The sequence below is a fragment of the Sarcophilus harrisii genome, chromosome 1 (assembly GCF_902635505.1).
Source record: "Sarcophilus harrisii chromosome 1, mSarHar1.11, whole genome shotgun sequence".
Taxonomy (NCBI): Eukaryota; Metazoa; Chordata; class Mammalia; order Dasyuromorphia; family Dasyuridae; genus Sarcophilus; species Sarcophilus harrisii.
The window spans coordinates 592,063,865-592,135,953 of NC_045426.1; positions in this window are offsets into that span (position 1 = coordinate 592,063,865).

A 72,089-nucleotide genomic window follows, 5' to 3' on the forward strand; every position below is an offset into this window, starting at 1 on the left:
AAAATGATCAGACCTACATTTTAGGAAGATTAGTTTGACAACAAAGTGACTGATTGGTGTGCAGATAGTTTTATTGATAGATCAACCAGCATGTAATTATTATAGTCTAGGCCTGATCAGGGCAGAAGCAGTGTCAGAGGAGAAGGGTGCATATAGGACTGGTGATATGAAGGTAGAATTAAAATGATTTGCAAGCAATTGATCGTATATCTGGAGTGAAAGAGATTGAGTTTTGAGCCTGGATGACTGGAAGCATAACTAAATTAAACAATCCTATGATTATATTTATATGTATCTATCTATCTCAAATGAGGCATAGAAGAGGGAAGGATTTATTTATTCATCAAAAGTGCTTGACACTGGCACAAGGATAATCATTATAGAGTCCAGATCAAAGAGATAGTCCATATTTAATGTTACACAAAGCACTGACTCAATTAAGCCTGAAAATATTGCAGTCTTCTGAAATGACTGAAAATCATCTACATGGGGATAATGAACATCATTACTAGCTGATAAAGATAGCAAAATTCTCATTGTACATGTCACATACTCATGTGATCTAAATCAATGAGAACTGGTTAAATTCCTGTTCCCTTCAAGAACTTTTTGACAATAAAGTACCTGCTAGAAACACAAATTATTCTGCAATCAGTATTATTCCACTAAAAGTTTCGAAGATAGCCTTTAAGGTCTGCTCTTTGAGAGGTTTAGTCCTAAAGAAATGATATTTCATAGACTCATTTTGTCACTTGCTCAAAACTTTTGAGTTGTTCTTTACCTCAACTTATAATCAAACCCCTTTGAAAAGTCATTGAAAAATTTTCTTATAAGTTTTATTTTGAAAATTACATTGTTTATATATATACATATATATAGTTTGTATATATATACATATAAGTATATATATATATACATATATATATAAACTATATATATATTCGTTTGATGCTAGAGAGATTTTACATTAAATTCATCAGTAATAGTTGCTTTTATGGTTTTATTGACTTGGTTTCAAGGCATTATAAGACAAATGAGAAAATGTGGAAGACCTTCATTATATAAACACATGAGTAAAACAGGAAAGAGGGCCCTGAGGAAACTTTATATGGCTTTCTACAATTAGTACATTAATTCAATGACTTTGTTAGATTAATTAATTGTTGCCTTGGAAGTCTGGGAGATACTGGCCCTAAGGGGATGAATTACTTTTAAAGGACAAAAGGAAAAGGATCAGGAAGAAGGCTTGCTAAACTTCTGGGCCTAATGTTGAGGTGAGGGTCAGGGGGTGGCAGGTTGTGTAGTTGTTGAATAGGGCTAAATAAATATTCCTTTGTGGAACATTCCCCTGGAGGGAATGCTCATTGGTTTCAGGGAAAGTAGGAGTCAAAGACTTAGATTCAATTTGTCTCTAAACCTAGTGATTCATATTTTTCTTATTTTAACTTGTTCTTCCCACTACATTATCTCACCCATTGGGATAATTAAAAACAAATTAAACCCCCCCCCAAACAAATTTCACTATATATTTACACAGTACTATAAAACAGTTTCCCACATAAGCCATTACAAAAAATGTATGTCTCAACAATTCCAATAGACTTGGGATGGAAAATGCCATCAGCATCCAGAGGAAGCATTATGGAGAATGAATGTGGATTGAAGCAAAAGCATAGTATTATTACTTTTGTTTGGTTTTTTTTTTTCTTTCTTGTGTATTATTTTTCCCTTTTGGTCTGATCTTCTTTCACAACATGACAAATATAGAAATATGTTTAAAATGACTGTACGTGTATAAACTATATCAGATTGCTTGCTGTCTTGGAGTGGGGGAAAGATAAAAGAAGGAGAGAAAAAAAATCTGGACCCCAAAAATCTTAAAAATTTAATGTCAAAAACTATCTTTACATGTAATAGAAAAAATAATATACTGCCAAGGGGAAAAAAAACATAGATCTCTTTCTTTTTCTGTATTTTAAGTTCATCATGGACAATGACCCTTAGCTATATTAAAATCAGAGACTCTAAAGGTAAAAAGTAAAAAAAAAGGATTTATTATGATCTCACAAGAAAGGGCAACTCCCAATAGACAATAGTCAGTAGAGGAGTGCAAAGCACCAAAGTTACAAAAACAGGATTATATAGATCCTAATGCAGAAGCCTCCCCACCACATTTTCTCCCATTGGATGGGGGAGTTCTAATTTACTCAGAGACCAAATATGTGAGGCATAATACTAGTCAATAATACTCTTTATCATCTTGAGTACTTAATGAAAATGAAAATGGTATGGGAAGGAACAGGAGGGAAATGTTTGTTTATTTAAGATAATCGAACACCTGCAGCTTTTAGCTATAGCTACACTTCTTATTGAAAAGTCTCAATCACAATTAGGGTATAGATCAAGGTCACATTCTTAACGAGAAGTCTTTACTCAATTTCACATTCAAACCCTCCTCTCTATTTATTAATCTTGGAAGACCTCTCACACCATTTTTGATAGACTTCCTCAACCATCTTGTCCTCAGTCTCTAATGCCTCTGGGTCTAGTTTGTCTTTTTTCTCTACTGGGGACTATCCTTGTCCTTTTAATATTCCAAGTCTAATTGGACCTCTTCCTCCAGATTGTTCAGTCTTTACTATCCTGATCACTGATGTCTGTATGACCCTTGTGATAAGCTGAATCACAAAGGGAATGTAAAGGGCTGAAACTCTTGAGTTTATGCTGGGGTCAGACAACTGAGCACTTAAGGCTAATTACCAATTGGACAATTTTTGGAATCTTTACAAAGTGTTAAGCAATTGGAGTTGATTTGATCTTAGAAGAAGATATTTTGGGCCAGAACTTGAACTTGGTACTAAGTACAACTGATGGAAATAATGCTTGTGTTCACACCTCTAGAGAGCTTATAAGTATCTAAGTACTCAATGGAGTTCATAGTTTGGGAAATTCACGGTCTAGAAAAAGATATCTGAATTCACACCTTCCTTAGGGCCAGAGAGCATGCTGGGAGATATCCCACAATCCCACTCTCGGAGAAGTAGCATAAATAGAGCACTCTGGGAGATATAGGAGGGTACTTGCCTCAGTTGGAATTGAGAAGCCAAGAGTCAGAGTTGAGCTGGAGATGAAGAAAGCAGAGGCAGGAGCCAAGGACAAAGCTGCAAGAGCTCAAGCAGAGAGATAGGTCTCTCAACTAACTGGGCTAATTTGAAAGGAGAAATAAATGTTTGCATTTTTACCAGCTGGCTGCGATTTTGGAGTAATTATTTCAACTGAGACTAAGATGGCCTCCAGGAAAACCTCCACAGACAATACTCTATTAGCATATGCTTGGAAAATGGCCCTTCCCACTATCCTATGCTGGCTTGATCTGTTGGTGTATACAGAGAATTGTAGGAGAGATTAGAGGGTGGAGTAAGACAAGTCAGAGTCACTTTTGGCAGTAGAGGAAGAGAAAGAAGATGTGGAGATTCCTGTGTCCATTCCCTTCACTTCTATCCTTAAAGACCAAGAATAAAGACCAAAGACTTTTGCTTATCTTGACTCCGACTGATTCTAAGGCATCCAGGGTGCTAACTTGGTCCCCACATTTGGTGTCCAATGTGTGGACCAAGGACCCTGCTTTCACTGAAGATGCCTCCAGTGACCAGGAAATAAGGTGAGTGTTTTAATAGACAAACAGGGAACTTTCTTTGTTAAGGGCTAAACTAGTAACCTTTTCTAGCTGAAATGGGGCAGATGTTAGGAAAAGATTCTCCCCCATCCTCAACCCCACCCCCACCCCCACCCCAAAGAGGCACTATAGAAAGCATACTTAGGTTGATCAAGGGACAAGACTTAATCGTAACTTGGGAGCAGATTGGTGGACTCTTGGGTGCATTAGAACGCACGTCCCCCTGGTTCTTAGAGGAATAAGAAATAGGGCCAGATAATTGGAAACTAGTAGAAGATCAACTATGTGAATACTATAATGATAAAGGTCCTCATTCAATTTCCAAGAAAACATTTTATACATACAACATAATACAATTGGCCTTAAAGAATCCTGCAAGTTATAGTAAAAAGAAAAGTTTTAGGAACAGCCAGATGAGGAAGTGTGAGGAAAAAGAGGAAGACAAAGAACATATTAATGACATTATCACCAGAGGGCATGAGGAATTAAGTAAGATTCAAGGGTGTGCTGATTCTCCTTCCTACAAGGCAGTTTCACAGCCCCCATCAACTCCACCTTCTGTGATAGAGGGAAAAGGAATAGTGGGAGGGCTTGTGATACCACCAGCACCTACCCCCCAGCAACCACCCCCTCCTATGAGTAGATTGCAAAAGGCAGTATTTAAAGCCACAGACAAAGAGCATGATTTAGCTGATTTAAAAATAGGAATGTATCCTGTGAGTCAACAGTTTAACTCTTCAAGGCAAGAAAGTAGAAGATAAGCTCCTTTTGATATAGAAATCCTCAAAGACCTGAAAAAGGCTTGCACTCTTTATGGGGCTACATCAGCCTATGTTAAAATGTTATTACAAAATTTGGCTTATGAAGTCTTAACCCTTAGTGACTGGAAATCTATAGCAAGGACATGTTTAGAACCTAAACAAAACTTGTTGCAGCTTTCTGAATATAGTGAGCTCTGTAGGATACAGGCCCAACAAAATAGTCAAAGTGGAGTTAATACTCCAATCATCTGTGACCAACTAACAGGTGTAGGTTCTTATGCAGACATTTCAGTACAGATTAATTACCCTACAGCAGCATATGAGCAAATTATTGCTGCTGCTATCAAAGCATAGGCTTTTCTCCCCAATAAAAATGACAAGGGAGAGGCCTCCACAAAAAAAGCACAAGGGCCAAATGAATCCTTTGCTGATTTTGTGGGACGTCTGCAGACAGCTGTCATATAAACTAATGGTGAAAATGAAGTAACAGACATTATGATAACGCAACTTGCCAAAGAACGTGCTAATGAGGTTTGTAGAAGAATTATAATAGGACTATGCAAGGATGCTCCTTTAGAGGAGATCATAGGACGCTGTGCCACAGTGGGCACAAATGCCTTTTATAGCCAGGCTATGATGCAGATTTCTCAAGATCCCAACATGGGAAGACAGGGTCCCTTTTAGCAAGGGACTTCCAGAGATACTCATCAATGCTTTCAGTGTGGCAAAGTAGGGCATCTGAAAGCTCAATGTTGGCATAGAGACAGAGTGAGAAAACAGGGTGGGAGAACAAGACCCAATACCCCATGTCCAAAATGCAACAGAGGCTTCCATTGGGCCTCAGAATGCAGACTGATTCAGGGAAATGGGATGAGGGGCCCAGCCCCAGGGCCCCAGGCAAAAAATACTTGGGGCCTGATGGCAGCCAATGCTACCTCCAGAGATTCCCTAGAAGTCCAGTACCCAGACATGACCAATCATCCAGAAAGCCATCTGATGGGAGAAAGGGATTACAATTGGGGAGAATAAAGTTGTATGCAGCTGGGACAACTGAGATATCCCCTGGAGAGATGAAATCTATTTCTCTCTAGCCTATGGATCCCTTGCCTTCAGGCACAGTAGGTTTGACCATTTCACCTCCCAAGAGCACTTTCAAAACAATGTCCATCCATACATTGATGTGGGAAACTGGGGAATGGATAGATAATATCCCAGTCACTAATATAGGTAGACAATGTGTGACTTATCAACCAAAAGTAGTAGCATCAGGTTTACTGATACAGACTCCTAATAAGCAATCTGGTGATAGTTTAAGTGATGGGGGAACCCTGAAACTGTCCTTCTTGACTTTTGGGGTGAGCCCTGAAACTCTCCTGACAAGGACCCACTATTTGAGGCAGTTAAGTGGTTTCATTAAGATTGGCCCTACTTAGCTCAAATTTAAGTGGTCTCATTTAGCTGTCAATCTGGACCTGATATCTCTATTGAGCTGAAAATTGGCTCAGACCACTCCCAGTAAGTGATCTCATTCTACTGGAAATCAAGGCCTGTGACAACATTGAAGTAATTTCATTCAATTGAAACTTTAGTCTCAGATTTCCTATTTAAAGAGCAATTTGGGAGCTGATTTCTTTGAAGAGTTCTAAAAGCAGGAATCATGCCATGCTGAGGGACCTCTCTTTGGCACAGCTGCCTGCTAGGACCCTTGTCCACTGTGAAGACATTCTCTTTTCAGCATTAACCCCTCTTTATCTTTCTGCCAGGATTTCTCTGCTAGGATCTTTATCTCTCTGTCAGGACCTTGCTACTGAAGAAGTCAGTTTCCTAACCAAAACTATTTTCTCAGTGCCAATAAACTTCCTTTTGCCAGTCTAATATTTCAGGTTCGTGAATTCTTTCATGCTGGATCTGCATCAACCTAAGAAGGGTTCCCACAACTCTTTGACTACCACTAATCTCATCATAGAGAGCTTTTAATGATTGTCTGTGGAAGAATGGATGTTATGTCAAGAACTGCAAACTTGCCATAACAAAATTCTGTTAGCAACAAAAAGGTATTCTTTAAAAAAAAAAAAAATGTCCTGGCTCTGCACTTAGAATGCTATAATATTTATTTATGGAAGGAAAAAAATGCTTAAACATGAAATTGATCAATTTGAAATTGATTTTTCCCTGTTACTTTTCTGTTCTGTTACAATCATAGGCAAAATGAACAACTTTAAATTATATATTTGATTAGAAAGCAAACTAAATAATTGAGAAAGCTGCTCCTAACTAGTTGGTAGGACATATTCCAGAAAGGATGCTCTAATTTATTTATTTATTTTTTTATTATTGGTTGCAGAAGAAGAGAACAAGTGAAGCAAAATAAGCAGTAGTATGATAGGAGAACAAGCTAATATTGAAATAACATAAACATGGCAGTTTCGCAAACAGCATTATAATTTTGATTAATGTATAAACAAGCAGAAACTATCTCCCTAAGGACTTGAGAGATTTTTTTTTCTAATGCTGATAAGAAGAGAGAACTAAGAATATGTGCTAAGGCAAGATAAGAAGCAGACACCAATTTATGAGTTTTGTTTCGGGGAGGTAAACTTAGAATTTTTGTGCAAAGTGAATGTCGATTCCTCATAATAATCATGCTATTATTTTATATTATATTTTTCTGTATATATGTTTGATTTCCCTTACTTGATTATAGACTACCATAGATTACATAGTTTTATACATAAACACTTAATAAATATTTGTTGGATGAAAGAGTTAACCAACATGCAAATAGGACACATTTCTTTTCTTCCTCAATCTTTAAGCAGCAGTCCTGTAAAGGTAGACTAAGACTAAATATGATAGGGAAAGATAATAACTAAACTAGAAATATTTAATAAGAGAATCTTCCATTGTGCAAAAACTGCAAAAAATCTTTTAAGACTTCCATTTATCAAAAATACTTTAAAAGAAGAGGAAAAAAACCATTGCTTCATTACTCTTAACTTCTCTCCCAGTGTGGGGACAGACTAATTCATCAGAAATCCCTTCTAACTGAAATAATTCTATGATTCTTTTTTATTCATTCAAATTGTCTCTTTGAAGTGTTTGGGGTATAAGCATCAAATGATGAGATTGCTATTCAGGTACCAGATAATGAGATTGAGAGAAATTGACAACTAAGGTGGGGGTTTACACATGTGAAAAATTCACAATGGCCATTCTCTTTGCCAAAAAGTGAGTTTATTTAGAAGAGATTACCTACAGAATGAAGAGATGCAAAAAATACCAGGAATAGTAAATATAAAATAGTTGTGGGAGAGCAATAGGGTTATCAAGGGAAAGTATTTTAACAATTAACAATGGAAAAGACAAATTCCCTAGTGGAACTCACAATTAATCAAGAGAAAGAAAATAATTGTCCATGGGGTAGAAGTATACCATTGACTGGAAGGTTAAATCCATAGAGAATTTTAGCACTTAAAAGAATTAGCTATAAGAAGGAGACAGGCATCATGAGGCATGGGAGAGGGAGAAGAAAAAGACACCACAAGGTAAAATGCTTCTATGTCAGGCTAACCCAACAGGGATTCAGCAAAGATGACATGGGTAATAGGCAGATTTATAGGAAAAATTTAACTTCAAGGGTTTGACAGAATTTGGATTTCTAATTGGACAAAGCAAGGTGAAATTTCCCATTACCTCCACAGAAGTTGGGACTATAAGATTGAACTGTTCCCCATCAGTGCCCTTCCCTGATTGTTTCAGGGAGTAATTTTATCAGGCTCTTTTCTATCAACCCCACCAAGTAACCCAGGATTTCTTCATCTTCTTCCTCCTCCTCCTCCTCCTTATTATCATCATCATCTTATTCACAGTCACATGAAATAAGAAAATTTGGAAGTTTTTAGAAATTTTATAATATTTAATTTATGAAGAATAGAATGATGAGGGCTTTCACTGGGCTAAACCCAGTGAAAGAACTCTGGGAGATGACTATGAACCATTACATAGAATTCCCAATCCCTCTATTTTTGTCCGCCTGCATTTCTGATTTTGTTCACAGGCCAATAGTACACTATTTCAAAGTCCAATTCTTTTTGTACAACAAAATAACTGTTAGGACATATATGCTTTAACATACTTAACATGTATTGGTCAACCTGCCATGGGGGGAAGGAAGGGAAAAATTGGAACAAAAGGTTTGGCAATTGTCAATGCTGTAAAATTACCTATGCATGTAATTTGTAAATAAAAAGCTATAATAAAATTTTTTTAAAAAAGAATATAATTCAGAAGGAGGACCAGAAGAGAGGGGTATCTTGAAAACCTAGAGAAGAGAGTATTAAAGAATAGATTGATTCACAATGTCAAAAGTCAAGGACAACAAAGACTGAGAAAAGACCATTGGATTCTGTAAGGATAATATGAAAATTAGATTGTAATTTAGTTTGCAGAGAGTTATGAAAAATTGAATTGGAGAAAGTATTATGCCATAGTTCTCTTTTAAAGTCCTGACCCAGTTCCCTTAATTATCCTATTCAGTTACTCTGCCTCAGGTTATAACCCTAACCCTTTTAATGTTAGGGTAAAGGTCTCATATCTTAGGCCTTAGGCTATAATCATTCTCTCTTAATGTTTGATGGGATAAAGGTCTTTATCTATTTTAGACATCATTAGAATAACAGGAGCCTCTACTGTACCTCCCTCCATTATATCATCCTAGGTGCCTCCCCCCATTATGTCATCCCCATCCAGGTACCTCCCCTGTTATGTCATTATTCTTGTTACTCTATAAAAGAATCTTACATCTGACATTCACTGCTGGATTCTTGGAGACGATAGTCTCATTCAGCCCTGGAACCAAACCATGGATCCATTTGGTCCCGGCAAATGTCTCCATTAAATAAATTATTAAATTGTTCTCTAATCTCTATCTTGCTCAGTTTCTCTGGAAAGGAAACTTAAATTAAAAAAAAACCTGAAACCTAGGAAATTGGAGGCTGGGACCCACAAGGACCTCAAAAAATAATGAGGAATCAGGAAAGGGACTTGTGCTTCAGGATAAAAATAAAAATGTGTCTACTAGCCTAGACATCCATTCATGAAAGAACATCAACTAAAATCTTTCCATCATTCATCAGTGAGTCAGTGAAGTTCTTGATAAGACATTTTGTTTCTTACGATAAGAACCAAGTATTATAAATCCTTGTTTGGAAGCAGGATACTACTATTAATAAAGAAAAGAAGAGGCAGGTTTGGGATAAGGTAGAGCAATAGGAGAAATAGTGAGATCCATGGTGGACATGTTGAATTTGATATGCTAATTAAACATCTGGTTTAACAATGCATTCAGATCAGAGAAGAAGATTGGGGCCAGATCATTTGCAAGTTTGCATCAGGATAAAGATAGTAATTGAACCTGATGAGATATTGCTTTTAGGGAGAATGTAGCAATTTCTGAGAAAAACTAAGGTTACCCAACCTTGGGATTGCCACAAACAATGCTGTGTTAACCATCTATTAGTCAGTAAGCAGTAGAATTCAATGATAGGTGCTACTCCTGCTCAATCCAATTCTTTTAAGCCATAGAATTCATTGATGGGTACAACCCCACCCCTATCACTTCTCAATTGTATCTGATTTTTTTTTAATGGCTTTTTATTTACAAGATATATGCATGGGTAATTTTTCAACATTGAAAATTGCAAAACCTTTTGTTTCAACTTTTCCCCTCCTTCTCTCGATCCCCTCCCCCAGATGGCAGATAGACCAATACATGCTAAATATATTAAAGTATATATTAAATACAATATATGTATACATGTACATACAATTATTTTGCTGCACAAGAAGAATTGGACTTTGAAATAATGTACAATTAACCTGTGAACAAAATCAGAAATGCAGGAGGACAAAAAAAGGGATTGGGAATTCTATGTAGTGGTTCATAGTCATCTCCCAGATTTTTTCGCTGGGTGTAACTGGTTCTATTCATTACTGAACAATTGGAACTGATTTGGTTCATCTCATTGTTGAAGAGAGCCGTGTCCATCAGAATTGATCATAATATAGTATTGTTTTTGAAGTATATAATGATCTCCTGTGTACCTGATTTTGAATCTGATTTTTGTTTCTCTTTCCCATAAAATTATCTTTTTGCTTCGAGCCCTTTGCTAAATTCCCTTGGACTTAGCCTGCTTAGACTATGGAGTATACCTGTAATTGGCATTACAATTATAATAAACTCTTTCCCTTGATTTGAAGATGAGTACTAGTCTGAAAATTCTTTTGAGCCCCTCTTGGCACTGGTCTAGAACCCCAACCTTTTTGGGTCTCTTTTGAACTGCAGTAAACCTATAAAAGATAAGAAAAAGGGAAAATAGGAAAAGAAAGAAGCAGTAGTTGATATTGATGAGGTTTCAATTTGGGGTACCCAAATGAAATTAGTATTTCTAGTGTCAGGGAGTTAAATAAGGTCTAAATGAGGTCTAGAGGCGGCACAAGGGTAGGGAGTTCTGGGATTCCCTTCTGGTGGTGCAAAAGTAAAGGAATTTACAGACCGGAAAACCTAGATTGATAAAAGAGGTGGATTGGAAGTAAGGTTAACGTCTAGTCTAGTTAAGGAAATAGGCGAGTGTAGAGAGAAGGGACACTGGAAACCATATTCCAGTGGACAGAGGCTCTTTGGGATGCCAAGCATGGCATAGCTGCCATGTTTGGAATCTCTGCAAAGAGAGGGTTGTAGTTTGGCTCTTTTATAATAGGGAGCTTTGACTATAAGCTGAAAGGGGCTTGTGGGTGGAGTCCCAGGTTAGCTCCTTTCTGGGTTTCAACTAGGGTTAGAATTTGAATTGAATTCAATGGGTTTTGGGACTGAGCTGGCCCCACCCAGATAACAAAGATGAAACTGTTTGTGCTTGAGGTGGAGTCCCCTCACTGAGGCAGAGTAAAAGGAGGTTTTCTCCTTTAAGAATTTTCAGTTTTCAGTTCAGATTTAAAGAAGCTGAAAACGACCCAAAATTGAAGAAATGGGTAGATAAGCATACATAACTTTTTTTTATAGGAGTTTTCAATAAACTTAAAAAGAAACACTACAATTGTTGGAGGAGACAACGAAATAAATAAATAAATAAAGTGAGATTTAAAATTAATATTATTAAGATGTAGATAATTTTAAAACATTTATAGCTATCAGGAAGGGAGAAACAGAGGTGGAGGAAGAAAGAAACAGAAAGAGTGATAGAAAAAGAGAAAGACAAATAGAAAAAGACAGACACATACAGAGCACACAAAATCATAGGAGGGATGGGAGCCTATGAGATCTAGTATAGGCATATGTTCTAGGTCTGTTTCTACATTTATTTCAATGGATCATTCAGATTCTGAGATAAATAAACAATTAGTTTGCTGAAAATATAGAAAAATATATGGTTAAAAAGGAATCCATAAAGTGGTTAAAAGCTGCCAACAAAGATAAAAGCAGGTAAAAGCTTCCAAGAAGGAGATAAAAAGCAATCAGCAAGAAATTCCCTCATGTTCCCAGGAGTTCCCTTTCATAATCTTATTTTTAAAAAATGTCCCCTTCTGAAAGAGCCCACACCTGGATTTTACTTAGCTAATCTAGCTGGATTGGTGAGGGATATAAAATGAGAGGAGACTAGAAAGGATACAACAAAGGTGTGGAAAGCTTTACATTTCAAAAAAAGGAAGCCATATTTCCTATAGTACTAGAAAACAGAAATACTATGAGGTTAAGAAATGCAGAAATAAAAAGAAAGTGTTAACAGCAGACTGATGGTATTAGAGTATAGAATGGAAATATTCATTTAAGCATTTGTGTGCAAAGCACTGTGCTAAGTACTGGGAATTCAAATTAAAAAGAAAGTTTCTGCTTTTAAGTTCACATTCTAGTTGGAGTGATAAAACATATTGAATGTTTTAGCTGCAATCAAATGAAAAGCTCCATGGTTCTTAAGGTACAGTAACAAATTAGATGGTAATGCCATTTCTACTGATAAAATCATAACAGTTTTTCATATTGAAATATATAACAGTGCCAGTGTCTTTGTTGGCAAGAATTTTCTTTTTTAGTTGTAGCTATACAACCTAAAGAAGAAATCCCCATGTTATGTTTTCACAGAAGTTGTTTCCCAGGATACCTGTGGGATTGAAAGCATTGCTCTTCTTTATTTTTTTTTTTTTTGATATTTCACTTCATTTTTTTACCACCTCATTGAGAAGACAAGCAATTCTATATAGGTTATAAAGTGTAGTCACACAAAACATATTTCCATAGTGGTCATATTGTGAAGGGAAATGCAACAAAAGCCTCAATAAAAATAAAGTTGGAAAAAGTATTATTCAATCTCCATTCAGACTACATCAGTTTCTTCTTTGGAGATGGATTGAATTTTTCATCATAAGTCGTTAGAATTTTCTTTGATCATTGTATTGCTGAGAATAACTAAGTCATTCATGGATGACATAAATGTCATCAGAATGAAAGTTCTCTTGGTTCTGCTCACATTTTTCCAGGTTTTTCTGAAAGCATCTTTCTCATCATTTCTTATAACACAACAGTACTTATTCCATTAGTATCATATGCCACAACTTGTTCAGGCATTCCCTAATTGAGGGTATTCCCTCAATTTCCAGTACTTTGATCCCATAAAAAAAGAGCTGCTATAATTTTTTTTTAAACATACAAATCCCTCCTTTCCTCCACCTCTTTTTGGGATTTCTTTGGGATACAGAACTACTTGTAATAGTACTTTTTTTATTGCTGTGTTAAATAGTATGCCAAGTTTTATAGTCCTTTGAATATAGTTCCAAATTGCTTTCAAGAATTGTTGAATCAGTTTACAACTCCACAGACAATGAATTAGCATCCCAATTTCCCCATAGTCTTTTCAACATTTGTCATTTTCCTTTTCTATTATATTATATGAATCTATCTGATAGGTATTGGGTAGAACTTCAGAGTTTAGTTTGCATTTTTCTAATCAAAAAGGATTTATGCTGTAAAACACTTCTTCATATGCCTATAAATAGCTTTCATTTTTATTTTTGAAAGCTTCCTGTTCATATTCTTTAACCATTTGTCAATTGGGAAATGACTTGTATTTTTGCAAATTTGACTTTTAGAAATGAGGCTTTTATCAGAGAAACTTCCTATAAAAAAATATTTCCTCCCAATTTCTGCTTTTTTTCTAATTTTGGCTGCAAATTAAATTAAATTTAATGCAAAATTTTAATTTTGTGCAAATTTTTTTAACTTAATGTAATTAAAATGAACCATTTTACATCTCATGATGTTCTTTATCTTATGTTTAATTATACATTCTTAACTTATACATAGATCTGCCAAGAAAACTATTCCAGAGATCTCCTAATTTGGCTATACTATTGCCCTTTGACTAAGTCATGTACTCATTTTGACCTTATTTCAACATACATTGCGAAATGGTGGTTTATATTTAATTTCTGCCAAAAATGTTTCCAGTTTTCCTAGCAGTTTTTGTCAGATAGAGATTCTTGTCTCAAAAGCTACAATCATTGCATTCATCAAATATTGAATTACTATGGTTATATATTACTGTATATTGTCCACCCAATCTACTCCATTAATCCACTACTTTATTTTTTAACCCAGTATCATATCATTTTGACCATTTCTAAAATGTAGTACAGTTTGAGATAGAGTACAGCTAGAACACATTATAACACATTTTTAAAAAACTGATTCCCTTGATATTCTTGACCTTTTGGGTTGTTTTAGGTGAATTTGTCACTCTTCTTCATATCTCTACAAAATAGCTTGTTGGTAGTTTGATTAATATGGCAATTAATTAATTTAGGTAGAATTGTCACTTTTGCTATATTGGCTTGATCTACTTCTGAGCAAATAATATTTTTCCAATTGTTTAGATCTGACTTCATTTGCATAAAAGTGCTGTGTAATAATGTTCATATAGTTTCTGATTTTGTCTTGGAAGGTAGACTCCCAAGTATTTTATATTATTTATAGTTAAGTTAAATGGAGTTTCTCTTTCTATCTCTTGGACTTAGTTGGTAATATATAGAAATAGTGTTGATTTATGTTGGTTTATTTTACATCTTACAACTTTACTAAAGTTTTTAACTACTTTCACATAGTTTTTTTTAGTTAATTCTCTGGCATTCTCTTAGTATAATATGTCATCTGCATGAATTAAAATTTTATTTCCTTATTGCCTATTCTAATTCCTTCAATTTCTTCTTTTATTGCTATAGGTAGCACTTCTAATATAATATTGAAAAAAATGGTGATAATAGATACCTGTTCTTATTGGGAAAGCTTCTAGCTTATTCTTGTTAAAGATTTTGTGTGTGTGTGTGTGTGTGTGTGTGTTATGTATCTGTAAATATTCACCCATTTTCACTTAGGTTGTTAGATTTATTGATATATAATTGGACAAAATAGTTCCTAATAATTATTTTAATTTCATCTTCATTGGTAGTGAATTCATATTTTGTATTTTGATACTGGTAATTTTTTCTTCCTTTTTTTTTTTTTTAAATCAAACTAAGCATGGGTCAACCTAGAATGTTTTTTAAAAAATAAAATCAGTTCTTAATAGTTCAATGATTTTCTTACTTTATATTTTGTTAATTTCTCTTTTGATTTTCAGGATTTCTAATTTGGTATTTAATTGGGGATTTTTAATTTGCTCTTTTTATGTTGTCTGTTTTTTTCTTTTTAGTTGTTGCATAGCACTGATATACTCTTCTATATTTTACTGGTGTATGCACTTAGAGATGTAATTTTTTTTTTCTAAGTACTGCTTTGACTGTATCTCATAAGTTTTGGTTTGTTATCTGATTGTTGTCATTCTCCTTATTGAAATTATTGATTGTTTCTATGATTTATTTTTTGAACCACCCATTCTTTAGGACTGGATTTAGTTTCCAATTAATTTTTTATTTCTCCTTCCAAAATCATTTATTGAAGATAATTTTATTATGATTTAAAAAGGATTCTGCTTTTATGTATTTAATTGTGAGGTTTTTAATGTCCTCCTGAATGGTCAATTTTCATGTAGGTACCATGTATCATAGGGAAAATGATATATTCCTTTTTATTCCCATTTAATTTTCTCCAGAGTTCTATTATAGCTAATGTTTCTAGAATTCTATTCATCTCTTTAACTTATTTTTTTATTTTTTTGTTAGATCTATTTCTGACAAGAAAGTGGAATCTTCCCATTAATATGGTTTTATTATTTCCTGTTATAATTTATTTAATCTTTCCTTTAAGAATTTTTTTTTTTGCTGAGGCAATTGGGGTTAAGTGACTTGCCCAGGGTCACACAGCTAGGAAGTGTTAAGTTTCTGAGGTCAGATTTGAACTCAAGTCCTCCTGACTTCAGGGCTAGTGCTCTATCTACTGTACCACCTAGCTGCCCTCTCCTTTAAGAATTTTGATGCTGTACTATTTGTTGCGTATCTGTTTAGTACTGATATTACTTCATTGTCTATGGTACCTTTTAACAAAATACAGCTTCACTGCTTATCTTTTTACATTAAGTTTAATTTTGCTTTTGCTTTGTCTGAGCTCATGGCTGTTATCTCTGTTTTATTTTGTTTTCTTTTTAACTTCAGCTGAAGTGCAATAGATTTTCTTCCAGTCCCTTATCTTTACTGTGTGTGTGTGTGTGTGTGATTCAAGTATGTTTCTTGTAAACAATATATTGTAGAATTTTGGTTTTTAATCTACCCACAGTTTGCTTCCATTCTATGGGTGAATTAATAGCATTTATATTCACAGTTATTTTTTACTAATAGTGTATTTCTCTTCATTTCACTTTTGTTTTCTGTTTATCCTATCTCTATCCTTTTATCCTAACCCTCTTCAAAAGTGTTTTGATTTTGACTACCACCTCCCATAGCCAATCTTCCTGTCTATGAGTCCTCCTCACTTTTAAAATTCCCCTCCCTTCTTACTCTCCAACAGAATAAGATAAATTTCCATACTCCACTGAGTGTGTTTATTATTCTGTCTTTCAGCCAATTCTAATTAAAGTGAAGTTAAAGTATTGTCAGTTGTGCCTCCTATATTATCCCTTCCACTATAAAAAATTCTTTATGTGCCTCTTTTAGGTAAGATAATTTATCCCATCCTACCTTTGTCTTTCTCTTTCTCCCAGTGCATTCTTCTTTCTTATCCCTTATTTTTTTTATGCATCATCTCATCAGAATCAATTTGAAGTCCTGCCTTCTGTCTATGAATATTTCATCTAACTGCCTTAACTTAACTTTCTAAAGAGAAAGTTTTCAAGAGTTACAAGTATCATTTTCCCATGTAGGAATGTAAATAGTTTAAACTTATTGAATTACTTATGATTTCTGTTTCCTTTTATGTGTGTGTATGTGCTTTACTTGATTCTTGTACTTGAAAGTAAAACATTCTATTTAGCTCTGGTCTTTTCATCAGAAATGCTCAAAAATTCTCTAATTTATTAAGCATTCATTGGCCCCCCCAGAAGAATATACTAAACTCTGCAAGCTCTAATCCTAATTACTTTGCCCTATAATTATCATTATCACATTATAAGCCTTTTTATTCTTATGTAGAATCTGCTTAAATTATCCTGACTGTGGAAGATAGACCTAGATAAGGAAAGACTTGTGACAAGAAGATCTTGTCAGCAGACTATTTCAATCCTAGATATGAGGTCTGCCAGGGGGCAGTACCAGAAGAGAACATATTTTAGGGTTTTTGCAAAGGTGAAGTCAAAAAGCTTTGGCAATAATTTGAAATGGGGGTGAGAGTGGAGGACTGTGATATTCTCAACAATAATCTGGAAGCAGGAGAGGTTGGAAAGAAAGATATATAAACAGTTTTGTACATGTTGAGTTTAAAATGTTTGTTATACATATAATTCAAGATAACTAAAAGGCCATTAGGAAATACAAGACTGCAAGTCAGAAGAGGAGTAAAGGCTGAATAAGTAGATTTTAGAATCATCAGCATAGAGATGATAATTGGACTGATGACTTGGATGCATGTTTGACTTCCTATGAATAATAGCTGTGTAGGCTCAGCCTTTTTCAGCTAAAGACAATCTGCATAGTTAGATATTATACTAGCAAATCCCTATGTCAATAAAATTCAAGGATTCCCTGCCTCTTTCCCTATTCCTCCCCAGTGGCAGATAAATAATAATTGGTCATTGCATACCTGTACATATAGTTATAGATAATGCTACTGAAAAAAAGAATCCTGTTTTCAGGAGTTGTAGTGATTTACATCTTTAAAGCCACATGCTAAAAAATATACTGATATTATAATAACATATTTCAAACTTCAGATTTTGTCTTTCCTGCTCATGAATAAGAAAATGATTTTTTTTCTTCTTTATGTCTAGATCACCTAGTTGCTTTCCTCCTTTATTTATGTTTCACTTCTGCCATTCAGTGGTTTGACATGGGGAGTGATTAACAACCTGACTAGAGGGAAAAATCCAACATCATTGTTAAGAGGGCAGGAAGTGGTAAGATCAGTGCATAGCAACATCCACTCTACAAACACAAATTATGTTTGTTAAAAGCTTAATCAGGTAAGGATAGGAAGCAAGCAACCATTTGTCAGAGAACATGCCAAAAAGCAGAAGACAAGAGCAGCAGGCTTGTAAAAGAATGGGACATACACAGTCTCTTTTAAAAAAGCACTGAGAATTTTAAAAAAAATTGTTTGGTCAAGTAAGCAACATTCTAACCACAAAGTAATGACCTGTAATAAGCTGATATTACAAATTATCTTTCCTTTTATGAAAATTTTAGTCAGTAAAGATTCATAGTGGTTAAGAAGTCAGGCAGACTGGATTGGAGGACAGTTTTCCAAGTTCAGAAAGGTTCAGAAAGAAAGGTTCCGAAGGAAAAAATAAACAAACAATTCAAAGATCATCTTTCTTTGGTTGACAGAAAATATTTGTATCAAGGAAAATGGTGGTCTTCTACTCAATCACTTGGGTAGATACGTCACACAGTAGATAGCATATTACACCAGAGGTCAGGAAAAGCCCTATCTTCCTGTATTAAAATGTGACCTCAGATACTCATTAGCTATGTGACCCCAGACAGTATATATAACACATTGCCTTTCTCTCCTCATCTGTAAAATGAGTTGGATAAGAAAATGGCAAATCACTCCAGGATCTTTATCAAGAAAATACCAAATAGGAATGAGAAGAGTTGGACACAACTGAAATAACTGAACAATAACAACTCGATCACTCATAAAATTGCTATTCCTCATTGAGTACTTAACATGATTAGTTCTCCCTCAGGATGCAGATGGCACTTTCCATCAAAAGTCTTTTGGAATTGCTAAAAACCTCATTGTTGAAAAGAACCAAGTCCATCACAATTGATCAACATAAACTTATGTCGTTACTGAATGCAATGTTCTCTTGGTTCTGCTCACTTCACTTAGCATCAATTCATGTAAGATTTTCCAAGCTTTTCTGAAATCAGCCTATTCAGCATTTCTTATATAACAATAATATTCCACTATATTCATATACCACAACTTATTCAGCCATTCCCCAATTGATGGGAATCCACTCAATTTCTAATGCCTTACCACTACAAAAAGGGCTGCTACAAACATTTCTGCACATATGGATCCTTTTCCCTCTTTTTTTTTTTTTTTAATTACTTTAGGATACAGATCCAGGGGAGACACTACTAGATCAAAATATATGAATAATTTGATAGCCCTTTGAGCATAGTTCCAAATTGCTCTTCAGAATGGTTGGATCTTTTCACAACTCCACAACAATGCATTAGTGGACATGGAATTTTTGACCAGCATTAGTTAAGAGTACTGCAGTCAAGATTGTTGTTTGTCCTTTGTTCTCAAAGAGGACCATGACATCAGGGAGATGATGCCATTACATGCAAGGGAATTGAATTTAAGTGAGGAAGAATCATTCAAGGTCACCTGCCTCACTTTCCTCCAAAGTCATCTGGGTTCAGTGACAAGATACAGATCCAGTGACTGGAGATGGCCCTGGATGAAATGGGAGCTCTTGGTTTTTTAAGCTAAGATCTTCTACAGATCTCAGTTTGACTGAGGTAACTACCCATTCAGTAGTTGTTGAGGCAAAGAATCTTCTCTTTAGATAGATAAATAAATGAATGAATGAATCTGGGAGGGGAAGACCCTCAGGGTTTCTGGCCAAAGAAGAAATGATTGCTGTTTACATTCCAATTGAATCGATCAGGATCCAAACAATGACCAAATGGGGATTGGCCTAGGGCCTATTGGTGGCCAATTAGAATCAGATTGATTTTGATTTAGGGCCTGGTCCTTAAGAAAAAATCTAGCCAGTAAACTCCAAAATATCTTGGGAAGGTTCAGAGATGCAAAAGGGAAAAAAAATACATCATTCCATACATAAGAATCCTTGTAGGATATATAATAACTTAATTTTAAAATGTAATATTATCTATGTTTCATTGTATTTTTATTTTTCATGCTAATGATTTTCAAATTACATTTTAATTTGGTTCAGGCCATGTGTTTGACACCTGTACACTAGATGACTTCTTTGGTCAATCAGCCTAAAAACCAGTGCTTGAAAAAGGACAAAATCTTTCTTTTTCTGACAAATGTTCACATTATAATTATTTTCTGACAAGTTCTGTCTCATACTGTTTGGATAAAAAAAACTGTTTTCCTGTCTCTTTTAGACATAATATTGATTTGAAAAGGGTTATTACTTGGGACCCTGACAAAAATAGAGTACTCTTCTGTTACTTACAGAACTGAATTTACATGTTCTGGAATTTTAATTTTATTTTTTCATAGGTTAGGAAGCCAAACTATTCAGATGGTGGGGTGGGGGAAAAGACTGTATAATTCTTATTTTCTAAACTATGAATTCAATTAGACAGATAGAACTCTTCTATCTGAATGGATGTACATAAGCCTACATACGTGCTTATGCCCATCTTGAGCAGATATTGCAAATGAATAAGAAGCCAGACTGAGATTGAATAGGATGAGAGTGAATAGATTCAGAAAACTGCAACATTTATCTTTTTTTTTCCCCTGCAATAAAGGCTTATATTTTTAAACACCAATATTCCCGTGATGATATACAGTTGAGGATCATCAAATGTAACACTCTCCAAGGAATAAAAGAAACTAGCTGGCAAAGTGGATAAAGTGCTGGACTTGGGTCAGGAAGATCCCAGTTCAAATCCTGCTTTAGTCAGTAGGTCTGAAGGACTTTGAAGTTAAGGGCATACTTAAGTTCCCTTCCTGCTATCCTCCCATGTCCTGAATCATCTCATTGTTGGAAAGAGCCCAGTCCATCAGAACTGAGCATTGTATAATCTTCTTGTGGCTGTATACAGTGATCTCCTAGTTCTGCTCATTTTACTTAGCATCAGTTCATGTATGTCTCCCTAGGCCTCTCTAAAATCATCCTGCTGATCATTTCTTAGAGAACAATAATATTTCATGACATTCATATACCATAACTTATTCAGCCATTCTCAAATTAATGGGCATCCACTTAGTTTCCATTTTCTTGCTAATACAAAAAGGGCTGCCACAAACAGTTTTGCATATGTGGGTCTCTTTCCCTCCTTTAAGATCTCTCTGGGATATAACCCCAGTAGATCAAAGAGTATGCACAGTTTGATTAACTTTTTCTTTTTTTCTTTTTTCTTTTTTTTTTTTTTGTTTGCTAAGGCAATTGGGGGTAAGTAATTTAGCCAGTGTCACATAGCTAGGAAGTATTAAGTGTCTGAGACCAGATTTGAACTCAGGTCCTTCTAACTTTAGGGCTGGTGCTCTATCAACTAACTGCTCACAGTTTGATAAGTTTTTGAGCATAATTCCAAATTGCTCTCCAGAATGATTGGATCCATTCACACTTCCATCACCAAAGTATTAATGTCCCAGTTTCCCCACATCCCTTCTAACATTCATTATCTTTTCCTGTTATCTTAGTCAATATGAGAGGTGTGTAGTGGTATCTCAGAGTTGTCTTAATTTGCATTTCTCTGATCAATTGTGATTTAGAACACCTTTTCATATGACTAGAAATGTTTTTAATTTATCTGAAAATTGTCTATTCATATCCTTTGAACATTTATCTATTAAAGAATGGCTTGAATTTTTATAAATTAGAGTCAGTTCTTTATATATTTCAGAAATGAGGCCTTTATCAGAATGTTTTAATTATAAAAATGTTTTCCCAATTTACTGTTTTCCTTCTAATATTGTTTGCATTAGTTTTGTGGGTACAAAAATTTTTAAATTTAATATAATCAAAATGATCTATATATGTTCTTCTTTGGTCACAAATTCTTTGCTTCTCCATAGATCTGAGAGGTAAACTATCTTATGTTTTTCTAATTTGCTTATAGTATCACTCTTTATGTCTAAATCATGGACCCTTATCTTGATATATAGTGTTAGATATGGGTCAATGCCTAGTTTCTGTCATAATTTCCAATTTTTCCAGCAGTTTTTGTCAAATAGTGAGTTCTTATCCCAAAAGCTGGGGTCTTTGGGTTTGTCAAACATTAGATTGCTATAGTTATTAACTATTTTGTCCTGTGAACCTAACTTATTACACTGATCAACTACTCTATTTCTTAGCCAGTACCAAATGATTTTGATGACTTTTTTTTTTCATCAATTCCCTTGAAATTCTTGACCTTCTGTTATTCCAGATGAACTTTGCTATTACTTTTTCTAGATCTGCAAAATAATTTCTTGGGTGTTTGATTGGTTTGGCACTAAATAAGTAGGTTAATTTAGATAGTATTGTCATTTTTATTATCTTCACTTGGCTTACCCATGAGTACATGATATTTTTACAGTTGTGTAGATTTGACTTTATTTGGTGTAGAAAATGTTTTGTAGTTGTGTTCATATAATTCCTGACTTTCCTTTGGCAGGTAGACTACCAAATATTTTTATATTATCAACAGTTATTTTGAATGGAATTTCTCTTGGTAGTTCTTGCTGTTGGATTTTGTTGGTGATGTATAAAAATGCTGATGATTTATGTGGATTTATTTTGTATCCTGCAACTTTACTAAAGTTGTAGATTGTTTCTAATAGTTTTTTAATTGATTCTCTAGAGTTCTCTAAGTATACAATCATATCACCTGCAAAGAGTAATAATTTGATTTCCTCATTACCTACTCAAATTCCTTTAATCTTTTTCTCTCCTCTTATTGCCAAAGCTAACATTTTAAATACAATATTGAATAGTAGTGGTGATAGTGGGCAACCTTGTTTCACCCCTGATTTTATTGGAAATGGTTCTAGTTTGTCCCTTATAATTTCTGGGCTAGCTTTCTGGAGGATCTCTGGATGGGCCTTAGTCTTTGGTGGAGAAGTGATGAAGGCAGGACAGCCACCACTAGGCTGGTCAAAGATGGAGTCCGGAGTCTGGAATCTGGAGTCTTGAGTCTCCTATGTCTGTGGCTGAGAGAACCTTCTGTGTCTGAGACTCCCTTAAATATCTCAGTGCCATTACATCACTACAACACACTGAGCATGTGCCAATTGTTAGGAGAGCTATTACATCACCATATCACATTAAGTATATGTTTAGAGAACCATTATCTCACACTGAGTATGTGCTTAACTATAAGCACCTTGCTGTCCTTGATTCAAGTACACCTTTTCAGAGTTCAGCCCTTTATAATCTCCATTATATGTGATGCTTGCTGATGGTTTTAACCAGATGCTACTGACTTTTAATGAAAACTTCATTTATTCTTATACTCTCTAGTGTTTTTAATATGAATGAGTGTTAAATTTTATCAAATACTTTTTCTGCATCTATTGAGAGAATCATATGATTTTTGTTAATTTGGTTAATGATATAGTCAATTATGCTAGTAGTTTTCCTAATATTGAATCAGCCCTGCATTCCTGGTATAAATCCTACTTGGTCATGTTATATTATACTGGGGAATGACTTTCTGTAATTTCTTTGCTAATATTATGTTTGAAATTTTTGCATCAATATTCATTAGGGAAATTGGCGTATAATTTTCTTTCTCTCTTTTCATTCTACCTTGTTTAGATATCAGTACCATATCTGTGTCATAAAAGAAATTAGGTAGGAGTCCTTTCCCTATTTTTTCAAATAGTTTAGTATTGTTCTCTAAATGTTTGGTAGAATTCACATGTAAATCAATCTGGTCCCGGAGATTTTTTCTTAGGGAGTTGATTAATACCTTGTTCTGTTTCTTTTTTCTAAAATGAGACTATTTAAATAATTTATTTCCTCTTCTTTTATTCTGGGCAATCTATATTTTTGTATATATTCCTCCAGTTCACTTAGAATATTAAATTTATTGGCATATAGTTGAGCAAAATAATTCCTAATTTTCACTCTAATTTCCTCTTCATTGGTGGGAAGTTTTCCCTTTTCATTTTTGAGACTAACAGTTTGATTTTCTTCTTTCATTTTTCTAATCAAATTAGCTAAAGGTTTTTATCTACTTTGGTTTTTTGGCATAAAACCAACTCTTAGTTTTATTTATTAATTCAATAGTTTTCTTACTTTTATTTTTATTAATCTCCCTTTTTATTTTCAGAATTTCAAATTTGGTATTTAGTTGAGGATATTTAATTTGTTCTTTTTCTAGATTTTTTTAGTTTTAGGCCCAATTTATTGATTTTCTTTTCCCCTGTTTTATGCAAGTAAGCATCTAGAGATATAAACTTTCCCCGTGTAACTACTTTGGCTGCATCCCCAAAATTCTGGTACGTTGTCTCAGTATTGTCATTCTCTTGGATAAAGTTATTGATTGTGTCTGTGATTTGTTGTTTCACCCATTCAGTCTTTAAAATTAGGTTATTTAGTTTCCAATTAATTTTTGGTCTATTTTTCCCTGGCCTTTTATTGTATGTGATTTTTATTGCACCATGATCTGAAAAAATGCATTTACTATTTCTGCCTTTCCGCATTTGATTTTGAGATTTTGCTTTCCTAATACATGGTCAATTTTTCTATAGGTTCCATTAATTGCCAAGAAAAAAGTATACTCCTTTCTGTTTCCATTCAATTTTCTCCAAAGACCTATCATACCTAACTTTTCTAAAATTTGTTTACCTCCTTAAGGATTTTCTTATTTATTTTGTTGTTCAATTTATCTGACTCTGAGAAACCAAGGTTGAGATCTCCGACTAGTACAGCTTTGCTGTCTATTTCTTCTTGCAGATCTTTAACTTCTACTTAAGGAATTTGGATGCTATGTCACTTTGTGTATACATATTTAGTATTGATATTGCTTCATTATCTATGGTACTTTTAGCAAGATATAATTTCCTTCTTTAGCTCTTTCAATTAGATCTATTTTTGCTTTTGCTTGATCTGAGATCAGGATCGCTAAAAATAAAGAATACAAAAAGGAGAGCTAAAAGGAAGAATAAAAAAAATGAGATCAGTGATAGGTAGAAAAATAACGGAAAGCATTTAATTTGGACATAGCTTAATGTTACTCCATTGTGGAGGATTTAAGTAAGGGAAGATTTGTTAAAAAAACAATAACAAGAAAGTGTATACATATTAGTAGAAGAAATTATATTCGAGTGTCCATATTTTCTTTACTTCCTTGTAAATTGTACTTTTGTTCTCTGCTGTGTACATTTTTTTTACTTTATTCTCTTTTCTCCCTTTCCTCCCTCCCATAACTCCAAGTAGGCTATAATTAAGAAAGGATATATTTATATATAATGTGTAGATATACACATATACACACACACACATAACTCATAGACACATGTATACATAAATATTCCTACTGACCCTTTGCTTAATTCACCTTCTTACTTGCCTTGCTATTACTTAACCTCCCCCATGCAAGGATTCCTCACTTATCTTCTTCCCTTATCCTTTGCTTCCCCATTTCACCCATCACTCCCTTATTTCTTTGTAGATTTTGGAGGATGCTATGCCCTTTATAGAATATATGTAGTGTTGCCTATTTAACCCATTCCTAATGTCAGTAGGTTTTTCAGAACAACATACCCTCCTATCTCCTTTAATGCCTCTGTGTTTATTTTTCCTCTGCACCTCATTTGTATGACATAATTACCATTTTTACCTTACATGCCTCAATTTCCCATGTTAAAAAACATAATTTATCTGTGTCGAGGTCCTTGAACTTGCTCTTTGATATTGGTTCTTATATATTAAATTTTCTATTAAGTTCAGGTTTGGTGGATAGAAAGTCTTGAAAATCTGCAAGATCATTGAATATCCATTTTTTCTTGTTCAGTATTATTGATAATTTTGGTAGATGTGATATTTTTGGCTATAGACCTAGTTCTTTTGATTGCTAGTAGATATGATTCAGTAGATAAGACCTGCAGTCTTTTGTTGAGCAGCTGATAAGCTCTCTGCAATTCTAAATGCAGTCCCAGCATATATGAATTGTTTTTCTTTTTCTTGTTTTTTACATAGTGTTCTTTTTTATCTGGTGGTTTTGAAATTTAGCAATAATGTTCCTATATGTTTTTTACAAACCATCTTATTGAGGTGGTGATCAGTGGATTTTTTCTATTTGTACTTTTCCCTCATGTTTTATCACTTCTGGACATTTTTCTTCGATTATTTCTTTTATGATTTTGTCAAAGTCCTTTTTTTTTGATCACAACTTTCAGGCAGTCCAATTATTCTTATATTTTCTCTTCTTGATTTATTCTCCAAGTCTGTCATTTTTCTCATAAGATATTTCACATTTTCTTCTATTTTTTTCATTTTTTAATAATCTGTTATGTTATTTCTTGGTCTCTCACTGGTTTCCCCCTTGCCCAATTCTAATTTTAGAGGAGTTATCTTCATGTTTGAGACTCCCTATCTTCTTTTCTAGCTAGTTAATTTTTTCTTACAATCTTGTTTTTCTTGGATGGTTTTTATTTTATTTTATTTTTAGTTTTCCCTCAATGTCTCTCATTTGACATCTAAATTCTTTTTTGAGTTCTTTTATAAATTCTTTCTGGGCAGAGAGCCATTTCACATTATTTTTTGAGATAGAAGCTTTTTTTTTTTTTTTTTTTTTTTTACTTCAGTGTGCTCCTCTAAAGATGAACTATCGTCTTTGCTGTTCCCATAATATGTTTCCAGGTTGGGGTTCTTCCTTCTTTCCTAGCTCATTTTCTTTTTAATAAGAGATATTATTGTAAGCATCTCTAATCCTAGGGTGGTTCCACGATGTCTCTGGCTTCATTTCAGTTTTCTTCTCTCACCAGGATCACCAAACCAAAAGTTCCACCCTGCAGCAAATGTCTGCAAACAGCAGCTTCCTACCCCATTGGCTTCTGCACTCACTGGGTGCTGGTTTCTTCTTTTCCAGTCTTAATCCACAGCTAGGCCTGGTATTCCTAATCTGCCAAAGTTCACTTGAATTCACAGATTCAGATCCCAACTCTTCAAGCAGTCCAGGACATGAAAGTTTCTATGGTTGCTACTGAGGCTCCAGTCACACTCTGAGACTCCCCACTTGGTGATTCCGTGGAGCTAGTCTAGAGGTGTTTGAACTTCATAAGGGTTAATCCTGGCCCTGGATCTTTCTTTGGATCTTTTCCAGTCTTTAGATCTTGGGTTGTATCAAAAGGACCCTTGTTCTATCCAAAGTCTTCTTGATTTTTCTGGAGTCTATGTTCACCCTGAGCTGCAAATGTGATCCATTTGTGGGAGAAATTGGGAAAGCTTGAAATTTATCAACCTATTCCACCATTTTTCCAAAATCCTCCAACATACTTTTATCTTTCACATCTCACATCTCATATTTTCACCTTTAAAAAAGTTTCTTCTTTTTCTTTTTTTCCTAGTTTCAACAGGCTGAGCCAAATGTGAGCCAGAGCTTACTATGGAATATTTTTTTGTTTTTTTTTTTAAGAGTTGTTTTGCATATTTGATGAAATAAAACTGTGAGCTAGTCAATTACCTCAATATTAGAGACTAATATTTAAACTTAGGATGTTATGGTAATATCAGTGATATAGTCATGATAGAGTTCCTTTTGGAATGCTATGCAACTGACTTCTGGTCTTTGTTGCAGCTTTAACAGATTCATTCTGTAGGCAACTGGGGAATTTTTATACTGAATAAAAGTGAGAGTGGGATGGGGTGCAAGATAGCTGACTTTAAATATTTCAAGCATTGAATTGATATGGGATTGTCCTTGTTATGTGAAGATGGAATTTTTCTGAGAAGATAGAACTAGAATCCATGAATGATGCTTATGTGGAAGCCAATTTCATCTAGATATAGGAGAAAACAATCAGAACTGTCCAAAAGTGCAAGGAGCTGCATTTAGGACTAGTGCATGAAACTTAACTGGAGATTTTAAATAGTTTTAAAAATGGCCATTTGATCTATTATGATCTATTCTCAACAATGCAATGATACAAGACAATTCTGTGGGACTTATATGAAAGGTGCTATCCATCTCCAAAGAAAGAAATGATTGACCCTGAATGCAGATCAAATGTACTTTTTCTTTGCTTTTTCTCTTTTTCTTATTTGTTTGGAGGTTTTGGCCCATTTTTTCTTTCACAGATTGATTTACAAGGAAATGCATTTTGCATGACTACACATATTTAATTTATGTGAAACTGCTTGCCTTCTCAATGAAGAGTGGAAAAGAGAAAGAGAAAATTTGGAGCTCAAAATTTTGGGGGGAAAAATGTTAAAATTATTTAAGAATGTAATTAGGGAAAATAAAATATTAAATAAAAATATTACATAGATTTTTGAAAGACTCATCAGAACTATGTTGGTTTCAAAGTGCATTGAATTATGTATTGTGAATTATATATAAACATTAAATATGAGCTTCTTATATCAAGCTTATAATCAAAGATTACAAGATCCTTATGTCATAAATTATCCTATTAGTGACTCATATTTTAAGGTGAGCAAAGTGAAGGAAGTATGTTTACTGATACTAAGGCCAGGACTAACATGGCTATATCATTTAATGTCTAAGATTCAGTTTTATTACTTATAAAAATCGAGACAAAGAATTTTTTACTACCTATGTCTCAGCATTGTTCATGGAATTATAGAGTTGGAAAGAACCTTAGAGCTCATAAAATCACAGATTTAGAGTTTGAAAGACCCTTAGAGACCATTTCATAGATGTATGATTGGGAAATGAGGCAGACCAATGAGTGATATAGTAAGAAAGCCAGAAATAAAACAGATGGTCTCAGATTTCTCTGATCAAATGCAAAAAGAAAGGAAGGAAAGAAAAACTTGAGTTTTTAATACACTGATGCATTTTCATAAATATTATTTAGCTTTGCTGACATAAGACACATACCTGAACGAAGACTATGAAAGAGTGTACTTTATAAAAAGTAAGACAAAAGATGAAATGAGCAGAAGAATGGTTATGTGTGTTAAGAAGATATACTTAATCTTAAAATCACCTAAAATCTTGGAGTTGAAGAGAAGAATCAGAGGCAATCAAGTCTTCCTTTTATTTCAATGAGATCTCCTTTATAATATATCCTACAAAACGTTTAAAGCTGTAGGAGCTTACTCCTAGATCTAGATGAAATTGGCTTCGAGGCAAGCATCATCCATGAATTCTAGGTCTGTCTTCTCAGACAAATTCCTTTTGCACATGACAAGGACAATTCAATGACAATTCAGTGCTTGAAATACTTGAAGACAGCTATCTTGCACCCCATTTCACCCTCACTCTTATTCAGTATAAATATCAATAAAAACCTTACTCTAAGAGAACCTTCTCCTTCAGGGTTTTTTTTTTTTTTTTTTTTTATATATAGTTCTACTTGTGTAAAAGTACATTTGTTTCCCCAACACTTAAAATACACATCAGCCTAACTCTACCACTTTTCAACTTCAACCCATTACTCCTAATTCTACCTCTTAGACTCTTGAGTTAAATAGAAATGAGTTCAATTCTTTGTCTACATTTGTACTATACAAAGAATACCCTGTATTGAAAGAATTCACATCATGGGTTTGGGGGTGAAACCAAGCTGGCAAAGTAAAGTCAGGAAGCTGCTGGAGCTCTCCTATTTTCCTTCAAAAACCACATGAAACCAAGCCTCTGAACAGAGTTTGATGGAATGAAACCACTCTCTAGCTTAAGACAGACTGAAAAAAACTTCAAAATAATTCAGTCTCTCTGGAGTGAAAGGGGTATTTAGCCCAGGTCACATAGGCTCTGGGAAAGCCAGTGAGAGAGTCTTAATCTTAGCAAATCAACAACTAAGACCCTCAGTTCTAGCTCAGTAGAGGAGCAAATCAGTGGGACAGCTTCTAGTACCAGCTCAGAAACCAGGCTGTTTCCTGGAAAGAACAGGCAAAGCTACTCCCTTCAAACACAAGGGACCCCTGTGCTCAAAGCCAAGGCTCAGAGTTACACAGGAAGCTTGGGACAGTACCATCTTTACAACAGGAGCAGACTTCTACCGTAAAACTAAAAAAATAGGAAATTAAAAAAGAAAAAGAAAAAAAGAACAACAAATTGAAAAGAACCTTGACCATAGAAAGCTACTATGGTGACAGGGCAGTCCAAAACACAAACTCAGAAAAGGATAGAATGTTCACAGAAGAAATCTCAAAGAGTGAGATAAATTGGTCTCAAGTCCAAAGAAGCTTCTTGGAAATAAATGCTTCAAATGAAGAAATTAAAACCATTTCTAGTCATATGAAAAGGTGCTCTAAATCACTATTGATTAGATGAATGCAAATTAAAACAACTCTGAGGTTGTACCTCACACTTCTTGGTTGGCTAAGATGACAGGAAAAGAAAATGATAAATGTTAGATGGAGATGTGGGAAAACTGGAACACTAATGCATTGTTGGTGGAGTTGGGAAATGATTTAGCCATTCTGGAGAACAATCTGGAATTACGCCCAAAGGGATATAAAACTGTGCATACCCTTTGATACAATGGTGCCATTACTGGGTCTGTACTCTAAGGAAATCATAAAGGAGGAAAAAAGACTCACATGAGCAAAAATGTTTGTAGCAGCTCTTTTTGTGGTAGCAAAGGATTGGAAAAAGAGTAGATGCCCATCAAGTTGAAAATACTGAACAGGTTGTGGTATATGAAGTTAATTGAATGTTATAGTTCTTTAAAAAAAGATGAACCAGCTGATTATAGAAAGGCCTGGAAGATTTATGTGGACTGATGCTGAGTGAAAAAAAGCATAACCAGGAATACATTGAACACAATAACAGCAAGAATGTATGATGACCAACTATGAAAGACTTAGTTCTTCTGAATAGTTCAGCTACCCAAGGCAATCCCAATAGACTTTGGACAGAAAAATGCCACCTGCATCCAGAAAAAGAACTAAGGAGACTGAGTGTAAATCCACACCTGCTATGTTCACTTCTTTTTTCTGTTTTTTATCTCTCCCTTTGTTTTTCTCTTTTGCTCTGATTTTCTCTCCTAGCACGATACATAAAGCAATGTGTATTAAAAAATAAATAAAATTACTACAATAAAAATAATTCACATCATGTAGTGGACAACATGCAAACAGCTATTTTTAAACAAAATGTTTATAGGATAAATTGGAAGTCATATTATAGGGAGGGTTTTAGTATTAAGAGGAATAACCAATGACTGTTCAGATTCAGGAGATAGCATGTCTTGTATGAGGGGAGTAAAGTATAATAATACTAAGAAAGAAAAGGAAGAACTCCAGTATCAATCAGAGAATTTTATATTTGATCCAGAGAGCTACTGGAGTTTATTGGTCAGACCCATACTTTAGTCAGGTCAACTTGATAGTGATACTGAGGATGGACTTGAGTGGAAAGAGACAACTAGAAGATTGGTTGGTTGGTTTGGTGGGTGATTGTTGTCCTTCATTCTTTTTTTTTTTTTTTTTAATAGCTTTTTATTGACAAAACATATGCATGAGTAATTTTTCAACATTGACCCTTGCAAAAACTTCTATTCCAACTTTTCCCCTCCTTCCCTCCACCCTCTCCCATAGATGGCAGGTAGTCCCATACATATTAAATGTTAAAATATATGTTAAATACAATATATGTATACATAGTTATACAGTTATTGTTGCACAAGAAAAATCAGATTTAGAAAGAAGGTAAAAATAACCTGGGAAGAAAAACAAAAATGCAAGCAAACAATAACAGAAAGAGTGTAAATGCTATGTTGTGGTCTACACTCATTTCCTAGTGTAATTTCGCTGGGTGTAACTGGTTCTGTTCATTACTGCTCAATTGGAACTGATTTGGATCTCTCATCGTTGAAGATAGCCACTTCCATCAGAATTGAGCCTTATATAGTATTGTTAAAGTGTGTAACGATCTTCTGGTCCTGCTCATTTCACTTAGCATCAGTTCATGTGAGTCTCTTTAAGCCTCTCTATATTCATCCTGCTGGTCATTTCTTACAGAACAATAATATTCCATAACATTTATATGCCACAACTTATTCAGCTATTCTCTAGTTGATTGACATCCATTCAATTTCCAGTTTCTAGATACTACACAAAGGGCTGCCACAAACATTTTTGCATATACAGGTCCCTTTCCCTTCTTTAAGATCTCTTTGGGATATAAGCCCAGTAGTAACACTGCTGGATCAAAGGATATGCACAGTTTAATAACTTTTTGAGCATAATTCCAAATTGCTCTCCAGAATGGTTGGATCTGTTCACAACTCCACCAACAAAATGCATCAGTGTCCTAGTTTTCCACAACATTCCAACATTCATCATTATCTTTTCCTGTCATTTTAGGCAATCTGAGAGGTGTGTAGTGGTGTCTCAGGATTGTCTTAATCTGCATTTCTCTGATCAGTAATGATTTGGAACATCTTTTCATATGAATAGAAATGGTTTCAATTTCTTCATCTGAAAATTGTCTCTTCATATCCTTTGACCAACATTTATCATTTGGAGAATGGCTTGATTTCTTATAAATATGAGTCAATTCACTCTATATTTTGGAAATGAGGCCTTTATCAAAACCTTTAACTGTAAAAATGTTTTCCCATTTTATTGCTTCCTTTCTAATCTTGTTTGCATTAATTTTGTTTGTACAAAAGCTTTTTAACTTGATATAATCAAATTTTTCTATTTTGTGATCAATGATGATCCTTAGTTCTTTGGTTGCAAATTCCTCCTCCACAGGTCTGAGAGGTAAATTATTCTATATTCTTCTAATTTATTTATAATCTCATTCTTTGTTCCTAGATCATAACCCATTTTGATCTTATCTTGGTGTACAGTGTTAAGTGTGGGTCAGTGCCTAGTTTCTGCCATACTAATTTCCAATTTTCCCAGCAGTTTTTGTCAAATAGTGAATTCTTATCCCAAAAGTTGGGGTCTTTGAGTTTGTCAAACACTAGATTGTTATAGTTATTGACTATTTTGTCCTCTGAACCGAGTTGTCCTTCATTCTTGAAGAAGATCAAAATGACATCACTATGTTAGAGTGCAGTTAAATATGGCTGATCAGACTAATGAGGGGAAATAGAATCATGGATCTAACGTTAACCAAAAGGATTAACTTTCTTAGAGATAGGAGGATGCATCAAATATTTTTGAAGTTGCTATCAGTCCACTCTGGGTTCTCAAATTAGTCAATTTTCTTTTTGGTACTGATTTCTGGACTAGTTACTTGGGCCCCTTTAAGTACCTGAATCCCCTTGATTTAGACATTTAGTCTCAGAATGGCAGACTGTGTCATTGCACAGCTTCATAGAAATGAAGAAATATAAATGTAATTCTTCGAGGGTATTCTTATAATAGTTTTTTTTTAATAGAATATGCAGGTATATTGTCTTCTTGAAGTAGAAAATTCAAATAGCAATTACTTCATGTTGGATAATAAAGTAGATGATTGGGCCAGAGAAAATTCAATAGGTTTCTGACAGATACATTAAAGATGAACAAACCAGCTGTGTCATAGACTTGGCAAGAAGCATGATACAAAAAAAAAAAATCACAGCAATATCAGGTAGTAAACAAGAATGAGATAATGGCCATTATAGACGGGTGCTTCTGGGGGGGAACTCTGAAAGGGAATTAAAAAAAAAAAAAAGGTTTTAATAACTTCACTGAGATGAAACAAGAAAATATACTTCAGACTGCAATAGAGGAAAAAATGAATGGATTATTAACACACTTTGTCTCAAACTCAGCTTTCTAGATAGTAAAGAGGATGGGAAGACATCAGGGAAAAGAAAAGAGAAAGAAGAAATAAATTACTTGTGGCTTCTTTGCATTTTCTTCATTTTAGTAGACAACTATGGCTACAGAATTAAAGGGAATACTGTAAGCCCTGACAAGATTTCATACCAAGCCTCAGAGGCTAGCTGACTACTGACAGAATGAGATTTCACAAGAGTTACTGGTAATACTAGACAAGGGTAATATGTTTTGTATTATGGAAAGAATATTAATGGTATTGGGATTTTTGTTCCTCTCTCTCTCTCTCTCTCTCTCTCTCTCTCTCTCTCTCTCTCTCTCTTTCTCTCTCTCTTTTCCCCTCCTTTTCCTTTTCTTCCTTTCTTTCTCCATCCCCAAATACTCTGGAAAAATTTTATACAGAAGCCTAATAATACTAAAAAAGTGGTTAGGCTATCATAGGTCAGAATTAAATTAGTTGACTCTTGCCCTCTTGTTTGGGTGTCTTCCATTATTACAGTACCAAATACTAATTGCTCTGAGAATAAAATAATTCACTTATTAGTATCCATCTTTTTCTCCCTTCCTCCTACTCTCTTTTTCTTCTTTATTTACTTACTCCCTCCCTTCTTTCCATTTTCCTTTCTTCTTCTCTTTCTTCCTTCTTTTCTTCATCCATTTTTTCCTGTCTCCTTCCCTCCCTCCTTCCCTTTCTTCCTTTGCCCAGCCCCTTTTTTTTTTTCATATTCTATAGAATCGACAGTATTTATATTGAATAATGATGCCATTTTCAAACAAGTCAAATGAAGGAAATTGAATCTTGAGAATTTCCTTTACAACTATCTAAGGTTTTTTAAGTATTTATAATGGAACTTCTGGTAGAACCTAAGGGAGTTGAGATGTGTGTGATTTTCTAAAAGTGTCTAATATAAAACCATGTCTACCATGTAGGAATTATTCTACTTTGGTCATTTCAAAATGTATAAAGGATTTTAGATTTCTCAGCTTTTGCTGAGACTGTTGGTCCCAATTTATGACCCATAAAGGGCAAAACATTACCATAATGTATGCATTTTTATTATATCTAAGTATTATCTACCTTCAAATATATATATATATATATATATGTATATATATATTCATAGAAATACACACAAGTATGTAGATGGGGATTCTGGCTAAATCTATGTGTATAGATATAAATATGCATTGGAAAAATTTGAAATAACTGAGATTAGGATAGCAAGTGATTTATTATGGAAATTGAATAAACTCAATTTTGAATCTAGCTCAGTTCTCTTTCTGTTTTGGTTCTAATCCAAATTCTATCTTGTGAGAAATTTTTTTTTTATTTGTGAGAATTCAGAGAAAACCTTATTATATTATTTGAACCTACCTCTGTATACCTGGGAAGCTGGACCATTTGTCCTTGCTCCTTAGAGTCTTTTAAAGGACCTAAATTGTGCTGACCAGAAAACCAATAAGACCTAAATACAAATGCAAGGAGTTCTCATAATTGTACATCTCAAGAATCCCTTATATCTTATCTGAAAATTGGTCCCCTACTAATTATCAGTAATTATTCTCATGCTGCTTTGATTGTTTACAGATACTTGGGGAAATAGGACACCTGTTTCTGATTTTAGGGAATTGTAACTGTTCACTCTCCCCCTCCCAACTTGGAAATCCAATTAGAAGACATATCCAATTAGGAATCAATTATTTAATGAATTATTTCCATTTTAATTAAAGTATCTTGCTTGATTAATTATTTTTTAATGTATATGTCTGTCTTTCACTGTATTTGGGTTCATGGTCTAATCTGAAGAGTTCTGCTACTGTTATGTTGAGCAATTGGCATATATTGCCTAATACTGATATGTTCCAGAAAGTTGAATCTTTATTTTGTTAGTCATTGCGTCATTCACCTGAAATAGCATATAGCTGAAATGACTATATACATAGATAGATGTACAAATACTTGTAATAATCTTTATATATAACAATTCATGTGATTCTAACTTTGTGGTATATAATTGTCATAAATGTCAAGCATCACTTGAGATTATGGGAGACCTTAGTCTGAAGGTATTTTATTCACTTATCGTAATTGCTTCTCCTTCTATACTTAGCAGAGGAGAAAACACTGGAGATTTGGTCCTCTATTATCCCATAACATTTTCTTTATGCTTCTCTTATGGCATCTCTTATATGCTCCCTTGTATTATAGTTTTGGAACCAGGTGATAACTAAGTATAGAATGGAGAAATCTAATCCTAGTGTTGAAACCATAGAGAGCTATGGAAGAGTATTATAGAAGCAAAAATCCTAGAGCTGGAAGTAATGTCAAAATTCATCTAGTCCAATTTATATCTAAGAAGTAATTTTTTCCACAAGATACTCAATAAAAGATCATTAAATCTTTATTAAAAGACGTTTAGTATTGAGTAATCTGCCACCCATGAAGACATCTCATACTATTTTTGAATAGTTTTAATTGTTAGGAAGGATATTCTGACAAGCTTAAGTTTTTAGGTTTCCTCTTATTGCTTTCCACTTCTGCTTTCTGAGGCCAAACTGAAGAAATTTTCTATATGACAACCCTTCAAAAACATGAAGATTGTCTTCAAATTCTCTCTTTAGCTTGCTTTTTTCAGACTGAAGACCTGTAGCCCTGAGTGCTTATGTTATATGATCAAGAGAACCAAAATCTTCCTGGTTGTCCTTTGGATTCTCTCTGGTGTAACAACATCCTTACCAAAACATAATTCAAATAACTGAATTCACTATTTTGGATAAGGACTGACCAGAGCAGGACATAATGAGATTATCATTTTCTTACTTTTGGTCACTATAACTCTCTAAAGATAGTTTAAGATTATATTAGCTTTTTTATTGCCATGTTTAGCTATTCATTCATTATTGAACTAGAAATCCAATAAAACCCTGCAAGTATTTTTAGATAGGTTACACATTTTTTTTGATTTTATAATCTCTTAAAATGTTAGCACTGAGGCATTGATTAACATCTGGATCCTAACATACAGTATATTTGCAAATCTATCTGACATCTAGCCCATATCTCTAAATAATTTTTTAAAAGTTGATAGTAAAAATTCAACTTTTCATGCTTGTACTTCATCCCCCATTAAGCACAAAAGAAAAACACAAAACAAACCCATTACCAATACATATAGTCAATCAAAACAATTTTCACATTACCCATGTCCCTGAAAATAACCCTTATTCTGCATTCTGATTCCTTTATGTATCTATCAAGAGATAGGTTATATGTTTCATTATTATCCTTTTGAATTGTGGTTAATCATTACTCTGATAATTCCTAATTCCTTCAAAGTCATTTGTCTTTATTATTTTGTTGCCTTTATATAGAGTGTTCTTCTAATTTTGACCTGGAACTCCAAACCAAAAGTTCCACTATCCTGCAAATGCCTGCAGCCAACAGTGTCCTTGCCTGCTTTTGCACTCAAGGTTCTTGCCCACGGTTCCATCTCAGTCACACAACTGGCCCTGGCATTTCTAATCAGCTAAATTTCTTTCAGTCTTTCTAGTCTCATACCTGCAACTTCCTAGGTTTCCTGAGAGGTGAGAGTTGCAGTGGCTGTTTCAATGAAACTAACCCGGAGGGTTTTTACACTTCATGCTGGTTAAACCTTTTAAGGTGACTTTCTTTGAATCTTCTTCAGTTTTCCTGGGTTCTTTCCCAAGTCTTACTTGTTTTTCATGGGTCTATGTTTGGTCTGTGGTGCAATTTTGTTTTGTTTATGGAGGACATCTGGAAAGTTTGGAATTTTCTGATCTACTTTATCATCTAGCTTCACCTAGTGATAAGAAATCTGGGCAACTTTCTTTTAAGATTTCTTGAGAGAGGATTTTTTTTTTTGTTGTTGTTTTTTTTGATCATTGTATTTATTTAATGTAATAATTCCTTTTCCTTCCCATCCACCTCCATTTGCCATATCAGATGTTTTTCTTATGTGATATTTCTCATCTTATTCTATATTTTTACTCTTTTGACTATTTTAAGATTCCCTTTTGCTTCTTTCATGGAGTCATTGGCTTCTGTTTCATTCATTATAATTTTCAAGGAGTATATTGCTTAAGTAAGGTCTTAAGCTTCTTGTGCCAAACTATTAATTCCTTTTCCAAATTTTATTCCATAGTTCCCATTTCTTTTCCATTTTGTTCTTAAGTTCTCTCATTTCATTTATAACTTTTTTTTAAACTAAAAAAAAACAAAGTCCCCAAACTTCTTTCTTTATCTCTCTCTGGAATCCTAAGTTAAACTAAGGAAAGTCTGTCCTGATCTTATTACTGCTTTCTTGAAGAAATTGAGTATTGTGATATTCTATGGAGTGTTGTGATATTCTAGTTATGCATATGTATAGTCTTTATTAAGTTGCTTGTCTTTTCAAGGAGGCAGGAGAGGAGATATGGAAGAGAATTTGGAACTAAAAATTTTGAACAACAAATTAAAAATATATGTAATTGTAAAAAATAAAATTTAAAAAATTTTTATTTTTTATCAGTCACTAGAATGAAAGGATGGACAATGTTCTTATCATATTTGAAGACGATATGTAGTTATGAAGAATAACTAATACATTGGATGACAATAATGATTTAAAAACATATGCGCATGTGTTTGTGCATGGATCCCAAATGTGAGTAGGTTGGATAAGACAAAATAAAATAAGGATAACAATAATTGACATTTGTATTATACATTAAAATTGACAAAGTACTTAAAAATAAAATAATAATTTATTCAGCCATAATATTTCCTTAATATGTTCAACATAAGACAAAGATTTAAGTTTTTATGCAGAATTGTCATTTTTATTATATTTGGTAGGCCTAACCATGAAAAAATGATATTTTTTCCAGTTGTTTAGATCTGACTTTATTTGTGTGAGAAATGTTTTGTAATTGTGCTTGTATAGTTGTTGGCTTTGTCTTGGCAGGTAGTCCACCAAGTATTTTATTTTGTCTACAGTAATTTTAAATGGACTTTCTTTTTCTATCTCTTGCTAATGGGCTTTGTCAGTAACATATAGAAATGTTGATGATTTCTGTGAGTTTATTTTATATCCTGCAACTTTGCTAAAGCTGTGAATTGTTTTCAGTAGGTTTCTGGATGATTTTTTAGGATTCTCTAAGTAAATCATCATATCATCTGCAAAGGTGACAGTTTTGTTTCCTTATTGTCTATTCTAATTCCTTTAATTTCTTTTTCTTTTCTTATTGTTAAAGTCAACATTTCTAGTATAATGTTGAATAATAGTGGTGATAATGGGGGTATCCTTGTTTCACCCCTGATTTTCATCTTATTAGGAATGTGTCCAGCTTCTCTCCATTACAAATAACATTTGCTCTAGATTTTAGATAGATACTTATTTTAAGGAAAGCTCCTTTTATCCTTATGCTCTCTGGTGTTTTTTTGTTTTTTTTTTTTTTTAATAAGAATGGGGTTTGTATTTTATCAAAAGCTTTTTCTGCATCTATTGAGATTATCATATGATTTATGTTGATTTTGTTAATGACATGGTCAATTATGATAATAGTTTTCCTGATATTGGACCAGCCCTGCATTCCTGGTATGACTCCCACTTGGTCATAGTGTATTATCCTGCTAATAAGGTGCTGTAACCTCTTTGCTAATATTTTATTTAAAAATTTTGCAGAAGTATTCATTAAGGAAATTGGTCTCTATTTTGGCTCTTCCTGATTTAGGTATTAGTGCCATATTTGTGACATAGAAGGAATTTTGCAGCATTCCTTCTTAATTATTTTTTTCAAATAGTTTACATAATATTGAAATTAATTGTTCTTTAAATATTTGGTAGAATTCATTTGTAAATCCATCTGGTCCTGGAGATTTTTCTTAAGGAGTTCACTAATGGCTGGTTCAATTTCTTTTTTCTAAAATGGGAGTACCTAAGTATTTTATTTCCTCTTCTGCTAACCTGGGAAATTTATATTTTTGTAAATATTAATCCATTTCAGTTAGATTGTCAGATGAATTGCCATACAGTTGGGCAAAATAGCTTCTAATTATTGCTTTAATTTCTTTTTCATTGGTGGTAAGTTTACCCTTTTCATTTTTGAAGCTGGTGATTTGGTTTTTTTCTTCCCTTTTTCTAATCAAGTTAACCAAGTTGTTTTTTTTTTTTCAAAAGCCAACTCTTAGTTTTATTTATTCAATCATTTTTTTTTAGTTTCTATTTTATTAATCTCTCCTTTGAGTTTCAGATTTTCTAATTTGGTATTCAATTGGAGGATTTTAATTTGTTCTTTTGCTAACTTTTAAGTTTCATACCTAATTCAATGATCTCCTCTTTCTCTATTTTATTCATGTTGATATTTAGAAATATAAAATTTATACTAAGAACAGCTTTGGTTGCAAAGATTTGACATTTAACAAAATATAAAAAATATGTTACTTTCCAGTAGTTAGGAGCCAGAAAAAGGTCATATACCACCTGTTGCAAGTTATTTTGCATTTATCTGATGAGTTTTTTCAAATTTCTGTAGTTTTACAAAAAGAGATTTGACTAGTTTCCCATATAACAAAATTAATATTTTTAAAATTTTCCTTAATAAAATGGCATATTTTTCTTTGAGCCATATGGAGGAAAACTATGTCATTATTTTGTTTAAAATCAATGGATATGGTGGCACATATCTTAATAGTCCCTGTTCAGAAAACCTAAAATGGTGGATTGCTTGAGTTCAGGAATTGTCAGCTGCAGTAGGCTGTCCTTTTAAGTCCTGCACAAATATAATAAGTTTATTTCTCCAAAGTCCCTCCTTATTCCTCCCCTCTCCAAAACTATGAGCTCATCAAGATGCCTAAGGAAGGTCAAACTGGCCAGATCTGAAACAGTCTGACACACTGAGACAGAGAAGTGGGACAGAATGGTCTCTAAAAGCATTCTGATTGGACAGAAAAAGTTTTATTTCACCAGAAAAGCCAAGGGAAACAGATTCTGGTAATATGCTATTCATCTTCCAATAAGCAAGAACAACTCAATTTTCAAAATAAGTATCCATTAGATAAATGAAAAATTCAAGCTGTGAATACTGAAGAGGTGAGCTTCAGGGTATTCTGACATGCTTACTAAAATATCAAGAGGAATAGTGGACAGGTAGGGAATGTTCTTTCTGTTAGCTCTGGAGAGCAGGTACTAATACTTTAAAGATAATGAATTGATCTTTTCACATTCCATATTCAATGATATTTTTATCAGGTGCAATTCAGTAAATAAGAATAAATCCACAGATGGTTATCAACAACACTAAGTGAAAAGTTATGACATCCTATGTATTGATATTTATTTATTTCAATTTAAGTCAATGTAAAACAAATGATTGATTTTATATTCATCTAATATTAAGTTCATAATAGATCATTTTCATTAAAAATATTATTAGATTCTGTGTTGGGAAGTCTGACATGCATCATCTTGTGATTATAAGCCCTTATGCAACTCAGTGAATAGAAATGAGTTTGTTTGTAAAAACTGTTACGAAAGGAATACTAGAATACTAAATTACTAGATTAAGGGGGAATATCCTGCTCTGAGTGGTATATTACTTAGATGTCCATATTATCTATTATTCACAGAGAAGGACACTATTAGTTTATCAGTTACAAAAGATCCACATGCATCCTCTAGTGGCGTCATAGGAGCACTGCAGGTATATGATGTCTAACAATCTGTCAATCATTCTAGGGCAGCTACAGCTGGGATGCATGCATTACCACACCACTCAAACACCATATTCTAGAGAAATAGGATAATTCAATAGCATAGTTTCTCATAACTTTAAATAGGTATAGTATCAATCCTCACCAATTAATCATTAATTGCCCAGTAGAAAGAACACTGTCACTAGATTCAGAGGACCTGGCTTTGCATCTCACTTATGATTCTTTCCACCTCACCTGTCAAAATTTGATCCAATTAATTGAAATTCCTGGATGCAAAATGAAGATTTTAGGCTAGGTGTCCTCTGAGGTTCTTCTAACTAAAGAGCTATATATCATGAAAATAACTTTCTTTGTATGTAACACATTACATATAACATGTGGTAACATATAACAAATTTATATTTTTAATGGAGAAAGAGAGAGAGAGAGAATCTCTGTATCACTGATAAATACATTGAAAAAGTAAGAATTGTCCTACCTCTGTATAAAGATGGTTGAGGTGTCATATCTTTTAAGTCATGATTATTCTTTCTAATTATACAATATTCACTTTTGATTTTTCTAGATGTGTGGTTGTTCTATTTGCATTATTATTGTGTACATTGTTTTCTTGCCTCTTCTTACTACAATCTGTATAATTCAAAGAAGCTTTTCTTGCTTTTTACTATTTATCATGTTGATTAGTTTTTATAGCACAGTATTTTTTTTTTTTTTACTTTATTCTTATTTATTTATTTATTTAACTTTTTGCTGAGGTGATTGGGGTTAAGTGACTTATCCAGGGTCACACATCTAGGATGTGTTAAATGTCAGACCAGATCTGAACTCAGCCACCTGACTTCCGGGCTGGTTATTCTATTATTTTACTTGCCACATTTTGTTTTGCCATTTCTTTTTTTTAAATTTTTACAAGCCTTTTATTTTCAAAACATATATGTAGATAATTTTTGACATTCACCCTTGCAAAACCCTGTATTCCAAATTTTTCCTTTCCTTCCCCTATCTTCTCCCCTAAATAGCAAGTAATCCAAAATGTTAATTTTTCTAAACATAATTCCACAATGATCATGCTGCACAAGAAAAATCAGATCAAAAAGGAAAATAAAATAAAATGCAAGCAAACAAAAACAAAATGATTGAAAATATTATATGGTGATCCACCCTCAGTTCTCATAGTCCTCTCTCTGGGTGTAGATGGCTCTCTCGTCACAAAATCATTGGAACTCATCTGAATCATCTCATTGTTGAAAAGAGCCACATCCATTAGAATTATTCATCATATTATCATGGACAATGATCTTCTGGTTCTGCTCATTTCACTTAGCATCAGAACATGTAAGTCTCTCCAGGCCTCTTTGGAATGATCTTGATGATTGTTTTTTAGAGAACAATAATATTCCAGAACATTTATATATCATAATTTATTCAGCCATTCTACAACTGATGTGCATCCACTCAGTTTCCAGTTTCTTGCCACTACAAAAAGGGCTGCCACAAACATTTTTGCACATGTGGATCTCTTTCCCTTCTTTATGAGCTCTTTAGGATACAGGCCCAGTAAAGACACTGCTGGATCAAAGGGTATATATGTTTTGATAGCCCTTTGGACATAGTTCCAAATTGTTCTCCACAATGGTTGAATCAATTCACTACTCTACCAACAATGTAATAGTGTCCTAGTTTTCCCACATCCCCTCCAATAATTGTTATTATCTTTTCCTATGATCTTAGTCAGTCTGAAAAGTGTATAGTGGTACCACAGAGTTGTCTTGATTTGCATTTCTCTGATCCATAGTGATTTAGAACACTTTTTCATATGACTAGAAATGGTTTCAATTTCTTCATCTGAAAATTTTCTATTCATATCTTTTGACCATTTATCAATTGATAATTTATCAATTTACCAAGAATTCTTATAAATTTGAGTCAATTCTCTATATATTTTAGAAATGAAGCCTTTATTAGAGCCCTTAAATATAAAAATGTTTTCCTAGTTTATTGCTTCCCTTCCAATTTTGCCTGCATTAGTTTTGTTTATACAAAAACTTTTTAACTTAGTATAATCAAAATTATCCATTTTGTATTCAATACTATATGTTTAGCCATTTCTTGATCCATAGGTATCTACTTTGCTTCTAATGCAATCACAAAAAGTACTCCTATAAATGTTTTGGTGAATTAACGGATTTCCTTTTTATGTTGGTTTTAAACTTAGTAATGGAATCTCTAATTCAAAGTGTATGGACATCTTAGTCACTTTATTTGCATACTTACAAATTGTTTTCTGATTGGGAGCATTCTTTTGTATTGTTGGTAATATATGGCAACTCTTCTAGAACTATTTCTCCAATATATTTAAACACATTTATCAGAATGGCTTTTGAATATAGATATAGTCATAAAAACAAAAAAAATATATATGTAGGTTATATATTTTTGTTTATTGAATACCAAACCTTTATCAGAGAAACTTGATATGAGTACTATTTTCCATAGTTCACCATCTATCTTTTTATTCTACATGCATTTCGTTTTCTTTACAGAAATTTTTCAGTTTCACATTATCAGGATTATTTATTTTATCGACTATAATTACATTTTTCTCTTGTTTGGTTAAGAATGCATCTCCTACATATACCTATGAGAAATATGAAATACATTTTTTTACAATATGATTGTCAAGTTTAGGCAGTCACCTCTTTACTAAAACTATATTGTAGAATATGATGTAAGGTATTATTCTGAACTTAACTTACGCCATTCTTCTTTGTAGTTTTTTATTTTTAATTTATCAGTTTTTTCCCCAAACAATTTATTAAATACTGGGGTATTGAGTTACATTGTTTCTGATCTCCTTAATTTAGAATGTCCCCCTCAATTTGTTTTTAACCAACAGCAGGTGACTTTAAGTACTATTGCAAAGAATCATCCCCCATTTTCTACAAGATGGAAATCCAAGAAAATGCAAAGAACTATTTTATCCTCCCCCCGCCAAAAATATATAGTCACACAAGGATGCAGGGAGTCACTTTTAATCTTACTTTTTTGCTCTTTTAAAAATTAATTTGTTAATTAATTTTAATACACATTGCTTTGTGACTCATGTTGGGAGAGAAAAATCAGAACAAAAAGGAAAAAGCATGGGGGAGAAAACAAAACAGAAAAAAAGAAGTGAACATAGCATGTGTTGATATACATTCAATCTCCATCTTTCTTTTTCTGGATGGAGATGGAATTTTCTATCCAAAGTCTACTGGGCCTTGGATCACTGAACCCCTGAGAAGAACCAAATCTTTCATAGTTGATTATCATGCGCTCTTGCTATTACTGTGTAGAATGTATTCTTGGGTCTGCCTGTTTAAATCAGCATTAGTTCATGTAAATCGTTCCAGGCCTTTCTAAAATCAGCTTATTTATTATTATTATTTTTTTTTGTAGAACAATAATATTACATTACCCTCAGATATCACAATTTGTTCAGCCATTCCCCAATTGATGGGCATCTACTCAATTTCCAGTTCTTTGCTACCACAAAAAGAACACTACAAACATTTTTGCACATGTGGGTTCTTTTCCCCCCTTTATGATTTCTGATTGCTGAATCAAAGGGGATGCACAGTTTTATATCTGTTTGGGCATAGTTCCAAATTGCTGTCCGGTATGAATGGATCACTTCACAACTTCATCAACAATGCATTAGTCTCCCAATTTTCCCATATCCTCTCCAACATTTGTCATTATCTTTTCCTGTCATCTTAGCTAATCTGAAAGGTGTGAGGTAGTACCTCTAATCAATAGTTATAGCATTTTTTCATAGAACTATAGATGACTTTAATTTCATCATGTGAAAACTGTCTATTAATACCTTTTGACCATTTATCAATTGGGGAATGACTAGTGTTCTTCACATATTTAACACCGGTCTTTATATTTTAGAAGAGACCTTTATCAGAAACACTGATTTCTCTTTTAATCTTGTTTTTTTGGGGTTCGTTTACAAAACTTTTTTGATTTAATGTAATCAAAGTTGTTCAATCTGATTTTCATGATGTTCTCTACTTCTTCTTTGGTCATAAATTCCTCCCTTCTCCAAAGATTTGATAGGTAAACTTTCCCTTGTTCTCATAATATGCTTATAGAATCACCCTTTTTGATCTTTGGGTATGTGGAGTGAGATGCAGGTCTATGCTGTTTTATGACATTATTTTACAGTTTTCTCATTTATTTTTGTCAAATAGTGTGTTTTTATCCCAGAATCTGGAGTTTGGGGGATTATGAAATAGTAGATTGCTATAAGCCTTGATTATTGTATCATGTGTATCTAATCTATTCTACTGATCCACCACTCTATTTCTTAGCCAATACCAAATGGTTTTGATGACTCCTGCTTTATAATATAGTTTTAGTTTTGGTACTGCTAAGCCACCATCTTTTGTGTTTTTTTCCCATTAATTCTCTTGATATTCTTGACCTTTTGTTCTTTCAGATTGGTTTTATTGCTATTTTCTCTACTTCTATAAAATATTTTTTGACAGTTTGATTGGTATAGCACTAAACAAGTAGACCAATTCAGTCAGAATTGTCATTTTTATTATATTAGCTCATTCCAGCCATGAACAATTGATATTTTTCCAATTGTTTAGATCTACCTTTATTTGTGTAAGAAGTGTTTTGTAATTATGTTCATATAATTCTTGGGCTTGTCTTGGCAGGTAAACCTCCAAATCATTTTATTTTTGTCTACAGTAATTTTAAATGGAATTTCGCTTTCAATCTCTTGGTTAGAGGGCTTTGTCAGTAATATAAAAATGCTGATGATTTGTGTGGATTTATTTTATATCCTGCAACTTTGCTAAAGGTGTTATTTGTTTCTAGTAGAATTTTGGCTGATTTTCTAGTATTCTCTAAGTATGTTATCATATCAACTTCAAAGAGTGATAGTTTTATTTCCTTATTGCCTATTTTAATTCCTTCAATTTCTTTTCTTTTATTATTGTTAAAAACCAAAATTTTGTTTGAGATAGATACTGCTTATTATTTTAAGGAAAATCCCTTCATCCCTATGCTCTCTAGTGTTTTTTATTAGCAATAGGTTTTACATTTTGTCAAAAGTCTTTTTTTGTATCTTTTGAAATTATCATGTTTTCTGTTGATTTTGTTATTGATATGGGCTATTTTGGTAACAGTTTTCTTGATACTGAACCAGCCCTGCATTCCTGGGATAAACCCCACTTGGCCTTAGTGTATTATCCTGCTGACAGGTTGTTGTAATCTCTTTGTTAATTTTTTTTTTTTTAGAATTTTTGCATCAATATTCATTAGGGAGATCGGTCTTTAATGTTCCTTCTCTATTTTGTCTCTTCTTGGTTTAGGTATCAGTACCTATTTGTGTCATAGAATGAATTTGCCAAGATTCCTACTTTACCTATGTTTTCATATAGTTTTTGTAATATTAGAATTAATTGTTCTTTAAATGTTTGGTAGAATTCACTTGTAAATCTATCTAATCTTGGAGATATTTTCTTAGGAGAAGTTCATTAATAGCTGGTTCAATTTCTTTTTATAAAATAGAACAATTTAAGTAATTTATTTCCTCTTCTGTTAATCGGAGAAATTGATATATTTATAAAGATTCATCCATTTCAGTTAGATTGTCAGATTTTCTGCCATCCAGTTAGGGAATTAGCTCCTTATTATCACTTTAGTTTCTTTTTCATTGGTGGTAAGTTCTTTTCCTTTTTTTGAGACTAGTGATTTGGTTTTTTTCTTTCCTTTTTCTAATCAAATTTACCAAAGGTTTATCTATTTTTTTCATGAAACCAAGTCTTGATTTTTTTTCTTATTTCAATAGTTTTCTTAGTCTCCATTTTATCAATCTTTCCTTTGAATTTCAGAATTTCTAATTTGCCATTTAATTAGGGAATGTTAATGTATTCTTTTTTCCAGCTTTGTTAGTTGCATAACCAATTCATTGATCACTTTCTCTGTTTTATTCATGTAATTATTTAGAGATGTAAAATTTCTAAGAACTTCTTTGGCTTGGTCCCATTAATTTTGGTATGTTATTTCATTATTGTCATTCTCTTGGATGAAATCATGGATTATTTCTGTGATTTGTTGTTTGACCCAACCATTCTTTACAATTGCATTATTTAATTTCCAAATGGTTTTTAGTCTATCTTTCCCTGGCCCTTTATTTAATATAATTTTAATACATCATTTTCTGAAAAGGAATTTCTGTATTTGATTGTGAAATTTTATGTCCTATTACGTTGTCAATTTTTGTGTAGATGCTATGTACTGCTGAGAAAAAGGTGGATTACTTTCTGTCTCTAATTAATTTTTTCAGAGGTCTAGCATATCTAGGTTTTCTAGAATTGTATTAACCTCTCTAGTTTCTTTCTTGTTTATTTTATAGTTAGATTTGTCTGATTCTGAGAGGAAAAGCTTGAGGTCCTTCATTAATATAGTTTTGCTGTCTGTTTCTTCCTGTATTGCTATCTTCTCTAGGAATTTGTGTGTTCTAACACTTGGTGTATATACATTTAGTATGGATACTACTTCATTGTTTATGGTACCTTTTATTAAGATATACATTCCTTCCTTATATCTTTTAATTAGATCTATTTTAATTTTTGTTTTGTGTGAGATCAAAATTGTTTCCTCTCCTTTTTTTATTTCAGTTGAAGCATAAGAAATTTAGTTCTAGCCTTTTACTTTGACTCTCTATGTGTTTCTCTGTGTCAAATGCATTTCTTGTAAAAAACATGTTGTAGGATTGTTTTTTAATCCATTCTGCTATTCACTTCTACTTTTTGGGAGAGTTCATCCTATTTGTGTTCACAATTATGATTACCAGCTCTGTATTTTCTTTCATCCTCTTTTCTACCCTGTATATACTTTTGTTCTCTCTTTCCACCCTGGCCTTAGTAGTGTTTTTTTTTTTTTTGACCCTTCCATCTGCTACCTCATCTTCTATCATCCCTCTCTCTTCTCTTTTTTTTCCCTAGTGTTTCTCCCCTCCCTTCTAATCACTTCCTTTCATTTCTTTCCTCTTTCTTGTCCTTCTTCTTTATAGGATTAGATAAATTTCTTTATCCAACTAAACAATTAAGTTATTTCCTCTTTGAGCCCAAAGTGATGAGATCAAGCTTCAGACATTGTTCATCCCCTCCCTTCTTTCCCTTGATTATAATAGGTATTTTGTTCCTCTTCATGTGATTTAATTTGTTCTATTATACCTCCTCTTTCCTCTTCTCCCAATACAATCTTTTTCCCACTCCTTAATGTCTTTTTCTTTGATACCATCATATCAGAGTCCATTTACAAGCCCAAACTCCATCTATGTGATACCACCCTCTTCCCCAGTAATATGTAGAGTTCTTAAGATGTATAGATATAATTTTCCCATCTAGGGATATAAACAGTTTATCCTTTAAATAACATATATTTTCCCTGAATATGCTTCTCTTTCTATGCTCCTCTTGAATCCTGTGTTTAAAGATTAAATTTTCTGCTTAGTTTTGATTTTTTTTTCAGTAGAAATGATTAAAAGTCTCTTACTTCATTGAAGATCTATCTCCTCCCCTGAAAGGTGATGTTCAGTCTCATTGGGTAGTTAATTCTTGATTATAACCCCAAGTCCTTTGCCTTCTAGAACATAGCATTCCAGGCTCTAAAATCCTTTATTGCAGAAGCTGTCATTTTCTGGGTAATTCTGACTCTTGCTTCATAATCTTTGCATTGATTTTGTCTGGCAGCTTGCAATATTTTTACCTTGAGATTCGAGTTCTGGAATTTTACAACTATGTTTACAACATTGAGGGATCTCTTTCTGAAGATGACTGATGAATTCTTTCAATGACTATTTTGCTCCCTTTCTAGAATATCAGGACAGTTTTATCTGATATCTTGAGAAATGCTACCCAGGCTCTTTTTTGGTCATTTCCTTCAAGTAGTTCAATCATTATTAAATTGTCCCTTCTGCATCTATTTTCCAGATCAGCTGTTTTTCCAGGTATTTTATATTTTCTTTCATTTTTCATTCTTTTTAGTTTGATTGATTCTTAATGTCTCATTGAGCAGCTTCCATTTGACCTGTTCTAGGTTTTAATGTATGATTTTTTTCAGTCTACTTTTGAAGGTACTGTTTTCTTCGCTGTTTTTTTTTTTTTTTTTTTTTTTTTTTTTTTTTTTTTTTTTTGCATTTGGCCAATTGTATTTTTTAAGGAATTGCCTTCCTTTTCCGAAGTTGTTGACTTTCTCTTGCATACATCTCATTTTTTTCTCGTTTTTTCTTCTACCTCTCTCATTTGCCTTTTAAAATCTTTTATGAGTACTTCCAAGAACCCTCTTTGGACTTGAGACCAATTCATATAGTTCTTTGAGATTTCCTCTGTGGACATTTTGTTCTCATCTGAATTAGTGTTTTGGTCTTCCCTGTCACCACAACAGCTTTCTATGGTCAAGGATATTTTCTATTTCTTGCTCGTTGTATTTCATTTTTTAAATTTGTTCTTTTTATTTTTATGGTCCAGCTTTGCTCCTGAAGTAAAAAGGGTGGACTCCCAAACTTCTGGTGCAGCTCTGAGCATTGGCTTTGAGCACAGGGCTCCTTGTGTTTGTAGGGGGTGGCTTTATCTGCTCTTTCCAGGAAACAACCTGGTTTCCCAGAATTTGCCTTCTGAGCTGGAACTGGGGATTGCCCTACTTATTTGCTCCATTACTTAGTCAGAAAAGAGGGTCCAGTTGCTGATCTGCTGTGATTAATACCCTCTCACTGGCTTTCCTAGACTCTGAGCTGGGCTGAATACCCCTTTTACCTTAATGAGACTGACCTTTCTTAAAGTTTTTCTAATCTGTCTTGAGATGGAGAGTAGTTTTATTCCATCAAACTCTGTTTAAAGGCTTGATTTCATGTGATTTTCAAAAGAAACTGGGAGAATTCTAGCAGCTTCCTGGCTTTGCTCTGCCATCATGGCTCTATCTCCAGAAGTCCTTTAAATAACTTTCTTTTTTCTTTTTTTTAATTTAATAGCCTTTTATTTACAGTTTATATGCATGGGTAACTTTACAGCATTAACAATTGCCAAACCTCTTGTTCCAATTTTTCACCTCTTACCCCCCCACCCCCTCCCCCAGATGGCAGGATGACCAGTAGATGTTAAATATATTAAAATATAAATTAGATACACAATAAGTATACATGACCAAAACGTTATTTTGCTGTACAAAAAGAATCAGACTCTGAAATATTGTACAATTAGCTTGTGAAGGAAATCAAAAATGCAGGTGTGCATAAATATAGGGATTGGGAATTCAATGTAATGGTTTTTAGTCATCTCCCAGAGTTCTTTCTCTGGGCATAGCTGGTTCAGTTCATTACTGCTCCATTGGAAATGATTTGGTTGATCTTGTTGCTGAGGATGGCCAGGTCCATCAGAACTGGTCATCATATAGTATTGTTGTTGAAGTATATAATGATCTCCTGGTCCTGCTCATTTCACTCAGCATCAGTTTGCGTAAGTCTCTCCAGGCCTTTCTGAAATCATCCTGTTGGTCATTTCTTACAGAACAATAATATTCCATAATATTCATATACCACAATTTATTCAGCCATTCTCCAACTGATGGGCATCCATTCAGTTTCCAGTTTCTAGCCACTACAAAAAGGGCTGCCACAAACATTTGTACACATACAGGTCCCTTTCCCTTCTTTATAATCTCTTTGGGATATAAACCCAATAACTTTCTAAGACATTCATAGTACTTTTCTTTATTTCTGCCTCTCCTCTTTTTATTGAGGGAAATGGTTACAATCAAAGAAAGAATGCTAGGACTGAAAGGGAATGATATGAGCAAAAATATGAAGCATGATAGCTTACATTTTTAATAGTACTTTATAGTTGAGCTTCATTTCCAAAATATATAGAGAGTTGACTCCAATTTATAAGAAATTCTCCATTCTCCAATTGATACATGTTCAAAGGATATGAACAGACAATTCTCAAATGAAAAAATTGAAACTATTTGTAGCCATATGAAAAATGCTGCAAGTCATTATTAATCAGAGAAATGCAAATTAAGACAACTCTGAGATACCACTACATACCTGTCAGATTGGCTAGAATGACAGGGAAAGATAATGTAGAAGGTTGGAGGGGATGTGGGAAAACAGGGACGCTAATACATTGTTGGTGGAATTGTGAATACATCTAGCCATTCTGGAGAGCAATTTGGAACTATGTTCAAAAAGTTATGAAACGGTGCATACCCTTTGATCCAGCAGTGTTACTACTGGGCTTATATCCCAAAGAGATTTTAAAGAAGAGAAAAAGACCTGTATATGCAAGAATGTTTGTGGCAGCCTTCTTTGTAGTGGTCAGAAACTGGAAATTGAGTGGATGCCCATCAATTGGAGAATGGCTGAATAAATTGTGGTATATGAATATTATGGAATATTATTGTTCGGTAAGAAATGACCAACAGGATGATTTCAGAAAGGCCTGGAGGGACTTACATGAATTAATGCTGAGTGAAATGAGCAGGACCAAGAGATCATTATATATTTCAGCAACAATACTATATGATGATCAATTCTGATGGATGTGGCCATCTTCAGCAATGAGATGAACCAAATCAGTTCCAATAGAGCAGTAATGAATTGAACCAGCTACACCCAGTGAAAGAACTCTGGAGATGGCTATGAACCATAGAATTCTCAATTCCTATCTTTTTGTTCACCTGCATTTTTGATTTCCTTCACAGGCTAATAATACACTATTTCAAAGTCCGATTCTTTTTGTACAGCAAAATAACTTTTTGGACATGTATTATTGTGTTTAACTTATACTTTAACATATTTAACATGTATTGGTAACCTGCCATTGGTGGGGAGGGGGGATGGGAGGAAGGAGGGGAAAAATTGGAACAAAACGTTTGGCAGTTGTCAATGCTGTAAAATTACCCATGCATAAACTTGTAAATAAAAAGCTATAATATTAAAAAAAAGAAAAAAATAGTACTTTATAGTTAACAAAGTTTGTTAAATTCATTTTCTCATTTTATCTTTTCAACAATACTATGAATTAGGTACTTCAATTAATATAATCTTTACCGATTAGTCATTTGTAGCTTAGTGGGGTAAAGCCATTTATCCAAGATTAGGAAAGAGTTAGGAACCCAGTTCCTCTAGTTCTCTTTACAACTTATTTTGCCTAGAGTTTAAAACAAGTGATAAAGAGAAATGTAAATGAGAGAGGACTTGTAAAGGTGGGATGATCCTAAATTGTGGAGGATAATAATTTTTAGGCTAACCATGTAATTTATACTTTGATGGGCAGAAGCATGGTAGTAGGGTGTGCTGGCTTCAGGAGTTCACATTTCTGTGTAAAGAAGATTAATTTTTCAGCACTGTGATGAATAAATTAGAAAGGGAGAAAAACTATAGGAAGGGAGACTGTAAGGAGATGATCTTGGTATTCCAAGCTGTAGAAATTAGAAGTGGTAGCAACAGAAATTTTAAAATTCTGAAGGTCTTAGAACTAGGAAGCAACTTAGAGAGCAGAGGTTCTTTGTCTGGGGTCTATGAACTCGTTATAGACATAGCACACACACACACACATATACACACTTCTTTAAATAAGTTCATATAAAATATTACATTTATCTTTGATAACTCTATTTTGATATAATTAGTTTCCTTTGTTTGCTTTTTCTTTTCTTTTGTACATGTAAAAGCATTATTCTTAGGAAGGATCCATAAGCTTTATCAGACTGAAAAGAGATCCACATACCAAAAAAATAAAAAAATAAAAAAAATAGAGATGATGTATCAAAACCCCTCATTTTGAATAGTCATAAATATAAGAGAGATTACAAATAAAACCTCAGTATGCTATGAATTTAGTTATATTGCAGGTTAACTATCCTTCACCTGAAGCAATGCAAAGTCTATAATATGTTCCTCTTTTCTACCTAATTCAAAATCAGTTCAATTGACTTTCATGTATGAAAAGTATGAAAAGCACTTCATAAGAGTCAAATATTATTAAAACCATGACAACATTTCCTTTCCAACTTTAATTCTATATTTTTTTTACAAATCCATCAATACTTTGAAAATTGAATATTTTCATAATGATTGGTTTTATTTGTTGTTCTTCCTATCCTATTTTTGTTTTTAATTTATGGGTTTATATATATATATATATATGTGTGTGTGTGTGTGTGTGTGTGTATACATATATGAGATATTGAGGGGGAAATAGTTCTATTAAATAGTTTTTATGCTAAAATTTTTCATCACATCATCTTATTTTCAGCTGATGATTATGATGTGTAGGTATTATGATGTATAGCTGACTATAAAATTACTTGCAATTTGTAGAAATAAAATCTTAAAAACTATTGATTATTCAGACAGCTAACAGTTGCTAAATTATATCTCTTACAAAATAAATGTTTCTTTAAACTGATAGGGGACAAAAAAAAGAAAGAAAAACAATTGTGTTGCTTTAGTAATGCTGGTTAATTAAGTTCAAGGTTGCAAGGAAACTCTGCCTTATATCTAGATTCCTACCTAATATACTGGTTAAATCAATCTGGTTTGCATAGAAACAGCAAATATTCTGGGTATAAGGGAAATTTAGGTTTTTGAAATCTCTAAAATGGATAGAATTCATTAATTTGTGGAGGAATAATTCAGTATTAATTCTTTAAACTAGTGCTTTACACAATCCAAGTCAATTCTTTGTCTTGAGATTTTATATATGAGATTTTAGAATTTAGGAGTTCTTTGTAAGATAGCCAGTTTATAATCTTCTGTATAAAAAAAAAATGAAAGAGAACCTTTCACCAGATCAAAATTATTATGATTTTAAATGGCTGATTGTTTTATTACTGAATCTAAATATCCATCCTAATTTACTGTTTTCACTAATGGACTAAAAGTCAAACCTTATGACATGCCACTCGTATGCCATTTGTTCATAAGATCAACTTGATAGCTTTTGAGATTGATGGTTTAAAGTTAAGCCAGTTTAAGTGATTGAATAGGCTTTTGCGTTAAAAAAAAAAAAAACAGAGAAGAAAAGTGACTTTACCTTAAGCTTATTTCATTTGCTTCTTGAAATTCCTGAAGCAAGGCATTTTTGAGATAGAGAGAAGTAGCTTGTTCTTGAAGACAAATATCACCATACAAAATAAGAGCAAGAAAATACTCATTATTTAACCATATATTCCCAACACACCCCAAAAATCTAATGTAAAAGAAAGACAAAGTCATATCATATCCTCTGGGACCTTCAATGTATCATAAGTATTAAGTAATTATTTCATTTCTTCTCTCTGAGGAACAAAGAGAGGTAATAACTGATATGAGAATATCTTAGAAAAAATCAAGGTCATAGGAGCTTGTCTTCTTAATTACTTCCTTATATTTCTTATATTAAATGTGTGCTTATCCACAATTCCCCCTCCATACCATCTGTCAACATGACTAGGTCAGTCCTGTCCTTTACATTTCCTCAAGCTTTCTTTCCTTCATAGACTTCCAACACTCAATACTTCTATTTCTTCATTGTCCACTAAGTTCTCAATTCTTTGCAATTTGACTTTTGATCTCACCATTCAAATGAAATATCTCTGTTCAAGCCTATTAGTAATCTCAGTCTTTACTCTTCATAACCTTTCTATAGATTTTTCACATTAGTGACCATCTCTTCTTAGATGCTTCCCCTCTTTTTGTTTTCATGACACTTTATGCTCTTTGCTCTTCTCTTTAAACTATCTGACCACTTCCTAGTCTCTTCATCTTTTCCCAACCCACAAAACTTGGGACAATTGCAAGATTAAATCCTGGACTCATTTTTTTGTCTCTCTAAACTTTCTCTTAGCAAGTTTATAAGCAGCCATTTGTTCAATTTAATTTAATAAGAACTTATGATCAATTAATACATTGATTAGCATTAATTATCATTTCCAGCAGATGACTTCTAGGTTGTTTATTTAGATCTATTGTCTCTCCTGAACTTCAATCCTAATTGCCTCTGACTCATAAGGCTCACAAATTCAGCTCACATAAAATGAACCTACTTATACTTCCTTTACTCCTCCCCACCAAAAAGAGCCCTTCTCCCTTCCAAACTTCCATAGTTCTGATAAGGCCACCACCATCCTTTCAGTCACTTGGATTTATAAACTCAGAGTCTTTTTTCTCCCTCCTCCATATTCAATAAATTTCCAGTTCTACTCTCATGGTATCTCTTCTATCCCTCCCTTTCTTTCCATTCACAAAGCTACTACATTAATTTGGTCAATTACTTTTCACCTAGAGCAATGTAATAGGTAACTAATACTTCTCACTTCTAATCATTCTCTTCTCCATTCCATCCTTCACATTGCTGTCAAAGTAATAATACTAAATAGTATTATCATCCCTAAAATATTTCTAAGTATTTAATCTCAACATTCTAAATAATATTTCTAAAATATTAACCATTCATTTGTTCATTCACTGAACAAACAGATGCCAAATATTGTATTACTGGGGACTAAAACCCAAAAAGTAGCTGACATTCTATTGAAAAGAAAGGAAACATACAAAGAAAAAACATACAAAAAATATATAATTTAAATCCCCAAAATTTCCAGGGTGAGGTGACTGTTATTTCTGGGTAAGAAAAGGGGGAGAAAGAGAAAGGGAAAGAAAGATTGGTTTCCAGTATGAGGTAAAGGAAGCTAGGGAGTTGGGGATGAGGGAGGTGAAAGGGGATTGAGGAAGAAACATATTCTAAGCCTGCAGAGCTGTGTAAATATATCAAAAGAGAATGGAATGTTTTATGTGAAGAACATCAAGAGGACTATTTGAACAGAACAGAGAATACATGAAGGAGAGTATGGTCTGGTGAGCCCAGAAAGATGGAACCATATTGTTAATGGCTTTAAATGACAAACAGAAGAGTTTGTTTTTTAACAAAGAAATAAAAGTGAATAAGTAGAACTTTTTTGACCATGGAGACACATGGTTCAAAATGTGCTTTAGGAAGATTAGTTTGGCAGCTTTATTGAGAACAGATTAGAGAAAGGAACAACTTGAAGCAAAGAGGATAATTCTAAGGTCAGCCACTCACTCAAAAATTTTTTCAATGACTTCCTATTGTTCCTATGATAAAATAAAAAAAAAATCTTTATCCTGATAATTAAAACATTCTTCAACCTCATTTATCTTCTACTCATTTCCTTCATGCAGTAACTTTCCACTTCAGTTAAATTAGCTTACTAGTTATGTCTTGTCTCTAACATTCCATGTCCTTTATTTGTGCCTTTGCATAAATGGCATCCCATATTTGGGATGTCCTCCCTTCTCATTTCTATCTCAAAGAACCACTAAATTCCTTAAGATCATATCTCAGATGGAATTGAACTGTGGGCACCCTTAATGTAGTTACTGATTCTAAGAGGTGGAGGTAAAGAGGAAGGCATTCTTACAGATCAAATGAGGTTAGCCAAGTTGACATCTACAATATTCTCTGGTTCTAAATCACAGGAACAACAACTCTTGATTTTGAAAATATATAAATAATACAGTATGAAAATAGTATTGTGATATCATTACATGAAACATCTATGCCTACACTAAATCATTCCAGGGGATGATGATCAAATATACCCATCTTTCATGATGAGTAGTTGTATAAATACACTCCTCTTCAGAATAATCTGCCTGAACATCCTATTTGCTCAATAATTCTTCAAGAAACATCAAAAGCATATGATTTCCTTCTAATAATATTTTTGTTAACTCTCTATAGTGTGTATACAGCATATCTCTTTTAATGTTTCTCTCAATTTGGAAATGAGAACAATGATTTTTTCATTGAAAAATTCACTAGCAATTACTAACAGAGGCAATGTAATCTGAATAAAATGGATAGAAAATGTGTACTGAAAATTTAGAAGCTTTCAACCATCACTAACAGAGAGAAATCCTTGAGCCTTGGTTCCTAAATACAAATGCATTATCACAGAATAAACTAAATTTAAGTTATGATGTAGAGAACACTTTTCTCTTTTAACTCTTAATTTTATACCTAGACCAATAATGATTCTATATCACCTTCCTCCCCATTGCAAGGGATACAATCACTCTCCCATTTGTATCTTTCGAGGTGCATTTATATATCAATATAATGTCTTTTGTAAAATAAGACACCGAATTTAGCAGTATTTTCAGTCTATTCTATAATACATTTTGTATTATTGGCTTTCAGAATAAACATTTCAAAAACCTTAAGAAGTCACATAAAATACAGATATGGAATGCAGGCAAAAATTTTGTTTAAAGTGCTCATATCCTGCTGTTTGTTTCTGACACAAAAATCTAATATGAGGTTGAGCAGAATTGGGATTTGTGACTGATGAACACTACCTATATTCAATCTCTGATACATCTCCTTGGTTCATAAAATTTAGAGCTATGGGGGACATTAAATATCATTTAGTCCAGCCCTATTGAAATTATAATATAGAAGTGTTATTCCTTTCAAAGAATCCTAATAGTTATATGTCAATTGACAATATTACTATTTTTAAATAAATTAAGAAGACTGAAATTGGCACTAGATGGACTGTCTTATATTGTTCTCTAAACTCAGAAAGAGAGGAAATTAGATGTTAAAAGTGATTACACTCTGATATTGCTAAGATAGGGAGAGGTAGAAAGAGCTTCCTCCCCATTTAATTTATTACTTTTCTCCCTGTGGTTGGGATTTTATGCCTTAATCTCAACTAAAACATTGTGGAGATCAAGACTGTCTTATACTAAGCACTCCATACTATTACATCTCTCCCTGCAAACATATGCATGTTTGTACTGTCTATGAATATGGAATTTCTCTTGCAGATGGGAGTAGATTGACTAGGAACAGATGTTTCCAAGCCAGTATAGTGGCTGTTATCTTCCCCATGGCTTGTTAATAATGAAACTTCATGTGCATTTCAAAATGTCAGCCTCTATCACTGCATGTGTTGTTTCCCTGGCAACAGGAATGATGTTATTATAAGCTACAGTCTCTACCACTGCTGTTACCCAAGTGTTCTCCTACTGAGCTCCACAATGAGACATTGTCACCATGGATGGCCAACCCCCAACCCACACCCCAGCTTTCCTGGTGTGTGTTCCGGTGAGAATGAGGCTTACTTCATGGCCATACTCCTAGCTTCCTAAAGTATGATTATCCATTCTATAGACTATGTATTTTACTTTATGCTCTTGATTTTCTTTTTCATCACCTGTCCATGTAGGAGGTAACACAGTGATCATTAATATGTCTATGAGAGACTAGCAGGAAAGGAAACAAAGAGAGAATAGAAGAAATGACAGACAAAACCAGATCAAAGGTTCATTTAGCCCAATATTCCATCTCTTTTTTGAGGAACTAAGTAATGTCTTGTGTGAGAACATAGCTTTGGACTTCCGTTGTTTCTGGCCTTCTGCATTTTAACCTGAACACAATCAATACCTTTTTAATATTTCTTCTTATGTATGTCATTTATTACTTTGTTTAAATCTATGAGGAACCTATACCTAAATACTTTGTCTATACAGACACTTGAAATTACTTTGAAATATTTACTTTCTGTTTATGTGAGACTACTTCTTTTTATGTGAGGTCACATTACATTCTTTACCATTTAAAAGATGTCTACTGGTCCTGGATTGAGTGAACAATCTGCATTCCCTCTATTTGTATGTCTTATGATTTTATATATCTTTATAAGATGTCCTTTAAGATTCAAGTGATCTGAAGGCATAAGAGGAGATCTGAAGTGACTGTGCTCTTATGAATCATTATTGAATTTCTGGTTTAATAAATACCAGACACAAGTTTGTTTTCTAGTGACTTAGTTTTCTCCTAAAAATTGAGAACAAAAAAAAGCATCAAAGTTAACTGAAAGAGTGAGGCATCTGAGATTTTTGTTAATCAAGGTTAATTTAAAATATCTAAGAGTTTGTCCTAGATTCTTTACTTCTTTCTATATTCCTGACCTTTGCTATTTTCTGGGCTCATGTATCATGTAGAGTCATGTAGAATTTTTATCTGAAAGAAGAAAAATTAGAGATCATATATTCATAGGGAAAAGATGATCTCTAATCATGGAATTGCCTTATTTCACAAATGAGGAAAACAAAACCCAAGGAGGTTTAAGTGATTTGCCCAGCTTAAATAGTTGGTTTTTCAGACAGATTTTGAACCTAGGACTTTGTGACCCCATGTCTAATTACATTACTACCAAATGTAGACTTTCAGATGACTCAGTTCAAACTCCCATTTTATCTTTGAGAAAAGTTAGGTTTAGAATATTTAAGTGATTTCTCTGAGATCATATAACTAATTTATAGCAGACCAGGGACTAGAAGCTAAGCTTTACAGTTTAGAGGCTAATGTTTTTTTCTACCACACTACATTGCTTTCTTTATTTTTTTAACTTAATATATTTCATTTTTTTCTGCAATTACATGTTAAACAATTTTTAATATATATTTTTTTAATTTTGAATTCAGAATTGTATACCTCCTTCCCTTTCCTCCCTCTGGATTCTTATATGCATGTCTTTGGTTTTTATAACACCTTCATTTCCAAATATTATTTCCAAATAAATCTCTGATTTCTACCCTACCCAAGAAGTCCAACCTTTAAAAAAAAACAAAAACAAAAACAAAGGAAAAGGTCATTAAGCAAAGCAAAGAAAACATTAACTGAATCTCATAGTATGTGTTTAACATAACAGGCCCCTTTCATTTCAAAGAAGAGAAGTAGGTTAATGTACTCATTAATCTGTATTTTTTTGGAGGCAAGCTTGAACATTATAATTACATAACATTCAGTTTTGATCTTTTGTTGTTTTTTCCATGCTCATTGTTATAATCACTATACATGTAGTTTTATTTATTCTATTTACTTTACTTTGTATCAATTCATGTGAGTTTTTCTATACTTCTCAATATTCATGCTTTTTTATTGCAGAATAATATTTCATTGTATTCATATACTACAGTATACTTAGCAATTTATTTTTTTTAATTTTAATAGCCTTTTATTTACAGGTTATATGTATGGGTAACTTTACAGCATTGACAATTGCCAAACCTCTTGTTCCAATTTTTCCCCTCCTTCCCCCCACTCCCTCCCCCAGATGGCAGGATGACCAGTAGATGTTAAATATATTAAAATATAAATTAGATACACAATAAGTATACATGACCAAACCGTTATTTTGTACTTAGCAATTTCTTAATCAATGTATATTTATTTTATTTCTAATTTGGTTCCACCAAAAGCACTTCTATAAATATTTTGGGACTTTTCTTTTTTTATTTTTGATCTTCCTTGGTATATATGACTAGCATAGAGATCTTGGGTATGGTTCTTTAAATAACTTTATTAGCATAATTTCTACTCACTTTCCAGAAAAATTTGACCAATTCTGCAGTAATGATGGAATAGTGGTGAAGAACAGATTTAGGCAATTATATAATATCTACTGTGTGTTAAGCATTATGCTAAACATTTTTATAGTAATGTTATTTCCTTTGATTTTCACAATAACCCCGCAATGTAGGAAATATTATTATCTTTAATTTACAGGTGAGAAAACTAAGGCAAACAGGTTAAGTGTCACACAGTTAGTGTCTGGGGAGCAGATTTGAATTAATGTCTTCTTGATTCCAAGCCCAACACTCTTATCTGCTGCACCACCTACCTACCTTAAGAGGCAAGGCAGAGTCATGGGACTTCATAGTTTTAAGATAATATAAACATTAATTTAGTTATTGGTACTCTATATATAAGATTCTTAGACCCACTAAGAGGAAGTAAAGCGTATGAATCTTAATATTTTCACTATAAATGATGTAAATGACAAAGTTTTTTTCATTTATCTAAAGAAACAAGAACTACTCTTTCATTGGTTCTCATAGGGTTTATGATAAGCCTTTTTGGAAAATAATACTTCAAAATAAATGTAACTTATGAGCAACATCTGTTATAGGGGATGATGATTTGGAAAAGAACTTGAAAAAACATTCTAAATTAAATCAACATATATTTAATCAATTTAGTGCAAAGAAGAATTGGGGTGAATTTTGAAAATATATTGGAAAACATCATCTTTACAATAATAATAATAATAATATTACAAATAAGAGGTAACATTTATATAATGCTTACTATGTTCCAGACACTATGCTGAGCACTCTTTAGTTTTTAATTGCATTTAATCCTCACAACAATCTTGGGAGGTAAGTGCTATTATTATCTCATTTTACTGATGTAGATCTGAGACAAGTTAAATGACTTATCCAGCACTATAGCTAGTAAGCATATGAGACTGAATTTCAACAAAGGGGCTTTCTAGTTCCATGTCTCATAGTTTATTAACTGTGCCATCTAGCTACCTAGTTTAGGTACAAGAGAAAGAACAGAGACTTAGAGATAATATAGGAAACTTATGTCAATATATAATGAATTTTTTTTCAAAGAGAATCGAGATGTGCTATACATTGCAAGTACCAAATAGGATAAATATTAATGAAATTGATCATATTCTAGTAGATAGGAAATAACTAGTTTGTATTGTTGGCATCATTTCCAGATCACTTCTCTGCATGTATTACACGACCACTGACTAATTAGAACAAATGTCAAAATTGTTATGCAATACAAGAAAAAATAAAAATCACAAAATACATAATTGAACTCCAAAAATACATTTTTAACAAGATATAAGCCAAAGAATAGAAATAAACAAAAGAACAAATATAAATATGGACTGCTGAAATTTCTTAAAAATGTAAGAAAATTTCTTAAGAAATTTTACCAAAAATTATATATTACAAGAATATTATTCTCTCTCTATATATTTTTTTCTAGAATGTGTTTTATTGAGCAAAACTGGTCTCCTTGACATCAAGATGGACAAATCTACAGGTATACAATTTTAAAAGATAAACTTATCTGGGAAATTCTATGGAGTAAAATGGTGAAAGAACATTAACAATAGTATCACCTTATAAGAAAGTTAGAAGCATTGAAGGAAGGAGAGAAATAGATTCAATGCAATCTCAGTGATTCAAATAACCAATTTCATCTAAATGGCATTTAAGGATGAAGCTGGGAGGAAAATTACTTTAATTCAATTAGCTAAACTAGTTTATCTCCAAAGACAGAAATACACAGAGATAGGTAAAAGAGACAGATAGACTTTAAAAGGACCAAACCGAGCATTTCATGTAAGGGCAAAAATGTGAAATTTTTTTCTAAATGGACAATTTGCAAGCCATCTTGAGACAAAAGAAAATTTCTAATTTTCAGAAAGGATCAATCCTACTAATGCTCAGAATTAATTACTTATATGATCAAAGGAAACTGGCAAAATATGAAGTATTAAAAACATATGAAAAGAAATACTACCTTCTTAATTCCATAGAAGACATTCCTGACCTTTATTGGAAAACAACATTGGACTTAAGAATGCATTTTCCCCCTCCAAATTTGACTGCTGACAATTAGGGAACATCTATTGTGTTAACACCATAAATATACAATTACCTCTTGAATTGAATGACTCATCCATTCACTCATATATTTGTTTACTCAATAATTCAACAAACATTTGTTAATCATCTAAAAACAGCCCTTAGATTTAGGAAAACATGATTCCAATTTACAAAAGTATGCGGGAAAGTGAAATTTTCAAACTCTAAAACTGTAGTATTGATTTCTGGAGAAAGTCTTGTTTATTTATTTTTTTTTTAAATCATTCAACATTAATTCATTAGCCATCTGCTATTTGTCAGGCGCTATGCTAGGTGCTGAAGATACAGAAACAAATATGATATTATTCCTGCTCTCAAGAAGTTTACATTCTATTAGGGGAACCAGCATAGGCAGATATAATGACATATAGAAAATAAGCAAATGGGAGATTGTGGAATGGAGACATCAGCTACTCAGGGAAATCAGGAAGGTTTAATTTAGAAAATAGTATTTTAATTGAACTTAGAAGGAAATAAAGAATTAAAAAAAAGAACTATTGAAGAAGGAGTATTTTTCACATTTAAGAGATGATTTGGGAGCAAAAGAAGTAATGATCACAGAGAGTCTGACTGACTTAAAAAACAAGCAGCAGAATAACTGCTTTCTTTTTAGACAGGTGATTAACAGTCAAGAAATGCCAAGACTTTGTCAAGGAATTTGATGATGAAATTCTCGTGGACAGAATGGAGAGATGTAGTCTTGATTATAATACTGTTAGGTGAATTCAAAACTAATTGCTATATTTGATCCAAAGTGTGACAGTTAATGTCAGTGTTTTTTCATGGGATACAATAGAATTCTGTCTCTTAACATTTTTTTAATCAATGACAAAAGTGAAGGTATTGATGAATGCTTATCAAATGTGTGGGTGGTGAAAAACTAAGAAGAGTTACTAATAAGTTGGATGAAATTATTGAAGGAGAATTCACTAAATTAGAATTTTGGCCAAGACTAACAAGATTAATTTTTACAAGATTAAAGATAAAGATCTTATATTTCAATTTTTTAAAATGTATAAGGACAGCATGAAAAATATGTGACTAAATGGCAGTTCATATGAGCAAGACCTGACTTGAGATATGACTCATGACTCATGTGGTAGCAATAACAGAGGCAGAATGGGAGTAGGTGTTTGGAACCTGAACTTAAAGAAGAGAGAAGTGAAGGGAAAAGGTGAGAAGTGACTGTAAATTGTATTTCTATTTCAGAACTTGCAGATAACAGCTTAGGGCAACTGCTGTTTACATTCAGGCTTTGATCGGTATGTTCTTAATATGGAAAAGGGATCTAAAGTCCTTAAAACATCTAGAAAATCCTTCTAAGTACCCTTGAAAACTTATTAAGGAGTGCCCAATAATAGACCTATGTAAAACAGGGGGAAAAGCAAGCAGAGTTTCCTGACAGGTTGCCATTAGAGTTAGCCATGAAAGCAATGGGGCAAACAAGGATCATATTTCCACAAAGTATGGAAAATAAGGGAAAATTTTGAGTGATCAACAAGAGTAGGTCATTTTTGAATTTCTCAGTGTTAAACAATATATGTTGAAAGCAGAAACAAAATCTAAGATAACTATACACTAATTTTCATTGAGAACTTTACTAAGCCTCTCTAGTAATGCAAATTGGTCTCCCTTTTGGTAGAAAAATTGAAAGAGCTATAGGATTATCTCTCTACTTTTTAGTATATTAGAGAGATTGAATACCCATGTAAGACAATAACAACAAAAAAGAAATGCTTCAAAAAGAAAAAGAACTATAAAAAAAAGGTGAATTTTAAACTGTGTCTGTAGATAGAAGGGTAGATGCATATTACACAAAAGAAGAAGGGAAAAAGAAATGCTAAATATCTATGAAGGTTTTTTTTCTGGTGGAATAGAAATTCATAGAAGCTAAGAAATGTTGTGAATCCAAGGGTGTCACCAGAAGATATGAATGTTCTTTATTGAAAATCCCTTGACGAGTGTTACTGGAGAAGACATGATATAAATAATAGAAAGGTATGCTATGTTCCCAGGGTATTATTCATGAAACAATAGAATCCCATAAAACTTACAAAATTTAACAAACACCTGATTTCAGTCAATAGATATTTCTTAATTTTTTACCATGTGGCAGATGCTAAAAAAGATGCTAGGGATAAAATGAAAGGCAAAAACATGGTTCCTGATCTTAAGAAGCTCACAGTCTAAAGTGGGAGACAGCAAGCCAACAACTGTGTACATGCAAAATACATAGAAAGTAGATCAAAGTTACCTTATAGGGAGAAAATATGGAGAAAGAGTAATAGATGAGAACAGCAAAAGCCTCCTGAAGAAGGTACTTGTTTTGAAGTATTTTGCCTTGAAAAATTACAAAAAATCTACCATGTAAAGGTACAGGTAGGGGTTTACTAGCACAAAGACACAGGGATAGTAGATGAAATATTTTTTTTTTTTTTAGGAAACTGCAAGTAGACCAGTATTGCTGAATTAAATAATGTATGGAAGGGAGGATAGTTTAAGACTAGAAAGGTTAGGAAGAGGCTAAGTTATTAATATTTTTAAATGCCAGAGTGAATATTTGCTCCTTGAAGTCATATGAGCCACTGCTACTCATTATGGTTTCATGAACATGGACAGAACATGTATATTTTAAAACACCTCAAAACTGGGTGGAGGATGAATTGGAAACAAGAGAAACTTGACATAGAGAAATTAATTAGAAGAGAATTATAATAGTTCAAGTAAGAGGTAATAAAGATCTAGTTATTATGGCTTTGTAAAAGGAGAGAAGAGCTGAAAATAAGAGATTTTTTGAAAGGAGAAATGACATTATTTGGCAACTAAATAGTTGTAGGGAATAAGACAATTAAGAAGTCACTGAAATTTCCAGCTTTAGTTCCTGGGAGGATGATGGGATACTCACTAAAAATAGAAGAATTCAGAAAAGGACAAGATTGGGGCAGAACTAGGTGGGGGGGTGGATCAAGAATGGTTGGTTTGAGATGGTTAAGAGACATGTAATTCAAAATGTCCAAAATGCAGTTGGTGTTGCATGATTGATTCATACAAGGACAGACTAAAGAACAAGAAGATAGAAAAGATAGAAAAAAACAATGAGAAACATTATTATGCCCTACAAAAGAAAACAAAGGCCTTATGAGTACAAGTAATATGTATCATGATTCTCATAAAGAAGGTTTGGGTCTCAGAAGATAAAAATGGATTTAAGATGAAAATCATCAAGTGGTCCTAGCCTTACATTATGAATACAGGAAAAAAGGATGTCAGATAAGTGCAAAAGAAACCTACTAAGAGAAAGTAAAATGTTGTGTCTTTTGAAGAATAAATTTAGCATTAAAGCAATCCAACAAATTATTAATAGATGTTCCATTAGAGGGAAAGACAGGGATTGGAAGGGACAGAGAGAAAAAGGATGATAGCAACTGCTATACAATTAGTGTGAATAATGTATATTATAAAGTGGTCATATTTTGAAAATTACCACTATTCAGAGTTATAATTATATGTAAAACGATAATTCAAAAAATTAAAATAAGTTTGTATCTGTTCTTTTTACCTTTCTCTTTGTCTTTAATTCTTCTTCTCTAGCTCCTCTTCCCTTGCAGCTGCTATAATGAGCTTCTACCCAATGGCTTACATGAAAACCTCCTGATTCAACTACTGACTTGAAAAATCACATTTCTTCCAAATTTCTCCAATTAAATCAATAGTTCTTTATTTCTGACTATTTCAGGGATATGATTTGTAATCATACTCCAGTTTTCAAATGTCTATATTATTTTTCTTTTTCCTAGTTCTACCCACTTTAATAATAAAACAAATATATGCAAATTTGGGACAGTACTCATGCTATAAAGCTCTGGAATTCTTAACAAGATAGTCTTTCTCTTTTATTTTTGATGTTTCTCTTGAAACTATGTTTATTTATGTTCACATTATTTTAATAAATAAATTTTTCCTTTTACTCTTTATGGCATGAAATTGCTCTCACAGAAGTGAGGCATTATTCTATATTGTCAATAGTTCTAAGTCCTCACATCTATATTACAGGTAATTTTCTTTCCAAAACAATTGAAAATTCTGTCTGAAGCATATTTCTTTATACACATATTTTATCAAAAATATTAAAGTTGGGGCTGCTAGGTGGCACAATGGATGGAACACTAGCCCTCAAGTCAGAAGGACCTGAATTCAAATCTGGTCTCAGACACTTAACACTTCCTAACCATGTGATCCTAGGCAAGTCACTTAATCCTAATTGCCTCAGCAAAAAAAAAAAAAAAAAAAAAAAAAATGTTAAAGTTGTTTTTTTATTTGTATTAGACATTAAAATGTTCATTTTTGATAGTTACAATACCTTTGTTAGTATAAATGTCTTCCTCAAAAAATATAAATGTTTTCCTTTATGCAAACACTTTTCTGCTTTTTTCATCATTACTTGATCCTTATGAAATAGATCTTAAAGAGACAATGCACATACCACCAAAGCTACTAGTTTTTTTTTTCTTGGTTTACCAGCTTTTGTTCAAAGATAATCTTCTGAAGGGAATCTGATATCTCCTCAGAAATGCCAATTTGTTTTGGGTAATTCTCATTTTAGGGAGCTTTAAACCTGTTGCCTTTGTGCATTGTCTGTCCAAAAACTAACTATATCTTTGGGGATAAGCAAAAAAAGAATAATCCACTTTCCACTCAATGCCACTTCAAATGTTCATGTAGCAGTTCATACTTTGCATTTACTTTCCTTCCTCCCTTTGGGTCAATAGGACTTTGTGTTATATATCCCCTTAGGATTTTATAGCCCTGATGGTTGGGGAGGAATTTATTTAATGCCAAGAATTAGAAACCCATGCTAGTATGCTATTCCCACTTATTTATTATGTGATATGAATGTCAGTCAGACATTTAACTACAAGAAAAGAGTATTTCTTAAGGCAGTATAGTAAGAACAGTAGATACAAAGTATCCTCCTAAATGTCTGTGAAAATATTCCCATCAATCCACAGTTTAGAGGGAAATGGGTTCAAGTTTAGAAAATATGGCAAGTGGTCAAAGTCCTTTTCCTGTAGTCCTCAACATGTTCCTCTTAGCTTTTCTGTTGAATTTCTTGTGGAAACTTGAGTCTACCTTCTCTCATTGTGTCCAGTCTCACTGTTTCAAAGATGCAGATATTGATACTTCCACAATCCCTATTGCACAGGAATACTGCTAGGATGATGAATTCTTTGGTTTTATGAGGATCACAAGGCTCTGTTCTGGTCTGGGTATTGAAGAGTGGGAAGTGAGAATACTAAGGTCTCAGTGCTCATCTCTTCCATTTAAGTAGTGTCCACTCAGACTTGGCTGAACACTTCTTTCTCTCTGGATTCTGAACTAGCTTCCTAGCTTTAATCAAAACTCATAGGGTATAAACAAATTCCTTAAATAATCCAAACAGATTCTCTTTTAAACCTAGTTGAAATTCCTTGATCAAAATTCTGAGTGATTGATTTAATTGAAATGTATTCTGAGCCTAAAGCATTAGGGGATAGCATCTTATCTAAGTAGAGTGAAATGATTTAGATTATTGACTCAACAACCATGGACTCTTATATATGAAAATAGCTATTAAGTTATTATATCCATTCCCAAATCCTGTTCTCCAGTCTAAAAATTCATAGTTTCTTTAACTGATTCTTGAATAACATTGTTTCCAATTTAATTAACATCCTGGATATTTAATCTAAAGAAGCAATTACTTGGAGTGAAAACAATAGCTATTCAAAGTATTTGAAGGACTCTTATATGAAAGAACTAATTACAACTGTTTTGCTTAAATCCAGATGTAAAATTAAGAGCAATGGGTCAGAGTTGCTATGAATCAGACTTCAAGTAAAATTTGCTAATACCTCAAGTCATCTAAAAAGAATGGACAATTGGGAATGCAGCAAGGTCCACATTATCCTAGTCATCCAATAAAAGATCAGAATTTTCAAGGATTTTTTCCTTAGGTATATATAACCACTGAGGTCTCTTAAAATTCTAAGATTCTATGATGCCATGAAAAGCTAAGACACTCAAAATTAGAGGAATGAAGTGACCTATTCCCTGTGGGAAGCTATGTAAGTATGATGTGGCTGAAGCACCAATTTAAAATAGCAAGAATGTCTTATAGATATCAGGCATCATCATATGCCTCCCTGGCTAAGAGAGGTTGCCAGAATGCCACCTTCAAACTTCCTACAGACTGGCAGACAGGATAATTAGCCTGACGCTTGAGTGCTAGATGTGCTTGGGAAGCACGAATTCCCAGTCACCACAATTTCAGTTTAAATAAAGGCACTTTGGTAGTAAAAGGAATTAACACTAGAGGTAACACTAAAGTTTTCCTTTAAAAAGCTCAAGTGAATGACATACCAATAGCTGATCTTTATCTAGCATGTTAAGGTTAGCAAAACGCTTTGCATGTGTTTTCTCATTTGATGCAGAGAGGCTATGAGATGTAGTGGGAAGCATTTGGAGCTTGGAAGTAGGAGGAAAAACCTGAGACAGAATCCTGTGATTAACACTTCCTAACTAGGTGAGTGACTGTGGGCAAATGACCTCACCTCCCCATCACCATCATCCCCACCCACTCCATTTATTTTTCTGTAAAATGGAGAAAATGATACCAATAGTGTCTTCCTTTGGGGATTGCTTTGTGGTTCAAATGATAATGTATGTCAAGGTTGTTTAAATGTCAGCTACTAGTCCAAGTTATTTCATTTTTTACATGAGGAAACAGCCTCAAAGTGGATTTGCATCTTGCCTATAATGACAGGGATAGTGACTGCCATAAACAAGATTTGTAGTTGTATCACTCCTGACTCCAGGTCTAATGTACTGTCTACTACCTTCTCCTGCTTCTCATAAATTAAATTTGGATATTATTTAAAAGTATACCCCAGACTCATATGTGATATTCTTTGGCCAATTCTTAGTTTAGACATGAATCATCTCATGATCTATATCTGATAAGATGGATTGTTTTCTTTAGTATTCTGACAAAGTTATATGTAGCTATTGGAAGGGTTGGTATTGTTAGATTACTCAAGTCAATCACTCCAGTTTTTAGAAACCATCACAAACCAACAGATCTATAGTGAGTCTATGCAGGGCACATTAGTGCAATTTGGAATTTATGTTAGTCCTTGCACCAATGATTACACAAATTTAATACATGATGTCAAGGTTACAAGGGAATTTGGGGATACCTATTTCAACTCTTTTACTTCATAGATGAGGAAAATGATGTCTGGAAAGTTTAAATCACTCATCTAAAATGAGAATGGTAGTGATTGAATCTCAATTTTTATTGTCCGAATCCATCGTTCTTTCCATGACATTAGTTTTATATGTCCCAATTATTAAGAATGGCTTAATTAATATAACAAAACAAATTCTTTTTTTCCCACAAGGAATCCATTTTGGTGCAGTGGAAAGAAGATGGTTTTAGAGTCAGGTGACAGGTTTAAATCTTGTCACTGCTACTACCTACCTGTGTTTTTTTAGGTGAATCTCTTAATTCTTTACTTTCCTCATTTGTCAAATGAAGAAGCTGCAAATATTACTTCTGAGGTTCCTTTTCTAGTTCTACGTTTGTGATTCTATGTATAAAATACGAGATAAAGATATGAGTATCATCTTTAATGTAAGTATAATTAAACTGTGCTACCCAATAGTATATCAGTTAACACCAGAGTGAATTCTGCCAAGCTATGTGAGATAATAATAATAGTGAGCATTTATATGGTACTTTAAGGTTCGTATAACACTTTTTAAACTGTTACTTCATTGTATCCATACAACAACCCTGAGCAATGGTTGCTCTTTATTTTATAGGTGAGGAAACTGAGGCCGAGGGAATTTGTTGGTCAGTCAATAAACATTTATGAAGTACCTACAATGTTCCAGGAACCATTCTAAGCACTGGGTATACAAAGAAAGGGAAAATATAGTTCAGGCTTTTGAAAAGATCACAATCAAATGGAAGAAAGGTTAAGCTACTTGCTTTGGGTTACATAGCTAGTAAATATTTACGACTGAACTCCTTTTCCTGACTTCAAGTCCAGGCTTCTATTCACTGTGCCATTTAGCAGTCTCCTAATAGATAAAACATTAATTTAATACTTACTATATGACAGACATTGTTTCAAAGATGGCAAGATGTACTATTGTTTCACTCACATTTCTTTTATCTTGTCCATGAGAATGATAGAATTTGTCAACTGCTTCACTAAAATCTAGATTAACTATATGTATAATGTTCCATTGATTTATCAGTAATGAACCTTCTGAAAAAGGAAATAAATTTATATAGCTTGGCCTATTTTTGATGAAGCCATACTACTTTCTTTTTTAAATGGTTACTAGCCATTCCTTTAATGGCAAATTCTGGAATTTTTTTTCTCCAAGCATCAAAGTCAAACTTGCTGGTCCTATATTAGACACACATGGCAGAGTTGGGACTATAACTTCAGATCATGAAGCTCTCTATAGTAGACTATTCTGGTCTCCCTTGGAAATCTGTTAGATTTTTATAGAATTGCTTGAAAGAAAAATGGCCATTAGTGCTTTTTTGTTCAGCCCTTGATCTATAATGATGTACCTCACTAGATGAAAGGGAAGCAAGTGAACATGGGAGCTTGAATCGTTTAATAAATTTTGATTCTGTTTCTTGTCAAAGATAAGCATCCCTATAGCTGGTTTAAGTGCATATTCTCATTTTTCAACCATCGGTCTTTAGACATTTTGTAACCATCATGTCCAAACAGGGTACTATGTAGTAGGAATTGCCAATGAATAAATTAAATTATCTACAAACTTTTTACAATACTTAGCACTTGAAATAGTCAGTTAAAGGTTGTCTCAAACTCTTTTCTCCTTAATAGCGTAACTTAAGTATTAGTGGTATTACTTAAGTGCATTTTAACAACTTGAGTAAAATACTATTATCACCTAATAAAAAGAAATAGTTAACAAAAATTAATATATTATGTTTTAGGAAAAGTAATGTCATGATTACATGGGATGCAACATTTAAAAATTCAATGTTCTTTATTGGTGGAGCTGTGTGTTTGATTGGGTTTGAATCCAAATTTTGTTATTCACTACCTGTGTC